The sequence below is a fragment of the Pimephales promelas genome, chromosome 1 (assembly GCF_988280905.1).
Source record: "Pimephales promelas chromosome 1, fPimPro1.hap1.1, whole genome shotgun sequence".
NCBI lineage: Eukaryota > Metazoa > Chordata > Actinopteri > Cypriniformes > Leuciscidae > Pimephales > Pimephales promelas.
In genome coordinates, this window is record NC_142769.1 from 52,067,444 (window position 1) to 52,139,532 (window position 72,089).

Genomic DNA, 72,089 nt, shown 5'->3' on the forward strand with positions numbered 1-72,089 from the left:
CCAGGCTTCCAGGAAATGAGCCAACGGGGTCATGCGAACCACAGACGTCCCCCCGGAGGGGCAGCGGTGCGGGTCGACTGGCACGCGTGCAGGGGTTACCCCGCTCGGATGCGTCGAAGCCCGCTCCCCGACAGAAGGGACCAGGGAAAGCGGAGCGTTCCACGGGGGTCTGTTCTGCCGGGGGTCTGGCGACAGAGGGGGAAGGGATTGGTGTAGCCCGGGGACGACACACGCACCCTTCCGCGCCCTCAGAGACAGAGAGGAGTGTGTGGGCTGACGCACGGGGGCATCGAGCGCACCCACTCCAGTCTGTGAGCTCAGTGAGGATGTCAAGTCTTTCTTTAACCAGTTCAGGGTGCTGCCCACCCGTGGGTGAGCAGCGGGGAGCTGAGAACAAAAGATTCTCCCCCGGCCCTCCACCGGGGGAAGGAGGGGGCCTGCTACCGCCTCCTGAGAAAGACTCGAGATCGTCACTGAGCGGCCCGTGTCAGGATCTTCGCTTGGCCTGGCGTTTAGCGGGGCGAGCGGCCTGAGGGGGCTGAGACGCCGGCCTGCGGCCTCCTCGACGCCGGGGCCCGGGTGAAGGCTGCTGCTGGGGCCGGGCGGGAGGGAGGGGAGCCGCAGGGGGGCGTCCTCGGCGGCGAGCAGAGGGAGGCACCTGCGCCGATGACTGGGTGGAGGCAGCAGCTGGTCGTCGGGGCAGGATGTGTTTAATGGCCTCCGTCTGCTTCTGGGCGGTGGAGAACTGCTGGGCGAAGTCCTCGACCGCACCACCGAAAAGGCCAACCTGGGAGAGCGGAGCGTCGAGCAGACGAGTCCGCTCAGCGCTCCGCGTGTCCGCCAGGTTGAGCCAGAGATGGCGCTCCTGAACCACCGAAGTGGCCATCACCTGACCGACGGCGCGAGCGGCCACTTTCGTTGCCCGGAGAGCAAGGTCAGTGGCGGACCGCAGATCTTTAAATGCCGTCGAGTCAGTCCCGCCCTCGTGCATGTCTCTGAGCATCTTCGCTTGGAAGACCTGCAAAGTGCTCATGGCATGCAAAGCGGAAGCCGCCTGTCCCGCCGCTCTATAGGCTCGCGCCGCCATAGCAGACGAGAACCCACAGGCTTTGGATGGGTGCTTAGGAGGACCACGGGTGGAGGCGCTCTGTGGACACAGCTGCATCGCAACAGAGCGCTCCACCGGGGGCATCCCAGTGTACCCACGGGCGGCCCCACCGTCGAGGGGGGGAAAGGCGGGGGAGAGATCGCGCTCTCGAGTGGACAAAGGAGCCCCCCAAGAGCGCGATAACTCCGCATGCAGCTCGGGGAAAAAAGGTATTGGAGTTGGCCGTGGCCTTGCGGCGGCAGCTTTGTCCAAATACCAGTTATCCATCCGCGAGAGATCGGGGCAGGATGGAGGTTTCCATTCTAGCCCGATACTCCCAGCGGCTCGAGACAGCATGGCCGTCAGCTCGGGATCTGACACGGGCAACGCTGGCACTCCCGAAGGGGGCAACGCAGCCGCATCTTCCTCTCCCGAGGACTCAAGCCCGCCTAGTGATGCTGTGATAGACATCACATCATCATCTGGAGCGCTGCTCGAAGCAGCCGGTGCCGCCGAAGAGACAACCGACCGAGTCGCGCTAGCGCTCGCTGGCTCACGCACTGAGGCGGGAGGTGTGGCCCGAGGAATCGTCGGGGCTTTATCCCACACCGTCACCGTTAGATCGCCGGGTCCCCGAGTCGACGGGCCCCCTTCCGTGAAGGAAGCCGATCGAGTAGGGGGGACCGGGGCTCTCACTCTAGTGAGATCATTGAGCCTCGACCTCAGTGTGGAGATGGTCATGCTCCCACAGAAGGAACATGAGTCATCCACGAACGCTGCTGCTGCATGCTGAATGCCCAGGCATACAAAGCAGCGTTCGTGACCATCAGATGACGACAGAAATCTACCACATCCAGAAGGGCACGGGCGAACCATCTTTAAAAAGACGTGCCGCGTGCAGCTCTTTCACTTTCACTTTTATGAGAAAGGAGAAATTCACTCTTTCAGCGCTGAAGCTGCCAGGGAGAAGTGCAAAGTCTGGCAGACCACTGCTCAGATCGCAGGCAATGCAAAATCTCGCTGGGTACCGCCGTCACACCAACACTGAAGAGGACGCTCGTTCTCGAAGAGTCTTGAATCAGCTTTTAGGAGTGAAGAGGTTCTCTTGGCTCCGAAGCGAAAACATACTGCGGTTGCGTTCACTTCCTCCTTTTATACTCACGGAGTAGGGCGGAGTACGCTATGCAAATTTCCGCAGCCCCAAGGCATTGCATGCCATTGGCTCGTGTTTAAATACTCGAAGAGGATTGGCTTTCTATGCGAAACCCCCAATCTCCGTCACTTCTGACGTAACTCGAAGTGACTACGAAAGGGAACGCAAGAGTTTCTCCGTTTCCACTCGTGGACTTTAAGCTCGAGCTTCTGTTTCCTTGTTCTTCAGAATGCAAAATACAGAAGATCTTCAATCAGCAATGCAACCAGGTTAGTCTAATGTAATGGGTTATATTGTACAGTTTGCAGTAACTCTATTTGAGATTTAATTTGCGAGGATTAAGTAATGACGCACCGACAATTTGACCAAACCGAAACCGAAACCAAAAAATGGCTACACTTGATTAGACTTTGTTTGGAATAAAAATAAGCGTGAGCTCGTGATTATGTTGTGATTGGTGTCTATATGTTTTACTAAAAATGATCCCTTTTGTAGAGAAACGTTTTTGTAGAGAAACCTTTTTTTTTGCTTGTGCCTGTTTTGTGTTATGTTATAGCCTAGCTGTTATATGTTATAGGCCCGAGCCTACTTTCTAAAAACAGTCACAAACGATGCCATTTTTATCATTAAATTTAAACAATAAATGTTGTTTTGATGTGGTTTAATGTGGTCCGTGACAGTTCGCTGTAGATCTTCCTGTTTACATCTGAAGATCTCTGCGCCGATCAGACATTAGGCCTACTCAATTTTAGCATTTAAAGAATCATAAATGAACATGAGATTGAACATGACTAGACTCACAAAATGAGTCTAGTGCTCAATAACTTTAATTTGGTTTGACACTTGTTTGATTTCAGTGATTGCTAATATTACAATCTGTTATTGCCCCGAGATTAGGCCTATGACGCATTTTCAGAGATGTGTGTGTGTGTGTGTGTCTTTATGGCCATGTGAAACAATGGGATCATTTTTTTGTCTTTAATATTGTAACTTTTCAAGAAACTAATGAAAATATGGACAATGAATAAAATATCTTTGAAACCGGAAATAAAAATGGCAGGCTATATTCACAAGTAGCTAAGTCACACGTGTTTTGTTAGCCTGGTTATAACATACTATTCTCCGTTGTCACTTAGTTATGGTCTGGCAAAGCTTTCATTAAAAAAAAAAAAAAAAAAAAAAAAAAAAAAAATCATTTCCAGAGGGGAGTCACCATGTAAGCTCAAATGCCTCTGGAAAATTACACTATGCCTCATTGTGTAATTTATGGAAAGCACATTCACTTCTAGTTGTCTTGCTGTTAATTTCAAATGAACGTAGAGCAAGAAGCAAATCAGTGTCTGCTCATTTATTCAGGTGTTCATAACAGACGAACGTCGCTCTGCATACGTCATCTCCTTGAATGAATGAAATGTTTTTATTTCGAACATGTAGAAAAACAAACAAACAAACAAACAAAAATAATCATAATAACAATTAATAACAAAAACAATTAATAACAAAAAACAATTTTAACTTATACATGTCCGAAAAGGAGTAGGAAGAAGCATAAGCTTATTCAATCCTACCCCATCTCCACTACTTTTTAATAATTAATTAACTAATTAACCGGTTGACCAAACATCTTGATCTATTTGTCTCTACACACCAAAAAACAAAAACAACGTACATATTTACCTATGTTTATATACATCTTATATAATAAATTACATATGAATATAAATAAAAAAATTATAATAATAGAAAATGAAATTAAATGAAAAAAAATGAAAAAATATAAATAAACTATCACCTGACTAATAACCTTCTTCCTCTATATACCTTGCAAATATCATATTTTTACAGTGCTTTTCAAACTGAGTCATACTTGGGCATTGTTTAAGCACTGAACTTAATCTGTTCCACAACTTCATTCCACATATCGAAAAACAAAAACTTTTTAATGTTGTACGGACACATAATTGTTTAAAGTTGCACTCACCCCTAATAGTATATCGCCCTTATCTATTAAAAAACAGTTGTTAAATATTACCAGGGAGTAGGTTATTTTTTGCTTTATACATTATTTGTGCTGTTTGAACATAAACCAGATCAGTAAATTTCAACGTTTTGGATTTTAAAAAAATAATACATTTGTGTGATCTCTATAACCAGCACCTTGAATCATCCTTTTTTGTAACATAAATAAAGATAATAGTCTGCATCTGTAAGTATTAAACCTCTGCACAATAGTTTAGATATGATAATATCAGCGTACAGTAAGAATGTGGAGTGATTTGTAACTCAGAACATGTTTTGCTTTAATTGTTCAATATTGAAATACTTCTTGAAAGTTTATTGTATACATGTTTTATGTGAGATTTCCAACATATTTTGTCATCTATTATCACCCCAAGAAACTTATTTTCTTTAACCTGTTCTGCCCCCTATCTACATGTATCCGGATTGTATACTCTTTTTACAGTTACCAACCAATAACATGAAGTAGGTTTTATTAATGTTTAATGATAATTTATTTTTTATCAAACCTTCTTTTTAATTTATACATTGCTGAAGTAATAATCTCCACTAGTTCCTGCAAATTCCCCCCAGAACAAAAAAAAATATTTGTGTCATCCGCAAATAGTACTAGTTTTACTGTCTTTGTAACTTTACATATATAACTTATATATGACAAAAACAAATTTGGATCCAAAACTGACCTCTGGGGTACGCCACAAGTAATGATTAAGATGATTAATAAGATTATATATCCACTTGTTTCAATACAAATTGAAAAATATATATATTTCTGAGTAATGAGTGTTTATTTGTAATGTATTATTTTGTATTTTGCAGATAACTGAAGAGTTGTGAAGATCTTCAGTGATCTGGAAACATGATGGAGAAAAACGCTGTGAGTTTAAACTTATATTCATGAACCTTATATGAAGAAGTAAAACTATAAACCTACAACCATTTAATTTTAATACATTTTATATATGATGATTCGATTGATTTGTTATTGTATTTGTAATCAATTTTAAGTTCTGTAACAAGTATGCCCCATACCAAATAATGTGTTGATAATTGTTTTGCCTTTGTGCTAAATGGAAATACTATTTTAAAGGGACAATGTGTACTTTTTTAGGTATTGTATTATCTAAAATCAATATTTTTATTCTTAATTATCTCCTCAATGGTGTACAAATACCTCTGCCAATTATCTGACTTATCCTCGTAAACGAAGAATTTATTATCTTTATATACATGGGGCGGGAAGGTCCACGGAGGCTTCCATGTCCTTCCGCCATCTTGAAAAACTATAATAGCAGAGAGGGACATAAAGTACCAGGCCAATGCGTTTCCACAACGTGTTTTCTGTTTATGTCAAATTGCCATAAAGCAGTTTGTGTTTCTCGCTCGTTCTCCCTTCTCACGGGACGTCAGTCCCGATGTTGCAAGGTTGGTTTTCCGCCAGGGAACGCTGGGGGGAGCGGGGAAGGTCACCATTCTCTCCAGAACAGGTTTCTGAACCATTCAAATGATTTCTAAACACATTTATTAAGTTGAAATAGTTGCCAAGTGCTCTTTAAAAGGCTGTACTGTTATTTTTAATGCCGGACCATATGCCAAAACACAAGGGAAGAAAGCCCCGTCGCTAAAAAAGTCCAAAATAGAAAGTAAAAAGGAAGTTCACCCGAAGGAACACTCGACAAAGTGCTTTTAAATTCTTGGCCGAAACCGAAAACCGAAACACCGAAAGAAATTATGCCAATTATTAGTATCATTGCATTTATGGCTATGACTGTGTACAAACTTTACTAAAATCAAGGCATTGCAATTGCATAAATTAATATGACATTTTCAAAGAATAAATCAATTACAAATTATGCAAATATTTATTTAACACAATGCACAGTATAAAATAAAATTCAAACTAAAATGTTTAATTTGACCCCACTCATGTGTACACTAAATAATAATCTACTGGCCTGCAGAAAGGTTTTAAAATGAAATGTTCTCTCAAAAACAAAGCCGAGCAAACTTCTCATCACACTAGCACCCATTTTGCATGTCTAAATTAGTTACATTTTAAAAATGTAGCATACAATAGCATAAAAAGCCTTTTTAAATGAACAATGGTCTATGTTTAATACAAATGTACATGAAACTTAATGAAACATGTTTAGTGAATGTAGAAAATATTTAAGAGAGCATTAATTTAGTTCTATACATACATGTTCCCATATACATTCTTTTTTTGTAATGTCACAAGTAATAATCTCAGGGTTTACTGGGTTTTATATGATTATTTTTGTATTGGTGGTGGAATACTAAAAAATAAGCATTGTCATGTATTTATCTGTCTTCTTCTCACCGATTCCTGATGGTTAGAGGACAGTTACTTGAGTCGTCCCAAGGAATAGTACAACGGAGAGCACGTCAAGTATAAACGCCTCGACCGTTTGGAGCGGTGCACGCGCTGTCTGTGGAGACTCGCGCTGCCTTGTTTACTTTCACCTGCCTCTACAGCGTGAGTCTTATTTATAATTTTTAATTGTTTCATCCACCTATATCTGCTCTAAACAATGCGTGCCGCCATGACGACGACTCCGGTTGCGAGCGGGTCAAGAGCGGTGCGCGCGCTGTCTGTGGAGACTCGCGCTGCCTTGTTTATACTTTCGCCCGCCTCCGCAGCGCGAGTCTCCACAGACAGCGCGCGCACCGCTCTTGACCCGCTCGCAACCGGAGTCGTCGTCATGGCGGCGCGCATTGTTTAGAGCAGATATAGGTGGATAAACAAGGTTTCCGTCTCATCGCGGGTTCAGATACACTGAAATACGTCCACACCACAGACATGTTGCTTCAGACAAGCACGTGCAGGTCGCGGTTTCTGTTTGCGTCATCACAACATTTCGGCCGTATTGTTTCGGTGATAAAAGTCTTTCGGCCGAAAACCGAAAATGCACTTTTGGGCCATTTTCGGCCGAAAATTTTCGGCGGCCGAATATTCGGTGCATCCGTAATTTTCACCGCTAGATGGGAGAAATTCCTACACAATGTCCCTTTAAATACTATATATAAATTTAAAAAAGTCTAGAGATGAGAATATAACTAGTACATGTTAAAATAAAACACATCTTAGTTTACAAAAAAATTAAAAGGATTACAACAGCCAAACAGAGTTATATTAAAAAATGCTCTGAACACATCCATCATTATAAAAGTAATCCATACGGCTTATGTAATGCTACGTGACATTGTTTATAAGCAGTTTTATTTCTGCGGAGGAAACACTGATTGAGCGATTACACCAGATACTGTCATTAAGTTCTTCTAAATCTTTCAACATGTTTATTCTGTAAATGATCGTGAAGAAGAGATGATAACGTTCTCTCACGCTTGATTCGCTGATCTCAGTGTTTAATCCCTTTATAAAAAGTGTTAATTTATGATAGTGTTACATTTTAAAATGTATTTAAATGTTTTAATTATTATTGTTAAAAAAAATATCGATTTAGATAGGATATTGAATGTTTTTGTCGCGAAAAGGTCCAAACAAAAACCACAGCAGAACCACAGCACATCTCACCGTAACACAAAACCGCATTACTGAATGATTCAGCACTTTGAACGAATCCGTCAAAGATTCAATGATTGTCTTAATACTTTATTAAGAGGACATTTATTTTTTCCCCTAAAGATGCATAAACATGACCAACTCTCTAATGCCAGTGGTGACAGTGGTGTCAGTGATTCCTCAAATCACAGCATTGACAATCCTCCTGTATTCAGAAAGATGCATAAACATGACCAACTCTCTAATGCCAGTGGTGACAGTGGTTTCAGTGATTCCTCAAATAGGAGCATCGAACAACCTCCATTATTCGGTAAGTACATTTCATCATCATGAATTTAAACGACATTATTTTTGTGTTAGCAGCTTTAAACATCATATCACCCTCAGAATATATATATATATATATATATATATATATATATATATATATATATATTCTTTTTTTTCTTTTTTTTATTGTGTAAAAATGTGTTTGTACTGAATTTTGAGTCCTGTGTAAGTGTGTATAAATATCAATTGATACATAAAATTCAAGTGCTAAAATTCTTTGACAATTCTCTCTTCTGAGCTTTTTTTTTTTTTCTTCAAGATGATTTATGATTTGTTGGAATCCGAAAAAAAAGACAGTGTTACACATAGTTCATAGGGTCAGCAAAGTATATTTTGAGAAAAAAACAACAACAACATTACCTTAACATCCCTGGTTATTACAGTATGTCTGGGTATTGTTAAGATTTTTTCGATATCGATACCTTGACTGATACCGCTTCCAGAACAATACTTCTTTTCTTCACCAATTTTCTGAAATCTAATACCAAAAAAAATGAAATTACATTACATATTACCTTACCTTATTAAATATTTTGTTAGTTTGTCAGCCCAATAGTGACCCACAAAACTCAATTGTACAGTAAACTACTGGCTACAATGTTGCCAGTGTATAAACTTACTGTTTATTACTGTTTAAATACATTTTGTGGATGTGCCTTTTTATCCTTCACCTATATTGTGGTCAAGGATCAAAAAATAATAAGCATGAATCAAACATTTAAAAACACATGTAAAAATATATTGCACAAACTTAAAAACCTAATGCAAAATGACCAGAATAGCAATCTAGGTGTTAAATGTTGTCTTTCGTAGCTATTTACTGTATCGAAGCTTTAAATTGTAGCAAACTAGATAGCTTTTTCCCTTTGCAATCTGCTGTAAAGTTTGCGATATTCCTTTAATAATTCACTGAAATGCACGAAGAATCTCTGTTTTCTCCCTTAAATTCTCACGTCTCTTTCCAGGTTTGTTTTTTCAAGTACGTGATTGAGTCACTGTTTCTTCAAGAAGTGCTGAAATGTCAAATACTCATTAATTTTGTGCTAATCGTATGTGTATGTTGGTTTCGATTTTTTTCATGTTTGTTGTAGGTAGGAGAGCGCGGGGCACAACCTAACGCGGGGTTAAATGTAACACGGACGTTTTACATAGTTCGTCACAATCAACACTGCATGAAAAGTGGGATTTTCGTCCCCGTAAACTGCCGGAAATCTCCCTAATTTTCGGCAGTTAACGACAATTTACAGACTGTGAACGTCGCGTTCCACTGTGCCACATATTGACGGAAACGAACCATGACGTATGCATGCAGCGCTCGCGGAGGTGCGAATGGCCCTAATTAGCATATGAATAGCAGCACTGCGCGCGCCTTGCCAGAGAATGGCTTGAATTTCCTCACTCAGTATTGGTTGAAATTCACTACATTTAAACAAGAAAATCACTCGTGATTGGTTGGCAGATCTGTTACTATTGGTCAGCCGACATAAAATTATAATAATAATAATCATATATATATATATTCATATTCATATGATATGCTATTATGTTGTTTATTCATGTCATTGTTATCCTATGGACTAAATTATTATTACCATCAAGGACATGAATTTATTGAGGAAAGGAACATTTGCCACATACTGTTTATTCAAAGAAATAGCTTTATTAGAACAAACACAAAACTATGTACACAGCATAGGAGAACATCTTTCAAAGCACAGAAAACATGTCCTCCACCCTCTGGAAACATGGGACAACATACATACATACAGCACTACAGTTATACAAATAAATCAATAATATATTGCATCTCTATTCAAAAATAAATTGCCCTGAATGGCATCAGAATTGGGCACCACATATATCAAACACAATGTACAGTGGAGCCAGAATTATGAACGAATAATAAGGATGTAATTTAAAGGTATGGTTCACTTTGAAATAAATTTTTGATATGTTTTATCTTATCTCAAGGGCATCCAAGATGCAGGTGGTTTTGTTTCCACAGTATTTTCAATTTTGATATTTTTAGGTCAAACTGTTGTTGTCTGTCAGTCATATAATGCAGGTCTATGGTCACCACCTCAAAGAGCATGCACAAAGAAGACCAAATTAAACATGATTTAATGACTCATAAATTAAGTACACAATGATTGACTAAGACACGAAATGAGCGTTTTGGGAAAGAAAACAAACAGTATTTATATTGTATAAATGTGTGTGTGTGTGTGTGTGTGTGTATATATATATATATTTAGATATACACAAAATGCAATACATCTTAATATGTTTAGATCTTCACAGTAAAACTTCCGAAATCTGTGTAAACAATGAGTGACGTACCAGTGCAAGATCGCTTCTGGCGGTTTCCACCGCATGCGCAGATCATATATATATATACACACACACACACTGTTCATTTTCTCACACAAACCGCTCGTCTCGTATCTTAAGCCATCAAGGTGTACTTACAGTTATGATTCATTAAATCATGTTTAATTTGTACTTCTCTGTGCATGCTCTTTTAAGAGATCCCCATAGACTTCCATTATATGACTGACTGATGCCCTTGACGTTAGCCAAAACATTTCAAAAAATAATTTCAAAGTGAACTATCCCTTTAAAACTCTTAATTCAAGTCCTGTAGGCTTGGCTCATCAGGGCGAAGTGAATTTAAGTCTTTGCGACGCGTGCTTGAGGTTCACCTCGATGTACATACACCTCAGTGGCTGTGGAACCGAATTTCATGACCCCTTCTGCAAAGTTGAAAAAGACAAATGATTTAGATGTATGCAAAGGCAATCTGCCCCAAGTCCCCACATTTGTAAGCAAAAATATGTTTCTTCTGCATCCACTACCTGGTTTCCTTCAGGCGATGGCGGATGTCGACCAGTAGTTTCAGGACCTTTTTCTGGAACACTGAAATAAACGAACACATTTGGTGATGTTTACAATGCTCTAATTAGAATAACAAAGTTTGCTAGCTCACAAGAGAGAAGGTGTCTATTAAAAGCGTCTTCTCCACTGCCAATAGATCAACACTTACCACCAGGTTTCAGTCACTGCATCTCCCAGTCTCAGTCACTGCATCTATACCACAAAAAAATGTGTTTTAAAAGTTATTATCAAATGATGAAACTGAACAGATTTATAAGATATTTAAAAACTTGGTCAAACATTTATAACTGAATATAACATGCCATGTTCCAGTTCTCTTTGGCGTTTTCACCACTGTCTCACGCTCAAAGTCATCTATAAACACAGACGTTAATCCAAATTAGTTTAGTTTTACTTTTTATTTGACTGGGGTCTGTTCAAAAGAAAAGAGGATGAGATCACAACACGTAACGTTACCTTATTTAGGTGTTTTTTCTCCCATCAGCGAAGGACACCTCACTCCTAACAGCCCCTGAGAGACAAAACAAATCACAAACATCTGAAGATTTCACTCATCACACAAAGTGATGCAATTTTACAAACAAGGATAGCCTACACTAGAGCATACAAGCACATTACGCGCTTTGTTTTAGGACCCTGGCACTTATTATTTTTTCATAATTTCTGACGATATTCAGAGTAAATGAGTTAGTTTGATTACTATCAAAGAATGGTAGCTAACTTGCAGCCAGATAACAACGTGCAACCCAACGTACAGTTTAGTGTCCCAAATTTGTTCAAATGGAAATGAAACAAAAAAAGAATTAAGAGCAGCAAGCTAACGCAAAACAAAAAACTGTTCCGTTAGGTTAACACCCTTGGACATTCGCGGCAGTAATCACAGCCGATTTGTGAAGTTTAAGACAAAAACGCTAAACTACCAAAAACTATAAGTAGACATGGACATAGAATTCACTAAGCTGGACGAACTTACCTTCAATTTAGAGGAAAAGATGGGTTCCCCAGCGATCATGACGGCGAAGCAGGCTGAATATCTGTGTAGTTACTTTCTGCTTAAAAAAACACGCCACATGCCTGGCACGTTGCCTCAGCCAATCAGAGTGGCTGACGTTACAGGTTGGATTATGACGATATGCTGCCTCAGCCAATCAGAGTTACGTTCACTGGTTTTTGACTCAGGTTGAAAGGCTGTCGTCGGCTGTCCTTTGACTTTTCTGCTGCTGTTAGTTCATTTTAAATTAGGAATAAGGTGGATATACCTAAATAGGCTACCATGAAATGTAAAAATACATATATGCATAAATAAATAACTTTATTAGGTTACTTAAATTAAATAAACCAGTCAAAAAAATTGTAAAAAACAAAAACAAAAAACATCTGTTTATAACTGTGAATTAACATCAAAGATGTTATCATATATTTTGAAAACTGCTTCCGTAAATGTTATGATGAATCTTATAATTTTATTAGGAAAATTTCCTATTTATAAGAGTAAAATGAATAATTCTAAACCTTGTTTGAAGTTTTTTTTTTTTTTTGGTCTAATTTTTAGTTTTCAGTATATTCTGTCTCTCAAATGTATCGATAAAAATGTAGTGATACAATTGTATTTGCTAAAGAATATTGAAGCTAATTGAAGCTAATTTTCTTTCTTTAAAAAGTACAAATTACTGGTTTCTAACTTTCTCTTAAATCATAATATTATACACAATAGAGATAGTCCCTTTCCTGTTTTTATTTCATTTGTTCAATTCTGTCCTATTTTTATTTGTTTCTTATTTATTGTGAAATTATTATTTGTTGATTGTTATCTTTTTGGATGTCATGTTATTGTTGTAATTGTTGTGCATTATGTGCAATGTTAAAAAAAACAAAAAAAACACAGCAATTAGGTTATACTGAGCCTGATCTTGTCTTAGAATGAAGTTATACCTTTCAGAAAAATGTTACCTGGGGTGAAACTCCCCTACCCTTATTTGCATGTGTATAGCTCACAGCATTTTCATTTACATGTCAAAGCCTCCTCTAGATTTAGGAGAAGGGGGGACAATGGGGGGACAACTGCCAAGCAAGGCCCACGTCAATTTCCGGCAATTCACAGCAGTTTTGAGTGTTACCTGTAAATTGCCGTGTGCAGTCGTAAACCTGAACTTCCACGACAATCTACAGTGCCGCTTACTGACGAAAATCCCACTTTTCATGCAGTGCAAGCAGGCTGTCTTTCTACTCTTTTTCTCTCGCTGCCAGAAGACGCGAATTTGCGGAAAGTTTTGATTATATTTCGTGAAGATATTGGACAAAGAGTGTTTTGACACCATGAAAGTAATTTTTTCATCATAGTTTTTTTTTTTTTTCAGGGTTCTGAGTTGGGTGTATACGTTTCCAAATCTAACTTTATATTGCCTTAAACACTGTCTTGTTTGCTCAAGCATATCACCGTTTTGAAACATGTCAGCAATTCCTAGCGACTGTTAGCTAGGTTTAAAATACGTAATACACAGCGGGGTTAGTGGTAACACAGTGTTACAAACAAGCCGCCAAGTGTACACAGCAAAATCCCCAGTGTTAAATTAACACTCTGAGTGTGGACTCATATAAACACTGAAGCAGTGTTAAAGTAACACTAAAGCAGTGTTAAAGTTAATGAGATAATTAAGTGAATAACTGAGTGATGATTGAGCATTATTGAAGACACCTGATGATCACAAGCAGAATCACTGAAGGAGAAAATCGGAATTTTAAGTCACCATTATGGAGATCAGTGTTTGGTTTAGTTGGGCTCTTGGCCCATAAATCATTAACTTTAGACTTTGTTTGGCTGCTGTATGTGACTTATAACAGCCAGATGAACAAAAGGTGGTCAGATAGTGTTGGTTGTGTTTAAGCAATCATTATTTACCAATCATTTGCCCAAATTAGATTTATTATTCCATCAATTAAAGTGGTGCTATTCTTGCACAGCATAGTATTGTAAACTTTTACAATGTAAGCCAAAGAATTTCTTTTCACATATCAAATACTAAATACTACAGTTATTAGACATAAATACATCAAGAATCAGCCTGTGAGTCTCAACAATGGTAACAGTTATAAACCATGTTGCAGTGCATTCTGGGTGCCACCAATCAAAACTCATTCATGGCTCCAATCATGCATTGCTGCATGAATAAATAATGAGCTCACGTTCAAAAGTGATCTGTTTGTCACCATTGCTGTGATTCACACGCTAATTCTTGATGTCTGTGTGTACCAACATAAATATACATAATTTTTTTTTTAATTTATCATTTTGTTTCGTTGAAAAGGTTAAAAATATGATGTCTTACAAGGACAGTGCTATTAAAATTTGCAAAATAAACCTAAATCCTAAACCTAAAAATTAACCTATATGATTTCAGTAATTCAGGTTAAATGATTATAAAATAATGATTATGTTAAAACACAACCATCATCATCATCAAATCACACTTTTCTTTGTTCATCTGTCTGTTACTACTTAAGTACAACAGTCAAACAAAATCTAAAGTTAATTAGCTAAGGTTCAAGAGCCCAACTAAATCAAACACTGATCTCCATAATGGTGACTTAAAATTACAGTTTCCTCTTTCAGTGATTCTGCTTGTTAACATTAGGTGTCTTCAATAATGCTCAATCATCACTCAATTATTCACTTAATTATCTCATTAACTTTAACACTGCTTCAGTGTTACTTTAACACTGTTTCAGTGTTTATATGAGTCCACACTCAGAGTGTTATTTTAACACTGGGGGTTTTGCTGTGTACAATGATAATCAAATGAAAAAGGAGCCACACAACTTTTCAGGTTTGAGTATACATTTAACTTTGTTAGACTTTCACAAACAATGTTGGAATTTAAAATGTTTAAAATTCAGTGTACTATGAATGATAACTCGTTTATTTATTAAAAATAAACTGTTTTTTAATGCAATAAACACTTTAAATTTTTATTCTAAGCTCATTTGTATTATTATTACTGTTATTATTAATAATAATAATTGTACATGCAGCTGCCACACACAAATCTAATTTAATTGCAATTACAATATTTTATAATTTTATTTATTATTATTTATTGCAAAACTGTGTTTTCTATGTCTCTATCCATGATATTGATCCACAATAGAAGGATGATTGGATGAGGGATGGATGAATGGATATCTGTCTATACAGATGCACAAACAATATCAAACTATACAAAACAAAGTAGTCCTGAATTATGTGTGTTACACACAAGTGTTACAACTAACCCCTCTGTCTGTTACAATTAACCCCGCATATGGGGTAAGCTGTAGCATTTGCACTTCTGTCACTTTCAGTCCAACTGTACGAAAATGGTAGATCCTAGAAAGTGTTCATTTGTAGCAGAGATGTTTGTGTAAAAAAAAAAAAAAATTATCTAACCGAATTATTTTTTAATTAATTGAGCCAAAACCAAAATGAGTTAGGTTGTGCCCCGCTCTCCCCTATATCTGGAAATAGTAGTATTTCATCCTTACTATTGACATTAGCCTCTTATGTTTTAAATTGCAGCAATTGCTGCTCTTTTAGAAAACGACTTAAAAATGCGATTGGTTTATTTTTGGTTTATTTAAGTTATTTCTATTAGTATTAACCTCCATCTCAAGGTTTTTAACATCATGAATTGTTGAATTGTTGAAAAGTCATCAGCTGTTAAAGTTCGACTGAGCACTGAGAAAGACACAACTGAGCTCACTTTTACAATCTCTTTGTCACATGTCTGTCCTGTCTTGTGTTGCACATGGGTGTTATTTTGTGCTCTTCCCGTTGTCCTATCTCTTCCCCTCGTTACCTGATTAATGTTTGAGTTATCCCACCTGGCCCCTCTTGATTAGTCCCCTTCTTAAGTCTCCTCTTGTTTTCTGTCTTTGTCGGATCGTTGTCTAATGTTCCTCTGTTTTATTTTTATTCATTGTGTTTTCCCCCCTCGTGGGTTTTGCTTTGTGTTTGTTTATTTTATTATTAAAGTATCATGTTCTCCTGCACTTGAGTCCTCACACCCTTTTTCTTTGCACATTCTGTGACTCTCTTTGCCTCATTCAATAATCTCGGTCCACTTTGTTGCTAAACTTACTTATGTGTGCATTGAATTAAACTTAGCTCATATGTGCATTGAATATTGTTATGTTTTGCATTGAGTAACACAATTTAGGCTACTGTTTTGTTTCTTTAAGTACTGGATTTGAACCTCTTGTCCTTTTTTCATAACAGCATTAAACATGAGTGATTCCAGAGCAGCAGAAAGAGCAGGTGAGTTTAAGTCTGAATGCTCCTGTAACAATGACTGTGAGGGTCTTTGTGATTTGCATATCTAGTAATTGGGAGCTACTGAATACATAGTAAACCATTTTTTTGAGCAATATTTGTATTTATTTAGTGTTATTTTTGCTAATGGTAATTTTCAATCTGAATCTTGATTGTAGAAGTGTTAAAAAAACATAAATACACCATAAAAGAAGAACTCACACATGGGATTTCAGGAAGAGTGTTTCTGGTGAGTCCAGATGAAGATTCCCTTGTGGTCAAAGAGATCAACTACAGAGATGTAAGTACAAGCAAGAGTTTATTAAAGTATTGAACGTAAATGTGTCCCAACTCTGGCATAAAACCTGTGCCAAATCCAAATGTGTGTGTTAGGGCTGGGCGATATATCGCACGATATTGTTATGTGCATCTAATCAGTAAAGCCGGTTCCTTGATTAGTAGTAAATCACCTTCACCTGCTTTCAGATGGACGATATGAGTGTTAAATTAAACTGTTATTTAGATAATTAAGTGATTAATTTAGTGATGATTGAGCATTATTGAAGACAGCTGATGATAACAAGCAGAATCACTGAAGGAGAAAATCACAAATTGTAAGTCACCATTATGGAGATCAGTGTCTGCTTTAGTTGGGCTCTTGACACTTTTACTTTCACTTTAAATTATGTTTGTCTGCTGCTATTGATTTATAGTAGTCAAATAAGACATCTGTGATCTGATAGTGTAGATTATGCTTTGACATAATCATGCTTGATCTGAAAAAATGAATTCTATTTTTATGATTTGCTTTAATTTGTTAGCAACAGTTTTGTGGTTGTGTTGCATATCTGTATTTTTCTTATAACTTACAATTTTTAATATATATTCTGATCAAATCACTCTCATCTTTATTTAGAAACAGAGATCAATAATCAGCCTGTGTATCTCAATTGTGGGGACAAAATTAACCCTTGTTACCACCAATCACAACTCATTAATGGCTCCCATCATGCATTGTGGTATGAATAAATTATGATCTGAATTGTCTATGTAATTTACTTTTTCTACTTGGATATTCTACCCGTCACCGTTGTTGAGAAGCATTGACTGCATCTTGAGGTCTGTGTGTGCCTAAAGGAAAGATTTTTTTTTTTTAAAACAACTTTTGAGAAATCTGTCTATTTACATTCTGGACATTTATGCAGAATCTCAGTTATACATTAACCAACAGAATAAATTATAGACAGAAATATCGAATGATGAATGTCATTATATGACCAACAGATATAATTCAGATGCAATAGCAAATTAAAATATAAACTTTGTATCATAAGTGTCAAGACCCCAACTAAAGCAAACACTCATCTCCATAACGGTGGCTTAAAATTTTAGATTTTTTTTCTTGTGATTCTGCTTTAGGTGTCTTCAATAATGCTCAATCATCACTCATTTAATCACTTAATTATCTCATTAACTTTAACACTCTTGAGTGTGGACTTATACACTCCCAGGTGTGTTAATTTAACACGGGAGATTTTATCGTGACGAAGAGCCGTAGTTCACTGACCAGCTGAGCCATATCGCATTAAATATCGCTATCTATATGTCCTCGATATTAACGCGATTTGGCTCAGCTTGTCAGTGATCTACGGCTCTTTGTAGTAAATGCCGCTCCATCTAAAAGCAGGTGAAGGTGATTTACTACTAATCAAGGAACCGGCTTTACTGATTAGATGCGCATAACAATATCGTGCGATATATCGCCCAGTCCTAGTGTGAAGTGATCCCTGCAACAAGCGGAAATAAAGCTAGATTGATTGAACATATTAATATGATCCTATAGATAAACATCACAATGTGTTCTTTGCAGAATGTGAGTTTTAATCTAGACGCAGTCAAAAATGAAATCAACATCCTGAAGGATCTGCAGCATGGATATATCGTTCGTTACAAGGACTCCTTTGAAGGTGTGTCTGTTTAAATTATAGAAAGAGAATCATAGCAATGTTCCTTCAGTCTGAAAGTAAATTTTACAATTTTTTTTTTTTTTTTGAAAGTGTGAAACCTTTTTATGAATGTGAACAACAAACAGTTTTGGGGTAAGATGGAGAAAGATGAGTGATGTGAATTTACTTTTAATGTGTAATATCTAGAAGTTTTGACCCGAAACTCAATTTTCATCAAAGGGGTCCAAGAGGGGTTGTGTGGTTGAAATCTAAAAAAGTATAAAATACTTCCCTCACGAAGCAATTTGATTCATGGAATGTGAGGAATGCTAAAAAAACATGAAATATTGTTATATTATTAATTTTAAAGGAACACTCCGACTTTTTGGGACTTTAGCCTATTCACCTTACCCCCCAGAGTTAGATAAGTCCATACATACCTTTTTCATCTCCGTGCGTGCTATAAGTCTGTTTGACGCACCCACCGCTAGCCTAGCTTAGCACAAAGACTGGATGTGAATGGTTGCAGCTTTCATACTGATCCAAATGAGTGACAAAATAATGCAAACGTTTTTCTATTTACATGTTGTGGTTTGTATAGTCACAGAGTGTGCAAATATCAAGGCCATATGAGACACAGACATCTTTTAACCGTATAAATACTATATTTTCTGAGGGCGAAGCACTGCTACTTGGGCAGAGTGATAACAATCACCTGAGACGCACCGTGACGAGGAGCAGAGAGTTCGCTTCGCTCAGCGTTGGAATAAAGAGTCAGCAATTACTAACGTTAGATAGAAAAGCATAGTTTATCATGGGTGTTTGCTTTATTGTATGAGCTGTGACAATAAACAGGGGAGACCAGGTAATACAGTACCATGTTTCATTGATTTCCAACCAAAAACGCACCCAGATTTATACATATCACATGAATAAATAATTATTATTACAGGAATCAATATATTTTAAATGCAATTTATTAGCTGAACCAAATGTAGCCTATATAATATACAGTATTGCATTACTATAGGATAGAATAAGGGGAAAGTAATAGCACAAATTGTTTTTGCACAATGAACTCACAGCCTATCGTACCCTTTTGCACGCTCAAGTTATTTCCATGGTTATTTCGAATTTAGGCTGTAAATATACGTTTACGTTATTTCCATGGTTATTTCGAATTTAGGCTACTAGGCGCGCCGCGCGCAGGGTGCAAGTTCAACGCGGTGAACGCGCTCGTTTTTTTTCCCAAGCGCGTCCGCACCGCATCAAGATAAAAACATATTCATACCCTAATCATATAATAGTGTCACTAACGTTACATTAGCTCTGGCTAATGGCACTGTTACAGTAGGTCATCTAAAAACAGAACACTTACCTCAGCCGCAGGTGATCCACTTGTCCTGTCTGTGCTATCGATGGGATGGCCGTATCCTTCAGCACATTATGGTCCGTGTGGCAAATTCCATTTTTTCAAAATAATCGTCCATTGAAATGTACCGAGCAAACATAATGTCCCTTGATAATCTATTTAGGTGTGTTTGGATAAATATCCAGAGTAAGTAAGTTTCTGAGTAAGCCATTTCTTCATCCAGTCAGCGTTTTTAGTAGGAATTCTGTGAAACATGGTATTACCTCCCCTGTTTACTGTCGCAGCTATTTACAATAGAGCGAAAACCCATGACTCTAAACTACGCTTTTACTATTTATAAATTGCTGACTCTGTTACCCAAACACTGAGCGAACTCTCCGCTCCTCACCACGGCGTGTCTCCGGTGATGCGGTTATTACTCCGTCAAAGTAGCAGTGCTTCGCCTTCAGAGAATAGTTCCCAGATTTTATACGGTTAAAAGATGTCTGTGTCTCATTTGACTTTGTTATTTGTACATTCTGTGACTATACAAACCACAACATGTAAATAGGAAAACGTTTGCATTATTTTGTCACTCATTTGGATCAGTATGAAAGCTGCAACCATTCACATCCAGTCTTTGTGCTAAGCTAGGCTAGCGGTGGGTGCGTCAAACAGACTTATAGCACGCACGGAGATGAAAAAGGTATGTATGGACTTATCTAACTCTGGGGGGTAAGGTGAATAGGCTAAAGTCCCAAAAAGTTGGAGTGTTCCTTTAATACTCATAAGTCACGTGTTCACTCAAAACATGACAACATTATTTATTTATTTTTTATTTTATTTAACCTTTATTTAACCAGGTGAGCACATTGAGAACACATTCTCATTTACAATGGCGACCTGGCCAAAAAAGCGTCGAGGTACAAAAAACATAAGTTACACATAAAATTACAAGACAAAGTAGTACATAATTAACATAGAAAATTAATACAGATCCGTAGATCAAGTGCACAGATCAGGTTAGCATGTACAATGGTCTGACAGTAAATTTGCTAACAATGATTTAAAAGTGATTAGTGGGACAGTGGATTCAAGTTTCAAAGATTTTTGAAGTGTATTCCAATCATTAGCAGCAGAGAACTGGAAGGAGAGGCGTCCAAACGAAGTACGAGCTTTAGTAGCCACCAGAGTGATATACCTGCTAGAACGAAGGTTCATAGTGGGGATCGCTCTCGAAATTAATGCTTGTAGATAGGGTGGGGTTTTACACAGTAAGCATTTATAGATAAAAAGATACCGATGTTTTTGACGCCGGGTATGTAATGAAGGCCAGCCGATTAAACTGTAAAGGTTGCAATGGTGAGTGTTATATGGAGCATTGGTGACAAAACGGATGACACTATGGTATACAACATCAAGTTTCCTAAGGAGAGAATTTGAAGCTATTCTGTAAATAATATCACCGAAATCAATAATTGGAAGAATAGTAATTTTCACAAAGGCAAGTTTGGCTGGGAAAGTAAAGGAGGCTTTATTACGAAATAAAAATCCAATCCTAGATTTGATTTTAGCTTGAAGCTGATTGATGTGGGTCTGGAAGGAGAGTGAAGAGTCTAACCAGACCCCTAGGTATTTATAGGTATCTACCCACTCTATTGCAAACCCGTCTAAAGTTATGATACTTTTTGAACAATCAAGTACAGTGTGAGATCGATCAAAAAGCATAACTTTTGTTTTGCTAGAATTTAAAAGCAGTTGAAGGGAACAGAAAGAGTGTTGTATATTATTAAAGCTTTCTTGGAGGTTGTTTAACACAGTGTCCAACACTGGGCCAACTGTATAAAGGATGGTATCGTCTGCATAGAGGTGAATCATTGAGTCTCCTGCAGCAAGAGCAACGTCATTGATATATATAGAAAATAAAGTCGGCCCGAGGATTGAACCCTGAGGCACCCCCATGGAGACAACAAGAGGACTGGAGAGTAGTCCCTCTGACCTAACACATTGAAACCTATCAGAAAAATAATTTGTAAACCAAGCAAGACAATCATTAGAGAAACCCAGGTTTTTCAATCTATCAATTAGAATGTTGTGATTGACAGAATCAAAGGCCTTGGCCAGGTCAATAAATACTGCTGCGCAGTAGTTTCTGTGATCAAGAGCAGTTATAATGTCATTTAGTACTTTAAGTGTGGCTGAGGTGCACCCATGACCGGCACGAAAACCTGATTGCATGTCAGAAAGACTGTGCTGGGATTCGAAATAATTGATAATTTGTTTATTAACAATTTTTTCGAAAACCTTTGAAATGCAAGGGAGGATAGAGATTGGTCTATAGCAGTTTGGGTCTAATCTATCCCCTCCTTTAAATAACGGAATTACTGCCGCAGATTTCCAATCTTTAGGTAGTTCGGATGAATTGAAAGAAAGGTTGAAGAGACTGGTGATGGGGGTAGCTAAGATTGCCGCAGACAGCCTTAAAAAGGAAGGGTCCAAATTGTCTAGTCCCGCTGATTTAAAGGGGTCAAGATGCTGCAGCTCCCTTAGAACGTCTACTGTCTGAACAGGGGCAAAGGATACACCTGTGTGTATCGATTTTTGGCTTCGTTAAAAAGTTGACGATCTCGAGGGTTTTTCGTCACTAATGCAGTACGCCATAAGATGTTCTGATGATGGCTCAGGGCAGTGAGTTCTGGGGTGAACCACGGGCTGTATCTACTTTTAGTTCTGAGCTTCTTGTACGGGGCATGTTTATTTAAAACAGCTAAAAAAGAATTTTTAAAAAATGACCAGGCATCCTCAACTGAAGGGATAAGGTCAATGTCCTTCCAGGATACCTGAGCTAGATCAGCTAAGAAGGCTTGTTCGCAGAAATGTTTTAAAGAACGTTTATTAATGATAAGAGGAGGCCTTTTAATTGCAGACCCATTACGAACACATGCAGTTATACAGTGATCACTGATGTCTTGACTAAAGACACCTGAGATGTATTTAGTGGGCAAATTGGTTAGAATAATATCTATAAGGGTGCCCTTATTTACAGATTTCATGTTGTATCTAGTAGGTTCGTTAATGATTTGTGTGAGATTGAGGGCATCAAGTTTAGATAATAAGTTGGAAGAAGCGTTAAGCATATCCCAGTTTAAGTCGCCCAACAGTAAAAACTCAGAAGATAAGTGGAGAGCAATCAGTTCACATAGGTTGTCTAGGGCACAACTAGGTGCAGAGGGGGGTCTGTAACAGGCAGCTACAGTCAAGGACTTATTTCTAGAAAGGTGGATTTGCAAGATTAAAAGCTCAAACTGTTTCGGCAGAGACCTAGATAAAATGATAGAGCATTGTAAAGCCTGTCTACAATAAAGAATGACTCCGCCTCCTTTAGTGGTTCTATCTTGACGGTAAATATTATAACCTGGAATTGAGACTTCTACATTTTTAGTAGATTTCCTAAGCCAGGACTCAGACACTGCTAAAATATCAGGGTTGGTTGAGTGTACAAGGGCAGCAAACAAATCCATTTTAGGAAGTAAGCTTCTGATATTAATGTGCATGAACTTCAAATTATTACTATTACAGAAGTCTGCATAAGAGATATCCTGAGGTGTTAAAATGGTATTATTTGCTACAGGGCCAGGATTTAATTCAACATCACCCGAGCAAAGTAAGAGCAATGTGAAAATTCTGCAGAAGGCAAGCAGAACAGGGCGTTTTGAGTATTGGACCGGATAGATATATAACATGAAAGCACACAGTGTAAAACACAAGCTGCATTCAATAAAATACAAGAAAGCACAAAACACACAGACAGAAGAGCACAAGAGAATGAGCGAATACTCGTTACATGCCCTCATGACAGAAGATAAACATTCGGAGGATGAATGTCTGAATCCCGACACATAACCGATAGTTACTGCAGTCTATCTAATGTTGGTCCACCAATAGATTTGAAATATTTTTGTAGTTTTGGCCAGATTACTAGTTTTGAATGAGTGATCTGAAAGGTTTTCAGACCGAAATGAACGGGTCCAGATCGGATCCGGATAGGGTCTGCCGCAGATCTAGTCTGGATCCGCAATCCTGATCTGTTCCGGATCCGTTGCGCTGTGCAAGTGGACTCCGTTCCGGACCTTGTTCTTACCTCCGCGGCAGATCCGTTCCGGAGTCAGTTGCTTTGTGGGAAAGCGAAACCCCCATTCTCGTCATCTGACGTAACTCGGAGTGACTACGAAAGGGAACTATTTTTTGGGGCAGACTGGAGGAATGAGGCTGATGAACATTTTTTTGGAAATAAGTTCCAAAGAATGTCCAATGCTTTTGACTGGTAGTTTATACATATGTAATTTCCCATATTTTTAAATGAACATATTCCATAATAATACATCATTGGTTTTATTTTTGGACGTTTTTTTTTTTATGATGAAGAATCTGGATACTTCTACATTGTGTCGGAGTACTGTGCAGGAGGAGATCTGGACAAGAAAATGAAGGAACAAAAAAATAAACATCTTCCTTTCAAAGAAGAACAGGTGAGTGTTAAAGGCACTCTATTGAGTGGTAAATGGTAAATGGACTGGACAACAAAGCGCTTTATATTTTTTCCTCACATTCACTCACTCATTCATACACCGACGACGGTGTCAGCCATACAAGGCGCCATCCAGCTCATCCAGCAATGACACATGCAAGCTTTTAGAACTCAAATATACCAAATAAAAACAAGTGCATCGCATGGAATACATTATTGCTTTCTTGTTTCTTCTGTGTGCAGATCATTGACTGGTGTGTTCAGATTTGTCTGGCTCTGCAGCATCTCCATAAGAACAATGTTCTCCACAGAGATATAAAACCAAAGGTAGACGTTGACAAAGGTCATTTAATCATGTAATAAAATGAAAGGTGAATGTGTTTGTGTTCATGTGATGATTTATGGTGTTCTTCTAGAATGTGTTTCTGACTGAGGAAGGTTACATCAATCTGGGAGATGTTGGATGCTCAAAAGTGCTGCAAAGGTGAAATGAAATAGGATTAATAGGATTTTTGAAGGGATTTTGTCTGTTCCATCCATTTGAATTTACATATCTGATTTCTCTGTTTTAGTGCTGATGAATATGCAACATCTGTTGTGGGTACAGATCTCTATATCAGCCCAGAGATCTATGAAAATAGACACAATTCAAAAAGGTTTGCTTTTTTCTAAAATATTTGGTACAATGAGGCCTGGTTTCACGGCCTTTGTTTAGTTTGGGGACGTATCGTCAGCGATATTTAATGCGATATGGCTCAGCTGGTCAGTTAACTACGGCTCTTCGTCACGACAAAATCTCCCGTGTGGGAGTGTATATGAGTCCACACTCAAGAGTGTTAAAGTTAATGAGATAATTAAGTGATTAAATGAGTGATGATTGAGCATTATTGAATACACCTAAAGCAGAATCACAAGGAAAAAATCTACAATTTATGGTCACTGTTATGGAGATGAGTGTTTGCTTTAGTTGGGCTCTTGACACTTATATTATTAATTTTATATTTTAATTTGCTGTTGCATCTGAGTGACATCTGTCAGATGAACAAACATAAACAATTATAAAATGATGTGCGTCACATAATGACATTCATCATTTTATATTTATGTTAGTGATTTATTCTGTTGGTTAATGTATAACTGATATTATTCATAAACATCCAGAATGTTAAATATAATATAATGGATTTCTCAAAAGTTCTAAAAAAAGTTCTTAAAATCTAAAATTTTAAGCCACCGTTATGGAGATGAGTGTTTGCTTTAGTTGGGCTCTTGACCCTTATATTATTAACTTTATATTTGTATATCTATCAGATGAACAAAAACAAACAATAATAAAATGATGTTGGTCATATAATGACATTTATCATTTGAAAGTATGTCTTTAACCTCCTAAGACCTGGTTGTCCACATACGTGGACATCACATTATTGGTTGTGTGTCCAGGGGTCAGAAAGTAAAAGTCCTGCCATAAGTTTATTCCACCCACAGCAAAAACTCCAGTGTTAAATGAACTTTACTGGGAGTTTCTTTGGATCCAGACTCAAGAGTGTTAAAGTTAATGAGATAATTAAGTGAATAACTGAGTGATGATTTGGATATTATTGAAAACATGATGTTAACTAGCAGAATCACTGAAGGAGAAAATCTATATTTTTAGTCACCGTTATGGAGATCAGTGTTTGCTTTAGTTGGGCAGGTGAACTTTAAATGCTTTACTAAAGATTTTGTTTAGCTGTTTTAACAGCTGGATGAACAAAGAGATCAGATGTTCAAGATCATGTTAGGACATAATCATCATTAGATCTGAATCACTGAACTCATTTAAAGCCTACTCTCTGATTTAAAAGTACAATGATCATAACAGCATCACTGTGATTTTATAACATTAGATCCAGATTCAAAATAAACCAGATGATATCTTAAACGTTGTTCTGAAAAATAAAAATCTTTCTTTTAGGCACGCACAGACATCAAGATTCAGTGTATGAATCTCAACAATGGTTACAAGCAGAATATTCAAATAGGGAAAGGAAATTACTAAGACAATTCAGATCATTATTTATTCATACCGCAATGCATGATGGGAGCCATGAATGAGTTTTGATTGGTGGCACCCAGAATGAACTGCAACATGCTTTATAATTGTCACCATTGTTGAGAATCACAGGCTGATTCTTGATGTCTGTGTGAGCCCATAAAGTATTTAGAATAGAACAGCTTTTAAGAAATCTTTTGGATAATATTTACATTTTTGAAAATGTTATACTGTGTAATCAAAAAGGTTAAACTCTACAAATGATTTTCGTGACAAATGATGATTATGTCAAAACATAACCAACCTCAGCGCATCAGCTTTCCTTGTTGTTCATCTGGCTGTTATATCTCATGTCCAGCAGCCAAACAACATCTAAAGTTAATGATTTAAGAGTCAAGAGCCCAACTAAAGCAGACACTGATCTCCATAATGGTGACTTTAAAAATGTGACGTTCTCCTTCAGTGATTCTGCTGTTTATCATCAGGTGTCTTCAATAATGCTCAATCATCACTCAATTATTCACTTTATTATCTCATTAACTTTAACACTCTTGAGTCTGGATCCAAAGAGACTCCCAGTAAAGTTCATTTAACACTGGAGTTTTTGCTGTGGATGGAATAAAAATGTGGCAGTACTTTTACTTCCTGACCCCTGGACTTTTCCACTCAAAACTCGGGTCTTAGGAGGTTAATTTATTCTGTTGCTTAGTGTATAACTTAGATTCTGCATAAATGTCCAGAATGTTAAATATAATAGACGCGATATGGCTCAGCTTGTCAGTGATCTACGGCTCTTTGTAGTGAATGCCGCTCCATCTGAAAGCAGGTGAAGGTGATTTACTGCTAATCAAGGAACCGGCTTTACTGATTAGATGCGCATAACAATATAGTGCGATATATCGCCCAGCCCTACTCGTTACTGTTTAGTTCATTCACCTGTTTACCTGTCATTATCAGTTAATTTGCCCCAGCTGTGTCCTGTTTGCCTGATCTGATCCCTGTGTATTTAAGGCTATGTTTACACAGAAACGATTCTGAAGATAAAACGCAAAAGTGGCGTTGCATTATCACTTTTTATTCTGCGTTTAGACGAGCGATTTTTGGTGTGAAATCCGCATGCGGATGGTGACTCAAAAATCTATGAAATTCACTGTAGTATGCACTCCAGGCAGCTAAAGAGTGCATACTACAACAACACCAAACCCACGCGCCTGCGTACAACCTTCACTGTCAAGCAGACTTTTGAGTTTTACCATTTACATGGGAACACGACGGTGGAGCGTTTTTAAGATTTCCACTCTGAAGGGTGGTTTCACTTTTTTGCGTTTTTAAGCCCCATAAACGCCGTCGCCGTGTAAACGAAAGGCACATCTGATAAAATATTTTTACGTTTTCACCCGCGAGCATTCTCGTGTAAACAGGGCCTAAGTCCTGTGTTTCAGTCTATTCCTTGTTTGTCATTGTCGCGACATGCTTGGTTGTTCTGTTCATGTTTCTTATATATCGTTCTAGTTTGTTAAATAAAACTGCTGCATGGCCATCCTGCTTCAACCAGCCTGTAACAATAACTAACATATTGGGGACAGGTGTAACCTAATTAACAATCAAGGAGATTAACTAGAACACACTTTAGCAAGCAGACAGGGAAAAACAAATCGCAATGAAAACAGATACATAGATTTGACACTAGCCAATATCAATTCACGGTACTAATTGGATTATACTGTCTTTGTTTAGTGACATCTGGTCGTTGGGATGGGTGCTTCATGATCTCTGCATGCTGGATATTTGGGTGAGTGTGTGTGTGTGTGTGTGTGTGTGTGTGTGTGTGTGTGTGTGTGTGTGTGTGTGTGTGTGTGTGTGTATATATATATATACAGTGCCCTCCACAATTATTGGCACCCCTGTTTAAGATGTGGTTGAGGACTTTTAAAAATTCTCCCTTTTTTTTAAACAACATAGAATCCAAATGCAAAAAAAGAGAAAAATCCAACCTTTTATTTAAGTACATTACTTTGGTGGTAAAAAAAAAATGTAAAAATTTAGAAAAATAAAAACTTCAAATCCTGTGTCCCACAATTATTGGCACCCCTAACAATTCCGCTGAAAAATGTAATTGATTTTTTAAAAAATATATATTTTCTGTAGTTGCTAATGTTGGTCAGGATATCTAGGAACTTTTAATTAGTAATTCATGACTTCCTATTTCCCTGGGGTATAAATATGACATGACACAGAGGCCTAATTCTCTTACCCATTTGTCAACATGGCAAAGACAAGAGAACACACCATTCAAGTAAGGCAGATGTGTGATGACCTTTATAAGTCAGGCAATGGCTACAAGAAAATAGCCACTCACCTTATCTTGCCCGTATCTAAAGTTAGAAGAATCATTAAGAATTTTAAAACAACAGGAACAGTGACAAACAAGGCTGAAAGAGGTCCCAAGTTTATCTTGCCACAACGCACTGTGAGGAGGATGCTAAGAAAAGTAAAAAAAAGTCCTAAGCTCACTGTCACAGAATTGCATCAAATAGTGGCATCTTGGGGTCACAAAATCTCCAAAAACAACCATCAGACGCTCTCTACATGCCAACAAGATGTTTGGGAGGCATGCTAGGAAAAAGCCTTTTCTCACTAACACTGACAAACGTAAACGTCTGGAGTTTGCCAAGCGGCACTGGGACTTCATCTGGGATCGTGTGCTTTGGTCGGATGAGACTAAGATTGAGCTTTTTGGCAACAAACACTCTAAGTGGATCTGGTGTAAAACAAAAGATGTGTATGCCGAAAAGTACCTCATGCCCACCGTGAAGTATGGTGGAGGATCTGTGATGCTGTGGGCCTGTTTCTCTTCCAAAGGCCCTGGGAACCTTGTTAGGGTGCATGGCATTATGAACACTTTGAACTACCAGGACATTTTAAATAAAAACCTGATGGCCTCTGCCAGAAAGCTGAAGATGGGTCGTCATTGGGTCTTTCAGCAGGATAATGATCCAAAACGTGTGGCAAAATCTACACAAAAATGGTTCAGTCACAAACTCAAGGTCCTCCCATGGCCATCTCAGTCCCCAGACCTCAATCCAATCGAAAACCTGTGGGGTGAGCTAAAGAGGAGAGTGCACAAGAGAGGGCCCAGGATACTGGATGATCTAGAAAGATTTTGCAAAGAAGAATGGTCAAAGATCCCTCTCTCTGTGTTCTTCAATCTTGTGAAATGTTATAGGAGGAGATTAAGTGCTGTCTTGTTGGCAAAAGGGGGTTGTACAAAGTATTAACATCAGGGGTGCCAATAATTGTGGGACACATGATTTGAAGTTTTTATTTTTTTAAATTTTAAAAAAAATTTTTACCACCAAAGTAATGTACTTAAATAAAAGGTTGGATTTTTCTCTTTTTTTGCATTTGGATTCTATGTTGTTTAAAAAAAAGGGAGAATTTTTAAAAGTCCTCGACCACATCTTAAACAGGGGTGCCAATAATTGTGGAGGGCACTGTATATAGTATATTGTATATATATATATATATATATATATATATATATATATAAAATATATTATCATTTTTATTATTATTTAATCTATTCTTTAAAGTGGGTCTCCAAATGTAGGGTCACATGCAGGGCCATAGACACGGACTGACTATGCACAAATGGGCAGTCTTTCAATGCATTAAGTAAGGGTTAATGCCCGACGAGGTGTCCATTGTCAGGTTTTAATGGACGACGGCGAGGCGTAAACCGGCCGACGCGCAGCGGAGGACGGTTGCCTCCGCCGAAGTCCATTAAAACCTGACAATGGACACCTCGGAGGGCATTAACCCGCTTATACCATGGTCACTTGCCAAATAAAACATTAGTTTATATTTTAATTAGGCTAAATCTAGTTTTTACAAATAATAACTTGCCTTGCCTGCCTGACTGTTTATTTAGCAACCGGAGATATAGTCCGCTTAGCTCGTATCCCTTCAGGTTCACAAATGCATTTTTTTTTTCATGAAACACAAAGGTAGGCATAGTTTTTTTTTTATTATTACTCATATAACAATTAATCAAACAACAATAAAAAAAAAAACAATTAGCTCTGATCTCCAGCGATTTGCGCTTAACGTTATAAAGGGCAATAAATTAATCAGATCAAAGAGAGGGTCATTTGCCTCAGGCTCCTTAGGCTTGAAACGCTGTAACGTTCAGCCTTCTCCTGCCTTGGTTGTCTGGACAGCTGCGTAAAACTCCCGCAGGGTCTCATTCAGGGGTGCGTTTCCCGAAAGCATCGTTATCCAATATGGTCGCAAGTTACGTCGTTACCAATAGAGTTCAATGGAGCAGAGCAGCAGCGGTGTAATTTTCTCCCGTTTTATTTACATTTTTTCTTTCTTCAGCAGCATACCAGTCGTCAAAGTTGCCATATTCTCCATAAATGTTAAAAGAAATAGCACGAAGTCGCTCATTGTTGTATTAGGCTATAATATCTAACGTTAGATCGATGATAGAGCATGTGACTGCCTGTTGCTATGGTTACTCACAGCCGTTGTAGGCAGCGCATTTATTTATTAATTTCGAATGGTAAACAGGCAGTTTCACCAGAACTACTTTACTAGGTGTCCTCTATCACTTTTTAACGGACACCCTGCAGCCAATCAGAATCGAGTATTCACCCAGACCATGGTATAAATCATGTTATTCCATGGTCTGGGTGAATACTCGATTCTGATTGGCTGCAGGGTGTCCGTTAAAAAGTGATAGAGGACACCTAGTAAAGTAGTTCTGGTGAAACTGCCTGTTTACCATTCGAAATGACTAAATAAATGCGCTGCCCACAACAGCTGTGAGTAACCATAGCAACAGGCAGTCAAAGTATCCCTTAACAATTTGCTCTATCGAAACAAACATCTAACGTTAGTTAGATATTACATAGCCAGCCTACTAATACAACAATGAGCGACTTCATTATTTCTTTTAACATTTATGGAGAATATGACAACTTTGACGACTGGGATGCTGCTGAAGAAATAAAAATGTAAATAAAACGGAGAAACGTTGCAAAGAAAATGACACCGCTGCTGCTCTGAATGAGACCCTGCGGGAGTTTTACGCAGCTGTCCAGACAACCAAGGCAGGAGGAGAGTACAGCGTTTCAAGCCTAAGAAGCCTGTTTGATTAATTGGTTTATGTGTAATTAAAAAAAAAAAAAACCTTGCCTACCTTTGTGTTTCATGAATAGAAAAATGCATTTTTGAACCTGAAGGGTTCTACAAGCTGAGCGGACTATAAATATCTCCGGTTGCTAAATAAACCAGGCGAGTTATTATTTGTAAAAACTTGATTTAGCCTAATTAAAATATAAACTAGCAGCTAATGTTTTAAAAATGTTTTATTTGGCAAGTGACCATGGTATAAACGGGTTAATGCCCTTCGAGGTGTCCATTGTCAGGTTTTAATGGACTTCGGCGGAGGCAACCGCTGCGCGTCGACCGGTTCACGCCTCGCCGTCGTCCATTAAAACCTGACAATGGACACCTCGAAGGGCATTAACCCTTACTCAATGCAAATTAAAATAATCCTATGGCTCAATCAATTAACTTTAGTGTACAAACAAAAAGAACAGACCAAATCTATTTTAAGTATATATATATATTTTACTTTACATTTGCACACACAGAAATATTTTTTTTTTCTCTGCATTTCTCCTCTTCTCTAGATTGCTTCTTAAAGGGATAGTTCACTTTGAAATTAATTTTTGATATGTTTTATCTTACCTCAAAGGGATCCCAGATGTCTTTGTTTCCACAGTATTTCCAATTTTGACATTTTTCAGTCAAACCGTTGTTGTCTATCAGTCATACACTGGAGGCTAAGGGGGTCCACCAAAGAGCAGCACAGAGAAGTCCAAATTAAACATGACTTAATGACTCGTACATGTAAGTACACACTGATGGCCTAAGACATGAAACGAGCGGTTTGTGTGAGAAAACGTTTGTGTTTGTCGTTTTTACCTCTTGTAATCATAGCCATGACACAATGATCTGACGGCACGGGCGCTTCGGTCTGGAAGTGATGGCTTGCGCGCCGACGTCACTCTTTGTTTACAGAGATTTCTGAAGTTTTACCTTTCACTAAACATATTTAGATATACGGGAAACCACAATGGAAAACGATTTCGGTAAATCTAAATATGTTTAGTAAAAGGCAAAACTTCCGAAATCTCTGTGTAAATATTGAGTGACGTCACACGCAAGCGATCACTTCCGGCGTAACATTGAACTGATTCAGTTCGGTTCAGTTGGACATTGAACAACTGATTCAGATCACTGTGATTACACAAGGTAAAAACGATATAAATACTGTTGGTTTTCTCACACAAACCGCTCGTTTCGTGTCTTAGGCCATCAATGTGTACTTACATTTACGAGTCATTAAATCATGTTTAATTTGGACTTCTCTGTGCTGCTCTTTGGTGGACCCCCTTAGCCTCCAGTGTATGACTGATAGACAACAACGGTTTGACTGAAAAATGTCAAAATTAGAAATACTGTGGAAACAAAGACATCTTGGATGCCCTTGAGGTAAGATAAAACATATCAAAAATTAATTTCAAAGTGAACTATCCCTTTAATATATGTGTATATTAAGTCTGGAATTGTGTCCTACAAATGATGTTGGCTTTGTTTAACAAATTGCCTTTGTTCTTCTATGGCTAGTTACTTTGGGGAAAAGTGTAAGAATATAAATTTAGTCACATAATGGTCTTATTTTTTTATATATTTTAATTTTTAATAATCTAGAGGTTAATCAGACTTTTATTTTTCCTTTATCTGACAGTCTAACATCATAAAGCGTCGCTGTCTACATGCCAATAGCTTGGCAGGAACCAAACCCCAAATCTCAAATATGTACTCGGGAGATCTAAGGGAATTAATCAGTCAAATGCTGAGCCGTGACCCTCATGAGAGACCTTCAGCTGATGAGATTCTGGATAAACCATTCCTGGAAGATGCAGTGGAGAGAAATAGGAGGATTCCAGATGCACTGCAACAAATGTTCTTGACTTCCATCGATCCTTACAGTGAGTACTATAAAGACTTTGAGACTGTTGTGAACGAGTGGGAAACAACAACAGATTCACTAGATGAGATCTATAGGCAGTCTGACAGGTTCAGTGATCGGAGCAGCTGGAGGAATCACTGCATTAGTTGGTGTAATTTTGTCACCGTTCACACTTGGAGCGTCTCTGATTGTATCTGGTGTTGGGGTTGGAGTTGGAGTTGCAGGTTGTGTAACTGGTGCTGCATCCAACATTACCAATAATGTCAAACTAAAATCACTACATCAGAGCTTTGAAAAACTTTAGCAGGACTACAGAAAAGCAAGTGAACCGATTCTTAAGTCACTCAACTTTCGACTGAGAAAAAAAGTTCAGTGATTTTGTCCCTAGCTCAACTTTAGATAATAGTAGAGAGGTTAAGCGACTTTTGACTTCAAGTCATGATGCAAAGGTCCCCTTTGGTATGGAAGGACCTTAAGGCCATAGAAATACATTTATCCTAAGACACAAGTGAGATCACATTTTGTTTCTTATGTACTGTGGAGTGCAAAAAGGAGTAGACGCGAGACGGGGATGCGTCGAGTCAGCTTTACTCTCCACTTCAATAATACAGAACTCAACACCGTGAAATCCACACAACAACATTACCCCGGAACTACTAACTACTTCCCCCTCTCTTAAAGGTATATTCCCTAGGTGAATTAGTGAATGTCTCTCAGTGCTATTTGTGGGTCACCCCACATTTCTTTTAAATGGCCACCAATCATACTTGAGAGGCACATATCTTTGCTTCAGTTATAGCTATAATGACAAATTTGATATCAACGTGTACATTTTTGTGGTCAAGAAGTCCAATAAAGTTGGTTCCAAGACTAAAAAACAATCATGTTGTCCTTACCATGACAATTCACAACTTAATAATTTCTGCTTCGCATGCGCCTTTACAGCACTGGGTCTCGCGTCGAGCACGGGCATCCGGTCGTTTATGTCTCAAGGTAACTCAGAACTGTATCACAGCTCTGGAGCCCTGTGAGGTGGTCGACTAGTATCAGACTGGTGTAAACCTGGGCGTAATCTCGCAACTGAAAGTGGTTTCAACAGACGCCTCCAATTCAGGCTGGGGCGCCCTCTACAAGGGCAGACCGACTTTTGGCCTGTGGTCAAGCCAAGAAAAGAGCTTGCATATAAACTGTCTAGAGATGAAGGCGGTTGAGAACGCCTTACGGTTCTTCCTTCCCTTTCTAAAGGGCCACCATGTCCTTGTCCGCACGGACAACATCTCGGTGGTTTCCTACATAAATCGCCAAGGCGGTCTGAGAACACAGAACCCTCAAGAGCAGGATGAGCAGGAGAAAGAGGAAGCCTGAAAAGCTCACTAAGTTTATGAAATTACTTCACAATATGTATACATTATTGAAGACTCATTTGTAGTGCTTTCTCCTTTTGCTCTCGGCTATGCAGTTACTGTAGTTCGCCACGGGAGGGAGACATGCGCACACGTTTCAGAAAAAGCTTCACAAATCCTGGCAATGAGCAACTTTGAAGCATTGAGATGCAGCCGTCTTCTAATACTATTTTTTTCACCAAAATAAAACGAAATAAATAACTGTACGTGAAAAGAAAACTCACATGATGGTGAAAACAATAAAGCTGCTCTAAAGTTATATACAGTATATAGGCGGTCTGAATACAGTCCATGTAAATGAAAAAGTTACATGTTAAGCAAAACTCGTTCCAGTCTGAGTTCACCCACTAGTACAACTGATCCAGCCTCTATGATGAAAGGGCAGCAAATATTATATATCATATATTTTTCGTTTTCGTCACCATACACGTCCAACAGCAACTTCTCCAAAGAGGCTGGAGTCAATCACCACTGCCACCAAAAAATATGTAATGCGTATCCACAAGTTTCCGAGGGGCGCTCCTGTAAAAAATAAAGTGGGTGAAACTTCCGGTGACGCGGCGGAAGTAGCATTCCAATGGTATTTTGTGTGTTAGTTAGCAAAGAGGCTAGCTGTTTTTCGGAGAATTATTTTACTATTTAAAGACGCAAATCTTTATGAGAGATGTCGTTACGGAGCTCAGGGACAACATGTGCTGTTCGCGGTTGTATGTATAACCGGACTAAACTAATTCAGTGGCTTAAACGTGATTGTTTTGAACATAAGCTGAAAACGAAATCAGAGTGATCCTGCCAGAGCCCGTCTCTGATCCTGCCAACGACTGTAGTTTCCATCACCTCACAAAAGACGACGAATCTTCCTGTGTACATTTTTTTTTAATTCTTAATATTCTATAAACTCTATCAGCATGTGTTTGGCTGTTCGCTACTGATGTTACACCTAAACTCAGGATCAAAGCCTGTGTTGACAGAATACCAAATGTGCCAGTTAATGTATTCAAGTAGCACATTCATTTATAATTTTGAATAAACTCCAAAGCACAATGACTAAGTGTGTATTTTTTATTTTAATTGTTTGTCAGCTCGCACATCTGTCTGTCACCATGCCTTGATGAGTATTGATTATTAATAATGTTATTATAATACTCCCAATCAACGACTGCGGAGGGTAAAGGTACGGTTATTTCACCCTTTTGAATTTCGTTGAGGTTGTGTTCCCACATCGTTAGCTAGTTTGGATCGCTATAACTTGAATGATCGTCAACTGTTGAATGAACGAGTGTCAAGCATGTCAAGTCGCGCTTTGTTTACTTCCAACCGGAAGTCGCGCCCACTTTTGACGCAAGGCCTCATGGGGCGTAGGAAACTTGTGGATAAAATATGTCAGTATTGATGTCAATAAAGACGATGGACTTGAAATATTGACGAATAATAACTTTTATTGAGCAGAGTGTTAGAATTGGGGAGCAGAGCAACACTAAACACATGGTCGTCGGAATCATTGTGTGTGTGTGTGTGTGGAACTGGAACAAGACCCACACACTTTAAGACCAATGATATTGGACCCACTCACTTTTACTGTCTCTAATTCAGAGTTTAGTTTACTTATAAAAGGCATCAGAAATTCTGTTCTGTCAGAAATAATCATATCTCATGTGGAAAAGACCTTAGAAAATCTCCTCAACTGCATGATCTGAGGCATCATTCATGTCTGGAGCACAAGACCATTTATAGACTGAAGATTAATACTTTGGGTTGACAATTTGATTAAGTCATATTTCCTTTATTTTGAAGCACTCGTGTAAAAGATGTATTATATTTTACAGATTCATCTGGTACAATGTCGAACAGTAACCGAGAGAAGAGCAGCAGAAAGTCTGACCAGACCAAACAGCAACATGCACATGTCAACAGGTAAGAGTCATAATACAAATGTTACATAACAGTTTTCATTCTTAACATATTCATTTCATTCATTTGAATTTTTTTTGTTTAAATGGTCCAAACTTAAAAAGTAAGAGAGAAAAGTATACTGAAGTAGCGGCTCCTCCAAGAATCGTTGAAACTCGCTGACTGTTCATTATGTCACATAAATGAAATGATCCTATTGGTCTTGGAAGAAAAAAAGTTACAAGCTTAAAAAAAACTTCAACAACTTTCAAAAAAAGAGATAGAAAACTGATATGTTTATGAAAAAAAAAATCAATATTACTTATAAATAACTGCCGTCCTGTCACTGCAAAACAGGCAATAATAAATATCTGATTTAAAAATGTTGAATCAATTCTCTATTTTGTAGATCACATCATGATGCTACACTGATGAATCCTGATAAAGGTCCTCCAGCGCTTTATCGTCTGAACACAGAAAGAAAATATATTGATGGGACTGATAAAAGGGTCAGACAGTGGACATATGGAAGAAGAGACAGAAACAAACAGAATAAAGTCATCCTGCTGGTGGGAGAAACCGGCACTGGGAAAACCACCATCATCAACACCATGATCAACCACTTACTGGGAGTGAAGTTTGAGGATCAAGAGTTTTATCAAATCACAGATGAAGATGAATATAAAGATCAGTCACAATCCCAGACACGCGAGATCACGGTTTATGAGGTGTTTGTTGAAGAAAACCCAACATCTCTGACCATCATTGACACTCCAGGATACGGACACACTGAAGGAGTCGAGAAAGACAGAGAGATTGCTGAGTATCTGACCAGATTATTTTCAGATAAGGATGATGGGATCCATTACATTGATGCAGTGTGTTTTGTGATGAAGGCGTCTCAGAATCGTCTCTCTGGAAAAGAGCATTACATATTTCACTCAGTTCTGTCTCTGTTTGGTAAAGATATAGAGAAGAACATCGTGTTTCTACTCACACAGTCAGATGGACTACCTCCAACAGATGCTCTCAATGCCATTGAGAAAGCAGAAATACCCTGCAGAAGAGATGAAGACAAAGAACCTGTTCACTTCTTATTCAACAACCGACAGAAACAGAAAAGAGACAAAAAGTATAATCGAGTTTTGAGATCAGCCTGGGAAATGGGAGACGAAAGCATGAATGAGTTCCTCAAACTCCTGGAAGAAAAGAACAGAAAAAGTGTTGAGATGACATTAGATGTTCTGAAGGAGCGAAGATGACTCGAGGCCTGTGTCTCTAATCTGAGGCAGAGAATAAAGGAGAAGGAGTCAAAAACTGATGAACTGAATCAGATTCAGGAAATCCTCAGACAGAACAGAGACAAGATCAAGAAGTGTGAGGACTTTGAGTTTACAGTCAAGAAGTTCTTCAAAGTAAAAGTCCCAATTGAAAATGAGCAGCCGTGGAACAGTAAGGCGACCTGTTGCTCCGTCTGTGAGGAAAACTGTCATGAGTGGGGGTGTTATTGGGTCTCTTCTGATAATCTCTCACAGTGTTCAGTCATGAAAGACGGCTACTGCACTGTGTGTACCGGAAAGTGTCATTACAGCAAACATGTCAAAGAGAACAAAAAATATGTGACGAAGACACTGGATGTCACAATGTCATTTGACGAGCTCAAACAGGAGTATGACAGGTTCATGAAAGAGTCAGAGAATATAACAGAAATAGAAGAACAGCTGATCAGAGATCTGGAGAAGACTAAAGAAGAAAAGTCCAAACTGCTGTATGAAGCTTATATGGCCATCGTGAGTCTGTGTAAGATCGCACTAAAAGCCGACAGCGCTTTCACTCTTCAACATCTGGATTTCCTGATTCCCAGACTGAAGGAGGAGGGAAAAGAGGAATGGATGAAGAACCTGCAGGATCTGAGGAAAGCTGGAGAAGAGAAGAAAAATAAAGGGGCTGTACAGTATATGTGGGCACTTACTGGGCAAACATTTAACAATTTTTTCAGTCGTGGTAAAAAATAATAAATGCAACAAATCTGAAAATACATGATGAAAGAGCAGAACAGATGCTCAGATGCTGATGCTGAAAAGTGTGATCAGGCATAATAGTTAGAAATAACAAAAATGCTGAATGACTGTCATTTAAGTTTTATTTAGTCTCTGTTTTAGTAATTCTGGAATGAATTTTCTATGTCATGTACTATGTTTGCATTTTCTATGTGTCTGATTTTCCTTTATTATTGTAATTAAGGTGGTATTATAGTTGAACAGGTTTCTTGGTCTCGTGTTTGTATCAGTGGATGTGAATTAGTTTGGATCTAGTTTTACTCATGGAAAGGCCACTGTTCACCACATTACTGTGTTTACATCCAGAGTTGTGAATGACACTTACGTGCAAAATTAAAGGAGTCATGAGGAGGCAATTTTCACTTTTCCACGAGAATCAATGTATGTTATGATTGCCTAACGATTATACATTGGCCGGGAAGCCGATATTCAAAAGAGAAGCGTTTGTTTACCCCAGGGTTCGTAAACCAGCCCACGTGCACGCGCACTCAAATACGAGATTACAATTTCTCCCCCGACTTCACGTCAAGACGGGGCAGGATATACCATATATTATGGGGGTGGGATTGTTCCATTATTCAAAATAAAAAGATCATGATCCACAAATAAATGTAAAGAGTTTCACAAAAAAATATAAAACTCACAAATAAATAAAATGAGATTTGCAAATAAAACTATGTATTTACAAATGTTTTTTATGCCACAGACACAACTCTGCCAGGCATTTATTTGTGAACCGCTTTCTGTGCATTTGTAAATCCCCTCACGCATTTGTGGATTTTGAAACACTTCTAGCATCAAGGTGCAGACAAATCCACAAATAAGTGGACTCCACCCACCGTTTCCTCAAGCCAATCAGATAACGGCTATGTTGAGCTGACCAATCATAGCACGTTCTCGCTACAACCAATCACGTTAGGCTTTACACTCGGGGCGGGACATGAATGTGACTTATTTTGAAGATATTTGCACCCTTGTATATCTGGCGCTTCATTCAAATTGAGCTGTTTGTGTGGTTGCAACAACCTGTTTCCAAAAGGTTGCTGGAGTTTAAGGCTTTTTTATATTTCCATCGGGATTGCACACAAATTATGATCACCATCCCGAGCATAACACCCTCTACACCGGAATCAAGCGGTCAGAAGCATGTATATATTTCTTTGTGTTTGTCAAAGTCTCTATCATATCCTCTACAACTATTCAGATACTACCGAATTGCATCACAGAAAGGATCTCGTGTGCCTACATATACGTAGTACCCCAGAGTGCACTCTGGACGATGGGGCGGGGCGACACTTTTGGGCGGAGCGACACGTGTCGCCCCGCCCACCTTAACGTTTATTGGTTTATAATAAAGATGATCTTATTGGTGCAGAGAAGTGTGACGCTATTACAGATCATTGGTGCAGAGAAGTGTGACGCTTTGGGCCGACTGGGAATGCGGAAGAACACAACAGACGAATAAACTTGTTGATTTTGCGGACATTAATGCGATTCCACATTATTCCATTGAAGTAGAAATACAAAGAGAATAGAAATAATGGTCTAATTCACAATCACTCCCTCAACAGCTGTAGTAAGTTAGATGGTCCGTTACCTCTGTATTACTGCTCACTGTTTTTTTGTAAGTTAATGACATCTCGCTCTCTATCTATAGATAGATAGCGAGAGAGAGAGAGAGAGAGAGAGCAAACTATAGCGGACATGTCACCAGTCTCACCTGATAGTAACCACGAGTTTCCGTAAGATCCTACGAACATTTTTTTTTAAACTACATTTACGGCTGTTAAACTTCACTGATCATAGCTCCAAAAAGCCATGGTAATCACAAATTAACTATGGTAATTATAGTATTTGTGCGTTTACATAAATGTAATTAATAATGGTTGTACTATAATAAACTTATAAGGGAGTTTCTATACATGCTCTTAAGAACACAACAAAACAAAGACTTTGTCACTTTTTCTTTATTATAGACTCCAAACTGCACTTATGCATCAGCAGAATGAAATTTATGTAAACCTTAAAGAACCAAGGTACTTTACCATATTCACAATTAGTGAAACCTATGTTTTTGCCATAGCTTTTCAATAGAACACTATACAGGTGAAACTCGAAAAATTTTAATATCGTGCAAAAGTTATAATTTTGATGAACATCAAATTCAAAATCTCACAAAATCAGAATATTACAAAAATGTAAGCCCTCTGAAAATTATATATAATCATGCCATATGCATAAATAGTTATTTATACTAAATATATTAGTTTCACTTTTTAATTTGAATTACTGAACATGAACTTTTGCACAAAATTCTAATTTTTCAAGTTTGACCTTTAAGTTTAACTTTTAGTTGCATCAATTACTACATCAAAACCAGTTCATCTCTCAATGGGCTTTATGCCCAGCTGCACTACTTCCTGCACTTCAGCCAGCTCCTTGTTTCCTGTCTGCCATTATTGGTCAAATTGATTAATTCAGGTGTGCTTGACCTCAGTAGTCATGGCAACAATAATCAGACACGCCTGAATTAATCAAGTTGGCCAATAATGGCAGACAGGAAACAAGGAAGTTCAGGAAGTAGTGAAGCTGGGCATAAAGCCAATTCCAATCTACAAGTTTTGAGTTTTACAGAAATTCATTTCCTGCAGCAAAAAAACAGTCCTGCGAGCAAAATCCTGTACAAAGATCTTCGGAGTAAAAGCCCAGCAGTTCCCCTCGTCTTCCTCTTCCCCTGTACCCTGGTGGATAGGACTTAAAAAAAGCTCCAAGCATTCCCTGAAGCTGTAGATCCGGCGAAACTCATCACAGTAGTCCGGAGAATTTTTTTTCCAGTTGACCACACCTTAAAATGTAAAGACAAAATACAGAAAAGATATAAGTGTGGAGATTCAAGTTTAAATGTCACATACCACAAATTTCAATCCAAGAAATGTACATTGAACAGAAAAAAACATCTTACAGTCTAGCCAGGCAAAGTGTGCTGCTTTCTGGAAAATTTCATTTGTGACCACATCCCTAAACCATCTGCATACCAGTGAAAGCATCAAATATGCAGAATCACCAGTTGCTATTATTTCATGGGGAAGCTGTTGAAACAAAAAACATTGTTATTTATACTTGTATATAAATGTTGTTGAAAAAAATATAAACCTTGGTTCAGACAAACCTGATATATTGTTGTCATAACTGCATGCTCTGAATAAAATAATAAATAAAGAGATAAATATTCTCTTATAACGATAATATTAAAATAATATCGCTCCAACACACATTAGCCGCTTTCCCCACTGTCGGGCCAGTGTGGGCCAGGGCTTTCAAGGGTCGGGCGGTGTTAATAGCCTTGGACCTGTATCACCGAGCACAAAATCACACTGTGTTTTCATTGTATGTTCACATTGTATTCAAAGAAATTGCTTAATGAATGCATGTGCACAATAAATTACCTGAATCTTTCTGTCTGAATCTCCCCGAAGACATTGCCTTTTGTAAGGTTGAGTGCTAAGAAAAACAAATGACAAGAGGTAGGCATGTATATTGGTAGATGTAGTACATAAACTAATGTTTAATGTAGGAACATGCAAACAGCTACATGCATTTGCAGAGTGAAGTTGTCCAGTATGAGAGCACACCACCACCTCCTGATCAGGGGCATGTCATCCTGAATTTTTTTTAAATAATAATAATAAACAATTATGCATGTCTGTTTATTTAACGTGAAATATGTAATGAGGTAATGACATAACTCTGTAAAATCAAATCAGAGCCCCAAAGCCATGTATAGAGTGTACTGTTACAATTCACAAAGTGCAAGAAAATGAGCAGGGTATAACTTACAATAATTAACTACAATAACAATTAAAATTTAACCTACCATCAGTATGTAACAACATGTTTAAAGTTCAGTCTTTACTACTGCACTTTAATGTGACTAATGTTTTAAGATCACTATGCATACTAACTTTTATACAGTATATTATATTAGGGTTGCAGCAATGGTATGACAGTTTCATGCTTAAAAGAGTTATATCTCACACATTTGATTATTTACAGTACTGTAATGTACTATTGCTCTATATCAAATCTTAAATCCCGAGATGCTATTTTCAGTAGTTGCCCAACTAAACACTATTTATTGCATCCTTTCCATCCACTGTGGATGGAAAGGATGCAATAAATAGTGTAAACTGTGATGAGCTTTGTATCTAGTCAAAAATAAAGCAAAAAGTCTCAAATTATGTTACTTTTATCACACAATTCAAACAGTAAATGCAGTTTTGAAAATCAAGGCTATGTGGTGTGACAGCAGAGGTGGGCAGAATATCCAAAAGCTGTACTAAAGTAAAAGGACTGATAGAAATAATTAAGTAATAATATTTATTGTTATTGGAGTAGGAGTAAAAAATGATGCAATGGCAAAATATTTTTAAAAATATAATACATTTAAAAATGACTGACATTTGATTGAGCAGGACCATATACCATTAAACCACGATAATTTCTGAAACTGCTTTTGTACTGTGAAAATCTCATACCACTGCAACCCTAAGAGGTACAAGTTTACAAGTCGGTTACCTGTAGAACTCTTGACATTTCCACACTTAAGTTCAGATTCAGGTGTAACTGCTGGCTTGTTCCTATTATCCATTTGGTTTTTGGTCTCCGTGTTTGGAAGAGATCCTTATAAAGCAATAAAGATATTACCAGATAGAACAGATTACTCTACATGGAGAGGATTATGCCAAACAAATATGTGATACTCTGTTTTTGTCAAGAAGTCTAACCTCTGTTTGAAGAAGCGGAAGTTGTCGATGTGGGATCTTGTCATTTTGCTGTATGACAAAACATCTCCACTTTCAATGCAGGGCTCTCTCTCTAATGCAGGATTCAGCTCCAAACCTCTGTGCTACCGAGCTGCAGGTGCTTGCTCTTGCTGTACGCTCAGACCCACTACACAATCAACAATTATTCATAAAAAAATGAGAAATTATTAATTCATTCAAACTTTAACAATAAAGTAATTTATTGCTCTAGATTTAAAATAAACATAATTAACATAAATAAACATAGCTTTAAAAAAAACTAAACATATGGCTATTGTATTAGAGCAAGCTCTTCAAGATTCTTTATTCATGACATTCTTTCAGAAGGAAACTATTCCAGATTTGATTCACGAACATCATGGTACATTTTTAAATATGTTTATATAAAACTACACAACCATTTTTACTCACCATTTGGAATCGCAATCAACGTGGAGTGTCGTTCGTTCGTTAATGCTGCCACCGTTGCCTTTTATCGCAAACTGCCCCCTAGGGGGTCGGAGGAAAATGGCAAAGGCGGGAACAGGAAAATAGGGGCAGGGCGACACGTGTCGCTCCACCCAAAAGTGTCGCCCCACCCCATCGTCCAGAGTGCACTCTGGGGTTACTCACATATACCACTTTGTCGATAACTGTGTGGGGCTGTTGTGAGTTTTTCTGTTCTCTGTTGTTTTTTTTTTTTTGTTGTTGTTGTTTTTTTGTTTTTTGTTTCCCCTTTCCTACTTCTGAATTGTAGATGTGTCTCACTGAATCTTACCTGGTATGTGTTACTGTTTTGTTAACCTGCAATAAAAAAAAAAGAAAAAAAAAAAGAAAAAAAAAAAAAAGCGGTCAGAAGCAAATGGCCCATTATCTTCTCGGCTGCCGTGGCAGTTTCAATAATGTAATACTAACATGTTTGTAATGTTAACACATTTTGCCCATGACGTTTTCTTACCTGCAGATATATGACGCGTCTGTGATCTTCCTTCTTGACTAGTGCTGGCTGCATGCATTATTCATTATTCGCGATAATGTAGCTATACACTGGACGCGGCGCAGATAATTCATTGATAGTAAACGGATGTCCGTTCTTCTTCTGAAGCAGCGGCTACACGGAGGACGCATCATTTGATGGTTTACTTTGTCTAGTGTAATGTTAGACAGACTCTCACGGGGTAGACACAATGTTACATCTTTAATGATGGTCATATTTGGTACATAATAGTTATGTCCTGTCGCAATATAATATAGACGAATCCGACGAGCGTTCTTGTGTAGGCTGCCATCTTGTGGCGACGCCATTACTGAGCTGTTACACCGGCATAGACATATGCACCGGTATGTAAACAAACCTCGGAGATAAGGTGATAACGCACCCTTGATGACAGCTACAGACGGGCAGACTTGTTGGGTTGATGATGTTAGACATTGGTCTCCAGTCACAGATGAAGGTACAAACGATCTTACAGATTATTTTTGAAAATAGCTTGGCAAGCTAGCTAGGCTACCGTTTGCTACCGAGGAAACTAAAAAAAAGATCTGTCCATTTGGCAACAATAAATAAATAAATAAATGAAATCAAATAAACAAATTCATGTTTTTCATTTGTGTCCATTATTTATCTCATTTTTACATTGCAACGGGCATGGGTAAGGTAACGTTACAGCTAGAAAGTATAAATAATCGACCAACTACTGTTTTTAAATCATGGAAAGAGGTCAATATAACAGCAGGAGAACAATTATGTCACATAACGTTATATTTAGTTCAGAAAAGCTATTTAATGACCATAGCATGTAAATTGAATAGAAAAAATAACAAGAGAGGAGATTTTGCTGATCACTATATCACACATTTATTATATTTTTTTTAACTTATGTTATTAAATAATTGTTATTATACGCGAATGTCCGCGTCTTGTACTCGCCCAGGAAATCTGTGTAAACCGTACGGCACCAGACAGACCCGGGGTATTCACAATGTTTTCTCTTCAAAATTGAAATTTTACTGCCACCATTGAAACAATTTATAACGGAAACTGTTTACCCACTCGACATTATACAAGGGATAACGTTGTAGCGTTATTGACAGTCGTAAATCGCGAGCTGTTTATTCCAGTGGACGCAAGTTGCAACTAAAACAATGGCGCAACGCTACCCAGCAACAGCTCAGTAATGGCGCCCGCTTACTTCCGGTAGTTTCGCCGGATTCGTCTATATTATACTTTAAAAGACAAAATCATCCGTTTTGTCATTTCTTACATTGTGTCTACCCCGTGAAAGTCTGTCTAAGACTCTCATGTAACTCTGACTTTATCAGTCAAACTCTGATTTGACTCTCATGCTGTTTCAAGACGGGCGTCTTTTTGCTGTAAAGACAGGCACTTAGTGCAAATATATGCACCGTTATAGAAAATGTAAAAACAAACAAAAAAAATGTTTTCTTCCCTTAGCTTGGGCCCCAAGTGCACATGGCGAACTTCCAATAAATACATTTTATCAGACCGGCCCTCGCGGCCTCGAAACAATACCGGCCCACCGGGAAAACTCCCGACTCTCCCGATTCCCACTCCGCTACTGATCAGGGATGTCTATGTTTGTGGGAATTTGTTGGAATTGTGGAAGTGTTTGAATCTTTACATTATGCTTACAGTATTAGTTTAACAGATATACTGTATGGTTATATACTGATTATTGTTTGCTTTTGTTTAGTAATGTATATTAGTGCTTGGAGAGGAATGATATGTTAGATTTATTCATTTGTAATTTGTTTCTCTCTTTATAGAAAACCACACACATAATTCGGCTACACCCACCCTCAAACTCACTCACACAAGAAAGAGGAATAAAGAAACAATCAGAACTATTTCTCCGCTCTTTATTTCATACACTGGAACATTTGGCCTTAAGTGGTGCTCTGGCCGACACACTTGAGTGAACTTGGTGATAAACCCAGAACTAACACATAGAATGAGTGTTTACCTATTATCTTCACTATAGTTTTAAAATCCGAACAACTTCCCTGATACAAAACGCATTGTTGTCTAATGGTGAAAGTATGAATTAAACCAAAGTAAAGAAGATCTTGAAAGGCCAATATCATACAGTTTATCTAAAAGAAGATAACGATCTACTAAATCAAAAGCTTTGCTTAAATCAATAAATAAGGCACTAGTTAAATTATTGGAATCAAAAGAAGATGTAATATCATTAGTATTTTTTAGGAGAGCACTTGTTGTAGAGATATTTAGTATCGGAAACGGTCTGAAAAGGTGATATAATATTGGAATCATTCAAATATTTTAGTTATTGAAAGAAAATAATTTTTTCTAATATTTTCACCACGCTATTAATTTACGGAATATTACGGAGATCCCATGGGAGTATCACGAAGGAAGTTCTATGCTTCTTCGGGGGAACAAAGAATGGTGACCTTACCATCCACAGTTACCCTCAGTGTTGCAGGATACTGTAACGAGTACTTGATTTCCAGCTCTCGGAGTTTCTGCTTAATGGGATCAAACTGACGGCGTTTCTCGAGAAAAGTAGCGCTGTAGTCTGGGTAGAAGTAAATACGCGTCCCCTGGTATTGTAGATGCCCCTTCTCCTCGGCAAGTCGGAGAATTTTCATCTTATCCTGAAAGTTCATGAGCTTTATCAGGATTGATCGTGCACCCGTTTTAAAGTTGAGATTACTTACAGTCTGAGTACGATGTGCTCTTTCAGTCACTTCGTTGGATAATTATCTGGGGATGAAGCCCGGTATGTCACGGCCCTTTGCTTGTTCCGGTACTTGCAAGAAACGGCTCCTGTTCTCCATCTCCTCTGTTTTTTCTCTCAGGTGAGTGTTTTCCTTCTCTAGGATTTCAATACGTTTTCCAGATCGGATATATTGTCTTCATTAGCGCTGACTCTTTGTTCCAATAGGGAGACTTGGTCTACAATAGTACACAGGGAGGCCTCTATTGTATTCAGACTCGATTGAAGTTTATCCATTTTACAATCAAGTGTGCAAGCAACTTGTTTTTCCAGACTGATCTCATGAAGTAGCGTGTGTATGCCACGCCAATTCGTATTTCCATTTTTGGCGTGCTATTAAGACACGTAATCGCCTTTCAGCGTGTTTATGAACGCCGTTGACTTAACGTTATATAAAGATATGACTTACCTCAACCCCGTCCCTAAACCTAACCGTCACTGGGGTTAATGGCATTTATGACTGGAGATTTGACTGCGTGTACGGACACGCGGAATGACGCGGACGTTAATGGCGTAGACATACGCGGATACACGCGGATAGCTCAAAATGCGTAGAGATAACACGCCACCTGACACGAAAGTGGCGTGTATGTTTACGCAAAAGTCATGATGTCATGTTGTGTTTTTCAGTTCTTCTATAACCTCAGTCATAGATTTGAGAAGTCATTGTAACACAATAGAGCAAAACACGCTCTTAGTTGTCAACTATTTATGTCCGTTTAATTATAGAGTTGTTTAAGAAATGTTATCCTTTATTGGCAAATATGGAGATGAGTCAATGAGTCAATATATAAAAAAAAAATAGTTAATAATGCAGACTTGAGCATCAGCAAACACTCAGTTTGTCAGTGCGTCCATCTTGGATTAAGCAACATGAAATTGTATTTGAGCCTTATGTCATAAACACCTTGTGAAACTTTTAATTGGAACTAAGCATTTGTCTGTACAACATACTATTCCTATTTTACTTTACTTTACTTGTTTTTTTTTTTTGTTTTTTTTTAAAGCCAATTGGTTTGCATGTTGGTTTTTTTGAGTAAGTGTATCTAATTAGATTGTTCAGTGTGTTTTTTGCAGACTGTGGTTATTTTGTTTAGTTTCTCTTTCAGTGTGTCACGTGTTTTGCAGGAATCAGATCTTGGGTGCATTTAATTAAAACGACAAAGACTGTTGAAATGGATCAGTGTGTGTTTGGTTAATAAAAGCTGCAGCTTTAATAGGCAGCCAATGAACCGGGCTAATATGATCATACTTCCTGGATCTGGTAAGAACTCGAGCGGCTGCGTTTTGAGCTGATGTCGAACTAGCTGAAGTGTACAGGGCAACAACCCATAAGAGCATAACAATAATCAGCATTGATGTCATGAACGCATGAACTAAGTGTTCTGCATTTTTATTTGAGAGAATTAACATAATTTAGATCTGTTTTACAGATACTAGACACACAACTTTGAAATATTTGGAAATCAAAAAAATGAAAGATTTGGTATTAAAAAGCACACCAGGGTTCCTAAACGATGAAGGAGGACTTAGACAGTATTATAGGCTGTTACATGTGGAAGTTTTTTTTTTTTCCCCCAATAATTAGAATCTCTGTTATTTCAGAATTTAGTAGGAAATTACTAGTCATCCATTTTTATATCAGCTGCATTCCATTAATTATGCCTGGTGTACAACAACGGTCCTAGGACTGAGCCTTGTGGTACACCATACTGAACTTTTGACCGATAATAAAATTAAGCACCTAATTAAACATCTAAAGAAGCTAATGAAGCTATTCAGGCTTACTAGAAACTTCCAGGCTGTTGTGATGGAGTTACTCTGCAGGACAGCAGATGTCCAAGAGCAGGATTGAACATCAAATGAACGTGTGAATTAACAGTCGGATGCAAAAACTATATTTTCTTTTAATATGCAGGTTTCCAGCCATTGAAACCCTGGCAGAATCATGGCTTCAGGAATATATAATATAGCTTACAAATGAACACTGAAGATTCTTCCATGGAAGAGTTCTTCCATAAATCTTGAACAATGAAACGCAATTATTATTATTATTTTTTTTTTTTAGAAAATGTTTTGTGCTCATGCCTATTGTAAAAATGAATAAATATGAGTTATAGTAAGTGTCGTTGTGTCTGGTTGTGGTTTAAGCTCTTGTGGAAGAGGCGTGTCTTCAGATGTTTCCTGATGTTTTCTCAGATCAGGTGGATGTTGAGAACTTCAACCACCAGTTCCTGTCATTGTTTTTCTACTTTCAAGACCATGATTACAGGTTGTGTTTGTTCGTTAGACACGTATTAAATCTTTCTTGAAAAAAAAATATTCTGAAAGTTTCTTACCACTAAATAAGTTTCTGACTTATTTAAGAAGAATATAAAAGCTTAATGTGATCATCCATCAACACCATTTCTACTTTCTGGCTTGACTTTTTTTGAAGAAACAAAGAAAGGGAGGTAAAACTGTGTAAGTACTTTGCATTTTACACCCTTTACAGAAAGTCACAGTTATTTGTAAAGTATTACCAGGACTGATTACACTGTCCAGACATCTGTGGATATTTTTATAATGAAGCACTTTAGATCCCACAAACTTTAATCTCAGCTCAAGAGTCTTGCACAGGCTATGAACTAGCATGAAAAACTTTCATAAATTTCAGTTATCAGATGCCCTTTATATATACTGCGCACACACACACACACACACACACACACACACACACACACACACACACACACACACACACACATACACACACACACACACACACAGCATTGGCCACATGTGAGTAACCAGTTCTATTAAACCATCAAAATATGAGGAAAATAGACACTGCATGAACTTGGTTATGGTATTAATCTGACAAGACATATTTGGCAAAAAAAAAAAGAAAAATTTAAAAAAAGAGACAAATTTTTATTTTAAATAAAAAAAATGCACAGAAAAAATAAAAAGCTTACAGGAAAAAGCATACATTTACTAAAACATAATCGGTTATTAATATTTAATTCTCTTTGCATTTATAATTTCATGACAGCCTGTCCAGAAATTATGCCACAATATATTAACTACAATATATATTTTTTTAAAAAGTTAAAAAATATTTCAGTGAAGATGTCAGTTTTCCTAGATCCCTTTTAAAATGAAATCATAAATTCATTGAAACAAATAATTTGGTGGTTGATGTCAATAATAACCTAAATCTCATGTACCTTTATACAGAGACTGACATCATCATCAGACAAGGATCATGGGGTGTACCTGTAAGTAATAATTGTTGCACAATGACACATTTATGGTCTAAAATCTGTTTAATGGCAGACTATCGAGCTACTCAATGCTTTAGGAACAGAATAAAAATGTATAATTTTTTCCACATCCGGAAGTTTCAAAAACAGCATCAGGAACCTAAAATTAAAGACTTTATTTTTCCAACAGCCAGTGTGTCAGTGCCAAACAGAAAGATCGTCCTTCTTGGGAAAAGCGGAGATGGCAAAAGCAGTGCCGGGAATACAATTCTTGGGGAGAACGTTTTCACCACTAAAGCTTCGGCTTCAAATGCCAGAGTTGAATTTAAAACAACAGAGAAGAAGGTTCATGGACGAAAGATCACGGTTATTGACACACCTGGAGACTTTGATACAGATTGTGAAGATGAAGCGCTGAAATCTGAGACCATAAAATGCCTGGTTGATTGCGCACCAGGAGTCGATGCCTTTATCATTGTCCTGAAGGTCGGAAGATACACAGAACATGAAAATAAGATGGTACAAAAACTCCTGAACAAATTCAGTGAGGAACACGTCCTGAAACACACTGTGATCGTATTCACTCATGGCGAGCAACTAGAAGGCAAGAACATTGAAGAATTTATAAAGGACTGTCCAAAACTACAGGAGCTGGTTGATAAATGTGAAGGACGCTGTCACGTCATCGACAACAAATACTGGAATAAACGTAAACGAGGAAACAAGAGCAACAGAGTCCAGGTGAAGAATCTTCTGATGACCATCGACAAAATGGTGGAAGAGAACGGCTGCTACACCAATGAGCTGCTTGAAAAGCTGGAGGAAGACATTCAAGAGGAGATGAAGAATATGACTGAAGACAATTTGGATCCAGAAGAACAACGAGAAAATGCTAAAAATATTATTCATTCCAATTTTCTGAAGTGTGTAGGGGTAACAACGAGTGCCGTGCTTGGTGCTCTTTTCGGCATGGCTTGCGCTGTAGGTTTAGTTATGTCTGTTTTAAAATTATATGTAACGCTAACAACAGCGTTTACAGCAGCAGGCGTAGGAGTCGCAGGTGTAGCAGCAGGTGTAACATCAGGTGTAACAGCAGGTGCGATGGCTACAGGTGTGCTTGTAGCTGGAGGTTTTGTAGGAGCTGTTGGAGGAATTGTTTCTGCATGGAATGCAGCAGATGAAACTGGATCTGTGTGTGATGTTATAAAAAATGCAGCAGGGGACACCTGGGAGAATGGATTATATATGTTCAAGAAGGCAGAAGAAATGTGTGGTCTTAATAGCAAAATGGCAGAGTAAAACAATTAACATTTAATTCTTGCTCATTTATTATAATGCGTTAATTTCATACTCAACAATCGCTTTATTGCTAATAACAACATGGTGAAATGAACCTTTAACTAATGGCAAACTTTGTTTCTCACACATCATGTGACCAAATGTCATGACAGCTTAAACTTTCTTCAAAATATCTTCTTTTGTTTTATAGTTTGTATATATATATATATATATATATATATATATATATATATACATACAGTGCTGGTCAGAATAGTTTGACCCCTTGGTAAATATAATTAAAGATGGCTGTAAAAAATAAATCTGCATTGTTAATCCTTTTGATATTTAATAAAAAAAAAAATATATATATATATATATATATATATATATATATATATATATATTAGGGCTGTGCAAAAATTAATTGCGATTAATCGCATCCAAAATAAAAGTCTGTGTTTACATAATATATTTGTGTGTGCTGTATATAATTATTTTATATATATAAATACCTATGCATGCATGTATATATTTATATATTATTTGCGCTTAAATTCTGTATATATATATATAAATACATAATCTATATTATATAAATATAAATATTTTATATATGAATAAAACATTTTCTTAAATATATACATGCATGTGTGTGTATTTATACATACAAAATAATTATGTACAGCACACACAAATATATTATGTAAACACAGACTTTTATTTTGGATGCGATTAATCGCAATTAATTTTTGCCCAGCCCTAATATATATATATATATATATATATATATATATAAAATCTAACCTTTCACTGAAGTAAAATAATTACAAAGGTGGGGTGAAAATCACATTATGAAATAAACCTTTTTTCCTCCAAAACAAATTAGGAACAATTATTTACCACATTTTATTAAATACTTTTTTTCCAAGATACCTTAAAATGGGTTTGGTGCATGCATGGATTGTTTGATTCATGTTTATACTGTTCAAGATGAAAAAAAAAAAAGTTCACTATTGGAGCTATTCTTTAAATGTTTTAAGTGTGTTAGTAATTGTGCTTAAGCCCAAATGAATAAATATGAGTAATAGTAAGTGTCTTTGTGTCTCTTGTAGAAGAGGTGTATCTTCAGATGTTTACTGAAAGCTGTGATGTTTTCTCAGATCAGGGAGAGTTTGAGAACTATTCCTGACATTGTTTTACTACTTTCAAGACTGCAGGTCGTGTTTGTTCAGAAAGTTTCTTACCAATAGGATTTACTTATTTAACCCTCTGGGGTCGGCTGGTGTGACAAGCTCGTTTTTTTTTTTTTGTTTTTTTTTTTTTTTTTACACATAGCAAAAAAATAGACTTAAAATACTCATTTCTGGTCATACAGACTTAAGAAATATGACAAAATATATATATTTTTTTGTTTTGCTTTATGTCCACTTACAATCGAAACGAAACTTTGTGCTTTTGTAAAATAAAGAAAATAAACAGGGTGTGCTTTCTGCCTCTCCGTCTCGGTGAACTTTTTTTTCTTGAGCACGTCTATAAACTGAAACAAAACTCAGTGAATACTATTCACCCAGGCATGAGCTATATATCTTTATCGTTTAAGTGTGTACTTTTAAATGTTCTGATTCAAAATGAAAACAAATTTTCTCTGTTTAAGTAATTTGTATGAAACCAACATGATTTCCATTTTCTCAAACCCTTGCTCATTATTTTTAAATTTGACCATGCTCACGCACACAAAAGAGTTTGATATGCAAATCTCCACGTGAAGGAATGCGAATGTGCTTATTACCTCAAAAACAAGCACCAAACTTCACCAGTCCTCTGCTTTTTGTCGAGTTTGGAAGACACGCTTTGAGCTTACATTGGATTTAGTGACCAGAAGAAGAAGAACGCGATTTGAAGACTTAAAGATTTAAGGTAAGAAATGTATTATGAATGGGCTCTATGCACGGTGGTATTTCCGGTGAAGGTCTAAGGATGCTGGATTACTTCCGTCGATCGTATAGTCCAATGCTACCGAGAATTTATATTGGCTTTTATAGTCTATGGAAACGTAAGTCACAAAAACAGACAAAACAGACAACCCTCATTTTGTTTATGCTTCTTTCTTTATTATATTAAATAAACATATAACTATATATACAATTACATTTAAACATATTAAAGTTTCGCTTCAAAGACGGGTGGACAGTAAATTTTGAAGACTCGGCCATAATCCTGTTTTCCTTGGTTTTCCTCCGCTTTAATCCCCCCCAGCCGGAAACTGAAGAGAAGCCTTGCGTCTTGTGCATGTGGAACTTATGCGTGCATATAGCCTATTATACTATAAATACTGCGGGAACAAAGACACCTACATCATGGATGCCCTTGACGTAAGCTAAAACGTATCAAAAATTAATTTCAAAGTGAACTATCCCTTTAACGCCGACAGTAAAATGTTGCTACACAGTAAAATTGCCAGTGTAAAAATTCCAGTGTTAAAAGTTATCTATTCCTAAAGTGTTAAATTAACAATCTACAGTGTTAAAGGGTACTCCCCTTCAGTGTAGCCTACAGGGTGCCACATAGTGTAATTTTATTTTTACACTGAAAGTGTAAATAGACGCACCGAATTGTATTGACTCCGCCCCTCGCAAGACGACAGCGCCATTTTAACTTCATGCGAGGAGCGAGACGGTAGGTTGAATTGCTTTTCTCTTTCTTCATATTAAATAGTAACTTACATGCATTTGTTTACATTTTTGGTTGGGTTTTTTGTTTTGTTTTTGTTTTTAACATAACTGCTTTTGAAGATGTAAATTCAGTCAATTTGTTGGAAGAGATTTGTTCCTTAATGTAAAATAGAAATGTAAGGTAATTTTAATACACGTTTATGCGGGATTCGAAACAGTGTCATCAAAATGATTGTACCAAAGTTCTACCACTCGACCACGACTTTTCTCACTGACAAAAGCCCAGAAGTTCGGTTGTTCAGCAGTCAGTGTGCGCACGCGAGAGAAGCGCTCTTCAGTCTTCGCATTCCTCAATAGCGTCATTAAAAGCAGCACTTTATTTTTGCTGACTGCGAGATAGGCCTATTTTAACTTTTGATTAATAAAATGTTCTCCTATAGCCTAAAAGTTTATATTCTAGTTAAAGACATTATAAACTCAATTGGAGTTAGACAACACGTGTTAGGACCCACTCATTGTTGTAATGATACTCTAGATCTAATACAATCCTTACAGACACAACTGAGAGACAGAGAGACAATGGGAAGATCTTTAATACAGACTTTGCTGCATTAATCATAGACTAACTAATCTATAGATGAACATGCATTATATGGCATTGTGTAAATAATTTACTGTACGATTATGTATATACTATGGTATATATTTTATTATACAACCTTACTTGTCATGTCACCTTGTTTATTGGTCCAGTCAGTCCATAGGGTATCTTCTCCATCGTTACATCATTCCATCTGTCACTACTTTTTCTTACACGTGTTGTTATGTATGTTTGTTTAGTTTATTCGTGTTTATGATTTAGTTAATAAAAATTATGCACTTTATGTATTTGGTTCTGGTTGACTGCTTGCAATCAAAGTCACTTTTACGATCTTGATCTTCTACGTACTCAAAGCGCTGTAAATAATGACTCTTCTGTGGCCATGGAAGATACACTTTTCTTAGAATACATTAATAATCAAAAGAGTTTGCTGGACGAACTGATTAATTGATTGTAAGATTAATTTAGTCATGTCAAGTTAATCCAAATTAACTGACCCAAATATTTATAATTAAATCATAAGTTATTATTGATTATTAATAAATATTTCCTAAAGCCGAGTTCCTTACACTTAACTTCTGCCACTAAAGATTGCTTTATCAATAAACGTCCTATCAGTTTCATCGTCTCCACATCTTGGATAGCTGTTTCCAGTATCTGGTGTATGTTCCCTGGTGTCCACTAGAGGTCCTCCTTCCCCACGGTGTCATTCGCTTTAGGAACTGCATTCCCCACAATCCTCATCTGCGCTCGTCACTGTTCATCAGCTGTTCCCCGTCATGATTGTCATGTTCTCTGTGTATATATATACTCTGTCTGTTTAGTGTTTGTTACGGAGTCGTTGTTATATGTCACTACTTTGGAATTGTTGCCTGTTTCTTTCTTGGATTGCTTTGTGGATTTTGACCCTTGCCTGAACTGAAATGATTATTCATTTGCTGCTATAGGAGAGGAAGAATTTTGCAAACTTGTTAATTCATCTAAATCAACAACTTCTATGTTAGACCCTATAAGGCAGAATTTAGACCTATAGATGAAACAGAAACACAACCGCACGAAACAGCACATACCTTAAAGAAAATAAATTGGGGTTTAAGTCAACAAAACATTTACAAACTCATATTCAACAATGGCTCCACAAACCTGTTAAACTAAAACAGAAAAAAAAATTAAAGGTACAACAAGTACAGGTTTTTCTATTATATCACAATGTATTTACCATATTTTCATTCAATCACTAGACAATGCATCAGCAGCTACATTGCCACATCCTCGGATGTGTCTAATTTCCAAGTTAAAACCTTGCAGGATCAAGCTCCACCGTATTAAACGCTGGTTAGAATTGCGCAAGTCAAGAATTGGTCAAGAAAAACCAAAGGGTTGTGGTCTGTATAGACCACAACTGGACATGCAGCACCTCAAAGAGCTGAAAGGCAAGCACAAGAGCAAGGGCTTTTTTTTTCATATTGTCGTGTAAGCACGCTGAATGGATGGAGGTTGGAGCAGGCTTCACTCAATAGTTACACTTTCTTCCATACGTGTAAGCACGCTGACAACGGTTAAACTTGCGCAAAAAATAACAGACAGTGTGCTCAAGACCATCCCCGTCATGTTCCAGAAGAACCGCTCCTGCTCCCAGATCACTCGTGTCAACAGCGATGGAAAAAGGCAGAGAAAAATCAGGAGCAGCTAGCACAGGCACAGTAGTCAGCAGCGCTTTAATAGAATGGAAAGCAGCTTGACTCCGTGAAGTCCAGATGTAGCACACCTTCGAACTAAGCAGATCAGTGAGAGGCGAGGCAATAACACATTTTTAAAAAATGACCGGTAGTAACCTACCATGCTTAGACAGCGGCGGAGTTCACGGGAGGTGGTTGGAGGAGGATAATTCACAATCGCCTCAACTTTAGACTGAACAGGGCTTATCAATCAGTTCAGCATGGCGTACCACAAGGCTCAGTACTAGGACCGCTGCTGTTCACTCTGTACATGCTACCATTAGGAGATATCATTGGGAAATATGGAATTCACTTTCACTGATGCTGATGATGCCCAGCTGTATATTTCTTCAAAATCTAACGAAACTCACCAATTCACAAAATTAACAGAATGTATAGCTGATCTAAAAAATTGGATGACTAGTAATTTCCTACTACTAAATTCTGAAAAGAAAAAACAGAGGTTCTGATTATTGGACAAAAAATGTCCACATGTAATAACCTAGAACACTGTCTAACACTTGATGGCTGCTCTGTTAAGTCTTTGTCGTCAGAGGTATGTGCTCTTTGATGCCAATTTTTCATTTGAAAGTCACGTGTCTAGTCAAGTCAAGTCAAGTCACATTTATTTATATAGCGCTTTTCACAATACAGATTGTCTCAAAGCAGCTTCACAGTGATAACATGAAAGTAGTACAACACAGATTAATAATATTGTTAAATATTAAATATTAAATAACCACAACTAAGCAAGCCAAAAGCAAGGCGACAGTGGCAAGAAACCAAAACTCCATCAGATTGGATGGAGAAAAAACATTGGGAGAACCCAGGCTCAGTCGGGGGCCAGTTCTCCTCTGGCTTACATTCATATTGTTTATATATAAATATTAAATATAAATATTGTTTATGTATAAAACGGCGCCATAACATATCGCCGGCATTTGAGTCGTCTCTTCACAGGCGTTGGTCTTCTCGTCACAGGCGTTGGGGCATCCGAAATCCCCGTGAGAGGCTAGAGACAAAACTGGACCTGACGAACGCCATTTTTCTCGGGACAAGAGTCGGTCCCGAGATAACAGCAGAAAGGCAGATGGGAAATAATTAGCATAGCTGATGTTCATAATGATTTCCATTATACGGGAGTCGGTGTTAGAAAACCACTATCTCACAAACTCTCCGCAACCCAACCATACGCGCCGACCCGTTTGACTAAGGCTGTCGAGCCCCACTGTCGCGGAAATGCGTTTCAATGGCAAACGGTTCCGGTATGGCATAACAGAGGACTAAAAGGTAAGCATTATGTGAATGCTTGACTAAAGAGCAGTGTTGTGCTAGTTACTAAGAAATAGTAACTAGTTACAGTTACTAGTTACTTCATTAAAAAAGTAACTCAATTACCTTTTTGATTACTTACACCAAAAAGTAATGCATTACTGTTAAAAGTAACTTTTTAGTTACTTTTTTAAAGAACGCTCATTAATGTTCCCATTAATGCCCTTTTATGCATTATGGTCTATACAAACACAAAACGGACTTAAACAGAAAGTAATTTTTAAACACTGTTTTATTTCAGTCAGACCAGCACAAACTGAATGTATCACAAGGATTTTTTAAATAAATAACAAAACGAGCTGAATAATCAAAAACTAAAGTGGCTTCTGCATCATAAAAGCTGTTGTGTTTCACAGCTTAAGTATGAAAACTATCAACAATGTACAACATAAAACATTTTGAAATATATAAATGAAAGGAATCTGAATTATTCAGAATCAATTTCGAGAAACTCAGCACCAAAAAATGCTATTATTGACAAACATAAATGATATGCATTAAAAAAAACATAAAAAATATAAATGCTGTTTAAATATTAAATCAATGAGCAATTTCCAACCCAACCACAAATTAAGAGTTGCATGTCACCAACTTATGTAAAGTAAGCTGTGTGTATTCGAAGTGCAAAATCTGCTGTTGTCTAGGTCCATTAAAAACGAACAAACAGCATTTTTCCTAATACAACGTAATGCATTTTATAATGCATAAAATTAGTGTTCTACTAAGATATAACAGAAATGTAACTGTGGCTACTAAACTAACCATTATTTTAAACAAACAAATATTTTTTTTAATAACAAATGTGTGCTTATTTATTTGAAACAACAAAAGGTGCTTACTAGCAAGGACCTGAATGAACATTTAAGTTCAGTTTTACCCTTCAAACCAGTGGTTGTACCGCATGAGAAGAAGTCTCTCAAACCTTTGGTCAGACAGCTTGTTCCTCTTTGGAGACAGTACCAGACTTCCCAGGCTAAAAAGTCTCTCTACAGGAGCACTGGATGGAGTAGCTGCATTTTTCTTCAGAGAAATTTCCTTTATTGTGGGAAATTGTTTAAGAATCTCCATCCCTGTTTCGGCTGTTCTCAAGTAGGTAATTACTTCAGTTTCCACTGTGCTGAAGGTATCATCACCAGCCTCCTCAAAACAGAAAAAGTCCTGCACATTATAGGAGCTTGAGTCTGGTGTTGTCGGAGACACAGGCATCTTGGCTGCTTGCTGAACAGGGCCAGGTCGAGGGATGAGCTTGTGACACTCTGCTACCAGCATTCCTTTGACCATTTCTTTTTTCCTCTGGTCTCTCAACCATCGCAGTTTGAACATAGGAAGTGTGACAGCTGCCAGTATTGCATCATTGCTTTCCAAGAGGGATGCAAATCGTGTTTTGATTGCCTGCAAAAAAAAAAAAAAAAAAAAAAAAAACACAGTGACAGATATTAGAATAAATGAAAGATTTCCTCTATGTACATTATATGAAATCTATACACCACTATGTGATTTTTTAACTATAGATATGAGTTATAAAATCATTTATTTAAACATCACAAAAACACACACATTAAGAAACTGAAAATATATGTGCAACTGATAGGACAAAACTAAAATTTTACTTAGCAAAAAAGGAATTGTTATTATTTAAAGTTTATTTTCCATCCAGTTTGTAGGTGCAGTACTGTGTGTGTGTGTGTGTGTGTGTGTGTGTGTGTGTGTGTGTGTGCATGAATAGAATCCAAAATTAAGTTGTGCACTTTACATTCTTTCTATTTCTTAGGCTATATTGGTGCTTGGCTTGCCCAGCTAAAAATATTAATGTTTACATCTATAAACCTATTTTGAATATTGATGAATGTTTCTTACCTGAACTATGGCATCAGGTAGGCCAGTTGCAATAATCAGGCCTTCTTTTATCTCCAGTAGCTTCGACATCAAAACTTCTATTGTGGGCAGGAGGGTGCCATAGTAACAGTTTTCTTCTCCTTGCAGTATATCAAGAGCAACTGTGAGAGGCTTCATGATGGCACAGTATTCCCTCAGAAACTGAAACTCCCTCTCACCAATACATTTTAGCTCTAAGCGATCAGAGATTGTACTCAAGTCAGTCATGGGTATTTCAACTATTCTTGCCACAGCATCATAAAATGAATTCCACCTTGTGGAGCATGGCACAAGCAGTTTTTTGCCAACCAAATCGCCCACTAACTCTGAAGCCAAAGTCGACCGGCTAGCCCTACTCCACAGTGCTGTGCACTTGGCGGTAGCACTTCTGTAAATTGCTTTAGTCCCAGGATTTGAAAGCAGCCACTTGTCCACATCAGAGCATGAAATTAAGTTAAGTGTGTGAGAGGCACACCTCAGGTGTGGTGGTAAAACAATCCTCTCCTCTGTGAAGGTGTCAAGCACGTCTGCAACATTTGTGAAGGTAACCTCTTCATCCTCTTCATCATCGTCAGAGAGCGATTCGGGCTGATACATTTGGAAGGCTTTTACAAAGTTCGAGCCGTTATCAGTAACTGTAGCTGTAACTTTCGTTGACAGTCCATATAATGAATGAATGTGATCGATTTCAGCCGCAATGACATCATACGTGTGTCTACCTTTTATCCTTTTACAGGCCAACGCAGCTTTCTGGCGTTGAAGAGTAGCGGTGTTTATCCAGTGGGCTGTCATGCCTAGGAAGCTTTTGTTGTGGACAGACCAAATGTCTGCAGTGGTCGCGATGTAGTCTAACCCCTCAAATCTCGTCTTCAGCTCACTTTCCATTTTTGAATATTCTTTATCCAAGTAGTTGGAAAAAGTTTTTCGTCCCATTTGCTGTGTGCCGCTGACGCCTGAACATGTTATCATGCCAACGAGCTGCCTGAACGCCGGCGATTCCACAGTAGAAACAGGCTGCATGTTTTCAACAACATACCGTGCAATAGCTTTGTTGATCTGTCCCTGGCTGTGGCTAACAGTCCGGTTGAAATCTAGTCGCTGTTGTTTGGCTGGAGGGGCTTGACTCACTTCGAGTGTGTCCACTGACACCTGGTTAGCTTCTAGCTTTGTCGAGGCATGTCGTTTCTGGAGGTGCTTCGACAGATTGGAGTTGCTGTTTTTAGCAGTAGATAGGACATTCGAACCAGAAAGACAGAGCTTACATTTCACTAAAATATTTTTGTCTTTATGTTCAACTAAAGTGAAATAATGAGCATATTTCCACTTTGAAAAACTCGTCTTGCTCTCGTCTTGACTCGCCATGACTGCCGCGCATACTTGAATAAACGGAAACACGCCCACAGTGCGTCTGCGTGCTTCAGCAAGCATCCACCAATCCTACAATGCGTCGCTACTGTAAACAGGTTAGGCTGTAGGCTACCTCAGCCAAAATTAATTAATTTAAAAAGTAACGGACAACGCACCATATGGTAACGGTAACGGAGTTAATTTATTTTAAAAGTAATGCGTTACAGTATTAGTTACTGTCAAAAGTAACTGAGTTACAGTAACGCGTTACTAGTAACGCGTTACTGCCCAACACTGCTAAAGAGATGCATCTTTAATCTAGTTTTAAACTGTGTCAGCGAGTCAGAGGCTCGGACCGTATCGGGAAGGCCATTCCAGAGTTTTGGAGCTAAATGCGAGAACGCCCTCCCTCCTTTAGTGGACTTAGATATCCTAGGAATGACCAGAAGCCTTGAATTTAGTGATCTTAAGGAACGCGGTGGATTGTAGGGCAAAAGAAGGTCCGTTAAGTACATAGGTGCTAAACCATTTAGGGCTTTATAGGTCAGTAGTAGTATTTTGTAGTTGATGCGGAACTTAATAGGTAACCAGTGTAGAGATGATAAAATCGGTGTTATATGATCATATTTTCTTGACCTAGTAAGAACTCTAGCAGCTGCATTTTGTACTAACTGTAGCTTGTTTATTGAGGATGCAGGACAACCGGCTAATAAAGCATTACAGTAATCTAGTCTCGAGGTCATGAATGCGTTAACTAATTTTTCAGCATCAGAAATAGATAGCATGTTACGTAGCTTAGCAATGTTTCTAAGGTAGAAAAAGGCTGTTCTTGTAACATATGAAATATGATTTTCGAGTATCTGTAGTATCTGTAAAACATGCCCACGACCAACCACTTTACCCAGATATACCACAGTGGTCCGGCCAAACTCACACTTAGCTAAATTGATGGTTAAATTAGCTTTTGATAGACTGCGAAACAGAGTAGAAAGGTGGGCCCCTTGTGAAGGCCGGGGTCACTGGATGACCAAATCATCTAAATAGGCCTCGCAATTAGGCACACCTTCAAGAATGCCGTTGATAAGCCTTTGAAAACTGGCAGGAGCGTTACGAAGACCGAAGGCCTTAGCGGTATACTGTAGGAAGTCATCGGCTGTACCAACTGGCACTGGCATTCCCCTGCATCCTCTGTTCCTTGCCTAAACCCCAACACACTTTTTTGTTTCACAAAAAAAAAGTCTATTGTAATCCTTCCTTCTCCCACCCCAATCTGCAGTGTTGCAGTTTGCTCCTCTATATGCCCATAGCACAACACTGCACTGAAACTAGCCACAGTTCACTGCACAAAACACACCAGAAACAATTCTTAACTATTCCCTCCCTTAACTATTCTGTGCACTTTACTTTATTAAACACACTCCAGTCATTACACTCAACACAGTGTCATACTGTCACTATCCATTCCAAACAGTTTATGAAAAATTAATTAACTGTGTGTGACAGTTGTGTCTGAAAAAGTAAATTCAGACAGATAAAGATACATATTTTATTTTAAACCCAGGCAATGGAAAAATGTCTGCTCAGGTCTTTTTATTATTGCAAATGAAAGGTTACAGACATTAACAATGAGAAGAAAATAAATAAATATTTATTTAGGGGGATAGACATCAAATGTCTGCTCGGGTCATTGGTTCAGAATTGATTAATTTGTCTGTTACTTCTTTGTACAGTAGCTAGGTGTCACTAGTGAGCAATGGTGAATGAAGCTTCGAGTAATGAACCGTTGGGTGAAGCAATGGGCTGTGAGGTCTCTGTGGTTCAGGAATCCTCTAGTTCAGGGTACACAGCCAACCAGCATTAAATAGCCCATACTCTTCTCTGATAGGACACCACAACTGTCAATCACCTAACTGATTCTGTCACATGTGCAAATAAAAGCCTTACACGGGTTGTGTTTGATTTGTCCATTAAATAAATTATTTTACCCATTAAAGTGTGACAATAAAATATAAAATCCTTCAGTATATGTAATTTATTTACATGTTACCACAATTACTCATATTCTCCAGCCACTTTTTTCCTTCAGTTTCATGCTGGCTCGTGACTGAGATGAGCTGCAGAATAACATTGTAAAAGTTGAGATCATCAGAGAGGATTTGATATATATATTTTCCTTGGATTGGGTGAGTACACGTTTTGAAATGTGTAAACTTTCATGAATGCGATCGTATACTGATGTGTTAATTTGATAGAGAGTGAAAAAGTATTTATTTGTCAGTATGAAATGCAGGTACAATCTGCTGTTAATGAGTAAAAGGTGATGTAATGGTTAATGTGTTTATGAGTAATGTTCATGTCATTGTCTATCATATTGAACTAGTGATGTTTAAGTTGCATAATGTTATCCGAACTGTCGAATCACTTTGGAAATGTAGCTGTTAAATGCAGAACAGGATAACTGTTTTGAACTAAATGTTGCCTGTTGCACATGCAGGTTTTTGTCCAACGTTAAACTGCTTTCTTTTCAGCGTCATGATCTAAGATGGTGAGCCTTCCCAGCGAGATGAACGTCGATTTGAGTCGATTTGAGTTTGACCAGCACCTGTGGAATTGGGTTGGAAAGTTCTCACTCTCGGAAAAAAAGGTACGAAACCTGTCACTGGGGCGGTACCTTTTCAAAAAGGTACACTTTTGTACCTAATGGGTGCATATTGGTACCTTCATGGTACATATTTGTACAATTATGGTACCAATATGCACCCTTTAGGTACAAAAGTGTACCTTTTTGAAAAGGTACCGCCCCAGTGACAGGTTTTGTACCTTTTTTTCTGACAGTGTGATTGCCTGCTAGTTTTTCTCCTAAACGGGACTGAGCTTTATTTAGGAAAGGGTATTTTTTCCCTGTTCAAAAAGATCTTCTTTGGAACTGTTGAATCACTTTTCCATGATTCTGAAAAACATTGGATTGTCTGAACTGAATCAACGAATCGACTCATTCTTCGCAATGAATTTGAACTCAACTGTTTGAACTGAACAGTCAAATGAGTCATTTGAACTGATTTATTGAACTGTTTCCTTTAGTTTTGCTTTTTTTTTTTTGAATGTGGTTTTGTGAACTGTCAACTTTACAAGTGTGAACATTTGTGAATGTTTATGGGTTTGTATTTGATATGGTGTAGAATTAATCGTTATAGCCTAGAGGGTGAATGAATAACAGAGTCAAGTGAAATTGTTTAATTTATTTTGAATTCAATTGAATCCCTATAACTGTGGTTTGATATTGAACAAAGGGAACTCTGACAATTTGTTATTTTCTTTTTTTTTTCTTTTGAATACCAATAAACAATTCAATACTTCCTTTAAATACAGACAGAGCTTTGCTTTGTCATTTAACCAGTGTTGTCTTTATTACACCTCCATAGTTAAACCTACTGGCCTATAGTTAATATTAGTAACAAGTGCAATATTATTAGACACGTGTGCTACATCTAAAGCACCCTAAGAGTGTGTCTTAAATATTGTGTTTGGGATGCAGAAACATGCTATTAAAACTGATTGTATTGAAAGTGAAAGAATGTGTAAAACAAATTGTACAATCAGAAAATGTAAATGCGGACGTGAAGTTCCCTGCGCTATGGAAATACAATATATACTGTACATACATTTTCTCTCAAATATTGTTCATAAATCTTTCTAAATCTGTGTTATTGAGCACTTCTCCTTTGCCGAGATCATCCATCCGTCTCAGGTGTGGCATATGTTCAGTGTAGGATTGCCAATACCAGACAATACCTGTGTTTTCAATTGAAGCACTGTGTTAAACTACAAATGTACAAGTCTTACGAGCAAAATATTCATGCAGGAGTATAATTCTCAGAATATATCAGTAGTAGACCATTTAAAGAATATATTGACAAAATACGATAGTTCTATCTGTAAATTAAGATGTTTTACCTTTACGTCAACATTTTTAGAGCTTCCAAAAATAAGAAAAAAGATGCAGTCACAATTGTGACCGGTGGGATTAAACAATTTAATTACAGTACATTACAGATTTTGCAGTTGTTCTGAAGAGACACATTTCATCACATCATGAACTGGTCAAACAAGACTTGCATTTCTTCCAGCATGATCTACTGTTTGAGTTACAGGAAAATTTTGTGGTATAATCAAACTCTTTTGTGTGATGATCTTATAACCAGGATGTTGTCCGTGTAAACAGTATTTTTTTCTGTTGGATCAGTTTTAGTTGCGTTTGGTTTTGTTTTCATTATTAATTGTCTTCTGCAGGAATATCATCAGTGTTTTTATGTGACAATAACTTTTTCCCAAAACACAATGATTAAATTGAGGCATTGGGTTTGTTAATCTTAACCTGAAACAATATTGTTGCATGTGCTTTTGTGTTTTTTCTTTCCATGAAATGAGACATGACTTCAAGTTCAGTTCAAAAGCATTTGCAATTGAATAAAAGCATTTTAATGTTTTTATTGCAATATTAATATGTTATATTAAAATACTTTATTCCAGGCACTTAACAGGCCTGGTAAAATCATGATTCAATACTGTAGCTGTTACTAATACTGTCTAGTTTACTAATGTCATTATAAATAAGGGTCTGTATAGTTTATGATCAGTGTACAGGATTTCTTCATTTATACAGTTGGGTTATTTCAGGTTGAGAGAACAAACATATAGGCCTGTGTTGTACTTCACTTATGATGTTTCTTTATCTCTTTCATATTGCTCCCTTTATATATATTATGTTTCATCTTATTCTCTGTTACTGTTGAATCTCTTATTCAGGTTACAATGTTTCTTCCTCCAATTCTCAGCATCACACAACAGTGGTGTGAATCATTGTTGATTATCTTTGTATTATAACTCATAACTTCTCGACATCTCGTTTTTCTCTAAATTGAGGCTGATCCAACATTTTGTAGTGTATCCTCAAAATATCTTTTGGCATACAAGTTCGGTCAGGTCAGTTTTTTTTTATTATTATTATTATTTTTTTTTTAAGAAAATCACTAAAGACTAATTTAATATTCACAAAAATAACCAAGAGAAACTAATCCATAACCAAACCTGCCACTTGGCTTTTATAGAAAACACTTAAATATGGATTTTTCTTCTTAGTGACAAATGAATAAATATAGTCCTTTTATCACTATGAATAAATTACTAGATGAAGAACACATCCTCGACGGGACGAGGCTCTGGAACGGCGGCGGCCATCTTGGGACGAGGCTTTGGAACGGCTGATGGTGAATGCAGAGTTGGTGTGTTCCCATGGTGATGGTGTAAAAACAAACACAAGAAAACACAGCAAAATAATAAACTGTTAAAAGGTCTTGTTTTCTGTCAAAGATATGGTGGCTATCAAGCGAACGACATCAGAGATGATAAAGAAGACTTTAGTCCAAGACTAAACATGAAATAATACAACCACACACCACAACTCAAATATTACAAGACACTGTTACACTAATGCTGGATATGTTTATTTTTAATTTAGGTAATTCTTCAGTCTTTTAATTAGCTCTCATTTATTTAATTAACTCTCATTCGTGTCATTGATGACAGCATAAAAGTGTGATGCATTTCAAATTGTTGGTGATGAGGCTAATGCTTCACAGTGTTTATATATATATATATATAAAATGTGAATACAAATCTGTATTTCTTCCAAAAACTTCTTTTACAATTCATGCACTGACACAGTGGTTGAGTAAAATTGAATAAACGCACTTATGTCTTCTCACTTCAGAATTAACAGACTAAAAAAAATATTATTTTAATAACATTTACACATTTTGCAGTTGTTATATCCAAGGTCAAGGTGACTTCCATTGCACTGAAGAGAAACATTTCAACACATACTGTAATGAAGATTTGTATTTCTTCCAGCATGATCTACTGTTTGAGTGACAGGAAAGTATTGTGGTGTAATCAAACTCTTTTGTGTTATAATCTTATAATCAGGATGTTTTCTGTGTAAACTAGGATAAACAGACGGAGTTGGATCAATTTCAGTTGCGTTTGGTTTTGCTTTCATTATTCATTGTTTTCCGGATATCATCAGTGTTTTTATGTGACAATAACTTTTTCCCAAAACACAATGATTAAATTGAGGCACTGGGTTTGTTAATCTTAACCTGAAACAATATTGTTGCATGTGCTTTTGTGTTTTTTTTTTTTTTTCTTTCCATGAAATGAGACATGACTTCTAGTTCAATTCAAAAGCATTTACCATTGAATAAATATGTTTTTATTGCATGTTTTTGTTATTTTATGTTAAACTACTTCATACCAGGCACTTAACAGGTCAGGTAAAACCATGATTCAATACTGCAGCTGTTGATGAGTTTTCCAATGTCATTATAAATAAGGGTCTGGATAGTGTGTGATCAGTGTAAACAGGATTTCTTCATTTATGCAGTTGGGTAAGTTCTGGTTGATAGAACAAGCATACATTTGTTGTTTCTTTATCTATTTCATTTTGCTTCCTATATATTTATTTATTTATTTATTTATTTATTTATTATTATTATTACTCTACGTTGATGTGATGAGTGATGAGCAGTGTCTTTTCCTGTGACCATGGCCTCATCCAAAAAACAGTGTACACATGGTAGCACTTCTTCGAGTCCAATATTGATTGAGCTGAAGTGATGTTGAAGGGTAATCTGGTGTGTGCAAACATCCCTTTGTGGGTCGTGATGATAAGATATTTACAGGAATCTTTGTGCACAGGAATCTGCAGCACTGTAAAAAAATATTTTCAAAATTTGTTATCACAACATATTTTCTTTTGTCAAATCAACTTTATAATAATTTATTTAGTTGAGTTATTTAGGTAACTTATTATTTTTTCTGATGTTTCTGATGATTAAATTATTCTCCTTCATTGTATTAACTCACTTTTTCCCAGTTAAATCAACTTAACATTTTAAGGCAACTCAAGTTACTTACTTTTTTAAGTTAAACCAACAAAAATTATTCACAGTGTAGTAATCACAACATTTTTTCTTTTGTCAAATCAACTTAAATAATTTATTTAGTTCAGATAACATATAATTTTGAGTTTCTGATGGTTAAATGAATCTCCTTCATCGTATTAACTCACTTTTTCCAGTTCAATCAACTTAAAATTTTAAGGCAACCAGGTTACTTACTTTTTTAAGTTAAACCATCAATATTTTTTTTACAGTGAGGTAGGTATGTAAAAAGTCTAGTTCGCTAAATATTTTTCTCCCAGCCAGTGAGCAAATCTTCAATTGAAGGTAATGAATGTTCTGCACACAGAGATGGGTTCACCGTTATTTTGAAATCACCACAGATCTTTATTCTATTTACCTCTATTTTACATGCAGGAAGCCTCCTTGAGATTAAAATCGCTTTTTCAAGAGAGCAATGGTGACATGCTTAATGCTGCAATGCATGCTGGGTGCCATGAGTAGGTGGATCTCAGCATGCATTGCAGCATGAATAATATCACCATTGTTGAGATTCATATGTTGATTCTTGATGTCTGTGTGTGTCTAAAGATTTGTTTGTGAACAAACCTGTGTAGATAGAATCTCGCATGTAATACAAAACACAGATATCAACTTTTATCAATTGACCTTTTGAAAAGAGACGCCCCTCTTAGTTAAATTCTTGCTTTGTCCAACAATGTGTTCACTAGGGCAAGAAATATTGTTGGTGAATATAATCTATTAATAACTAAGAAACACTTTTTTTTCAGGCATAAAATGAATGAATCACCTGATCATCTTTGTTTCTTGTTTTTTTTTTACAGCAATTTATGTTTTATTAAGCATTACAAAGACCATAAACCCAAATACAATGTCAAGTCAAACTGGCCAACCACAGGAAACACTGATAATCCTGCCCGATCTCATGAAAGTGCGTATCAATACAACAAATGTTATTTCTCATGTCATTTATATGGCAAAAATAGTTTTTTTTTTTATTTTTATTTTTTTATTCCCCTAATCTGAACCAAGGGGTTTTCAGTGTGTAGCATATGCACTCAAAAAACATTTTTGGCGTATAAATGGCACGAGAAATAACATTTGTGGTATAGATACGCACTTTCATGAGACTGCGTTGAATCATCGTAACGGTGACCAAACATTTCTATTCATTTGTTGTGTTTAATTTTCTGAGTCAATCATGATGTTGAAGCAACACAACATTGTAACACTGATTCAATGCCGGTACATTCGATTTTTGATTAAGATTTCAACATTAATTGCAGGTGCAAAAGTGATGTTGATTCAATGCAGTTAACGTTGACTCATTAAAAGTGATTAAACATTGTTTCGATGCTTGCTTGATTATATCTGGCCTGTAATACGCCCCACAGTGGAAAGTGAAACCGTCTTCTACCGGCTGGGCCGGATCTGCACAGAATGGAGCGGTTCATTAACCAGAACAGTTTGGCCCAATGGTGGAAACGTGTTCATTGTGTCTGAGGAATTTAAGAGAAAGGTGAGGCCTTTACAACTGCAGGTGTCTCAGAACAAAAGCTGAGTTTGCAGAAAAAAATAATAATAATAGCAGCAAAATACCTTAGACAATTAACAGAGGGTGTGTGACATGCTTTAAAACTCTTTGTAATTATATATGTTCTAATTATATCATTGTATGGAGAAAAATGTGATGCTGGTTTTACGGGTTTTTCCTTTTGTGCATGTTAATTTTTCTGTTGCAGCTCACGTCAACTACTTCACAACTCACACCATTAGTTTTAGCATTATTATTATACTTCCAAAAACAGATCAGATAGCAGCAAGAAAACACAAAAACTAAAAAGTCAAGAGCCCAACTAAAAGCAAACTCTGATCTCCATTTTTAATCAATCCTCAACATTTAAACCTCTGTTAATTCTAAATAAAAACTTTCTAAATTCTAAATAAAACCGGTTCTTCAGAAGAACGGGAAACACTGATGCTGTAGTTAAAATACAGGAGCTATATTGCAGTGATGTCTATTAATTACTTAGCTTAGTTGATGTGTTTTTTATTTAAGAATTTGAATACAAATTATTAGCAGTTACAAATAAATGCAGTCTTTCATTGTCCTGATACTCTTTTGTATGTCTTTGAATTAGCAACTTACAACTTTGAATAAAACTTACAATTATATAAAAATAAAATAATTAAAATAAAATAAAAATTACAATTATATTCCTTGTTTTTTTGTGATATATTAATGCAATATTATTTCATATATTTTTCAGTGTATTTAAACCATTCAATATATGGACCATAAATATATGGAATTATATTTTTGTTCTGTAAGGGTAATTTTAGAAGGTCTGTAGCGCTGATAATGTCTGTCATATAGTATTAAAATATATTGTTTGTCTTGGACGACCATTGAAATGTTAGGTGTGTGTGACTTGAAGCGGTGCTGCACTGACTGATTGGTGTGTGACATCAGATTACCGCGATTAGAGGGTAGATAGCTCTGCTTTTGAATCGTTATTCTCTAAATATCCTCGTCTTCTGTTGAAATGAGAACTGAAAATGAGAATTATTTAAGTTTTAATACTTCAGTTCAAGTTTTGGTTTCATTCATTTTTCCATAAAACACTACATTTAAAGCACACGCACACACACATAAATAAGTTCAAACCCATTAAAACTTTTTCTTAACCAAACCTGGCAGCTGCATGTAATAGAGTAAAGCACGTTGTTTTATATATTAGAATATTTATTCTTCAAGATAATGAGTTATGCATACAGTACATACCTGGCGTTTTATAACAGACTATTCAGAGGACAGTGAGACGTAAGACACATTGGATTGGGAGGGACTTCAGGCATGTTAAACAAACCAGCATTTCAGTCAAAGCAGATTGTTCAGACACACACTCCAGCACAAGATCGTCAGTGAGAGCACAGCTTCAGGCCAGAGAGCACCATGGAGTGAGTTTAAATTATTGTTTTTTTTTTGTTGTTGTTGTTGTTTTGTTGTTTTTTTCTACAGGAGGATATAATTAAAAAACAAAATCTAATTTAAAATAATTAACTCTGGGCCCTGGCGGCCTAAAGGTGCAATATGTAATATTTATGAGGATCTATTGACAGAAATACAATACAACACACTATAATATCCATAACTATGTATTCTGTGGTGTATAAAGACCTTGCATAATGAATCGTTATGTTTTTATTACCTTAGAATGAGATATTATCTCCATTACCCCGAGGCCCTGCTCTCTGATGTGGATGCTCAATTGCGCATGAATAACAGTCACACCTAGCTGTTCTAGATCTATTGCACACACAACCTCGCTGCAATACATTTTATCAAGTAGAATAATACAGCATAATCATGCACACAGTCTCAGCTAAGACTTTTTGCCATTTATTCAAAAGATCAACTGTGCATCGAGTGTATATCTTAGAAAAAATAATTGATTCTTTGCTCATTATTTCTAATGCAGATCATTGTTCTACTCTGTATTCCAGTATTTACTGCTGTAAAAAAATGATGCAGCACTTTTATTATATACAATACAATAATAAGCTATTTTATGTGTTTATCTTAATAGACAACATGTTTTCAAAAAAGCAGTTTTACAACCTTATCAGCGCTAATGATAATATTAGTACATTTTAGCACGTTTTAAGCCCTATTGTCAACTTTAATCAAATAAAACATAATTTTCCAACAAGAAAAATGTGACTGGTCAAAATGCTGCGTGGCTAGTAATTTTGGGAAACCACTAGTTTTACTAGCAAAAAAGTTACCACTAGCAAAAAAGTTAATGTCAAGCCATATATATATATATATATATATATATATATATTATAATTTAATATAGAAGATGTGTAGATTGTTGATACCGCATGTGGATTTTGTAAGG

General features: G+C 37.2%; 4 protein-coding genes and 1 long non-coding RNA gene across 8 annotated transcripts in view; 3 read left to right on the top strand and 2 right to left on the bottom strand.

The window, feature by feature from the left end:
• The first annotated feature begins 2,399 nt into the window (after positions 1-2,399).
• On the top strand, positions 2,400-39,731 carry LOC120485496 (uncharacterized). The gene is given in 14 exon segments (XM_089131757.1): positions 2,400-2,509; positions 5,079-5,136; positions 7,927-8,113; positions 16,280-16,318; positions 16,492-16,613; positions 18,183-18,279; positions 24,035-24,138; positions 24,381-24,464; positions 24,554-24,621; positions 24,710-24,793; positions 27,910-27,964; positions 32,993-33,236; positions 36,447-36,534; positions 36,920-39,731. Coding segments are annotated over 13 exon segments (2,796 nt in total). The 5' UTR covers positions 2,400-2,509; positions 5,079-5,118; the 3' UTR covers positions 38,526-39,731.
• LOC148998556 (uncharacterized) lies at positions 9,772-12,349 on the bottom strand. The gene is made up of 6 exons (XR_016168769.1): positions 12,002-12,349; positions 11,485-11,539; positions 11,331-11,382; positions 11,177-11,220; positions 10,989-11,049; positions 9,772-10,886 (listed from the first exon to the last, which is right to left on the bottom strand). It is a non-coding gene; the product is annotated as an uncharacterized LOC148998556 (long non-coding RNA).
• A 1,413-nt stretch (positions 39,732-41,144) lies between the features above and the next one.
• LOC120462140 (uncharacterized) lies at positions 41,145-44,002 on the bottom strand. 4 transcript variants are annotated; one of them, XR_016168767.1, is made up of 7 exons: positions 43,805-44,002; positions 43,355-43,520; positions 43,146-43,250; positions 42,017-42,071; positions 41,740-41,919; positions 41,533-41,659; positions 41,145-41,415 (listed from the first exon to the last, which is right to left on the bottom strand). XR_016168767.1 is itself a non-coding variant. In XM_089131760.1 (6 exons), exons 3-6 carry the CDS (start codon positions 43,216-43,218, stop codon positions 41,183-41,185), a joined length of 462 nt encoding a protein of 153 aa, XP_088987886.1. In that variant the 5' UTR covers positions 43,219-43,250; positions 43,355-43,520; positions 43,805-44,002; the 3' UTR covers positions 41,145-41,182. The 4 variants fall into 4 exon arrangements, 1 of the variants encoding a protein (XP_088987886.1); XR_016168766.1 differs by having other exon boundaries at positions 41,533-41,919; XM_089131760.1 differs by lacking the exon at positions 42,017-42,071 and having other exon boundaries at positions 41,740-41,768.
• A 5,326-nt stretch (positions 44,003-49,328) lies between these two features.
• Positions 49,329-52,031, top strand: LOC148998557 (GTPase IMAP family member 7-like). The gene is made up of 3 exons (XM_089131762.1): positions 49,329-49,596; positions 50,353-50,393; positions 50,569-52,031. The coding sequence occupies exons 2-3, from the start codon at positions 50,381-50,383 to the stop codon at positions 51,675-51,677; spliced, it is 1,122 nt and encodes a 373-aa protein (XP_088987888.1). The 5' UTR covers positions 49,329-49,596; positions 50,353-50,380; the 3' UTR covers positions 51,678-52,031.
• Positions 52,032-69,467: 17,436 nt separating this feature from the next.
• Positions 69,468-72,089, top strand: part of LOC120461263 (uncharacterized) — an 8,091-nt gene continuing 5,469 nt past the window's right edge. Inside the window, exons 1-2 of the mRNA XM_039649424.2 lie at positions 69,468-69,703; positions 70,987-71,145. Of these exons, the coding sequence (XP_039505358.2) occupies positions 71,141-71,145 (5 nt within the window). The 5' untranslated portion in view covers positions 69,468-69,703; positions 70,987-71,140. The remainder of the gene's footprint in view (positions 69,704-70,986; positions 71,146-72,089) is intronic.

What these genes read in the sequence shown, in the direction of transcription:
- LOC120462140 (XM_089131760.1), bottom strand. Translation starts at nt 43,218, where the DNA reads ATGGATAATAGGAACAAGCCAGCAGTTACACCTGAATCTGAACTTAAG. An exon ending in AAATGTCAAGAGTTCTACAG is followed by an intron (nt 41,769 to 43,145) that starts GTAACCGACTTG and finishes TATTTTATTCAG; the next exon opens with AGCATGCAGTTATGACAACA. An exon ending in TTATGACAACAATATATCAG is followed by an intron (nt 41,660 to 41,739) that starts GTTTGTCTGAAC and finishes TTGTTTCAACAG; the next exon opens with CTTCCCCATGAAATAATAGC.